General features: G+C 28.0%; 3 protein-coding genes across 3 annotated transcripts; 1 reads left to right on the forward strand and 2 right to left on the reverse strand.

Annotated features, from left to right (window-relative positions):
• Positions 1 to 23558: 23558 nt before the first annotated feature.
• Positions 23559 to 28179, reverse strand: LOC114176892 (BRASSINOSTEROID INSENSITIVE 1-associated receptor kinase 1-like). Its single transcript, XM_028062080.1, has 9 exons — positions 27905 to 28179; positions 27372 to 27618; positions 26100 to 26332; positions 25483 to 25615; positions 25338 to 25421; positions 24950 to 25093; positions 24695 to 24766; positions 24524 to 24595; positions 23559 to 23932 (listed from the first exon to the last, which is right to left on the reverse strand). The coding sequence occupies exons 3-9, from the start codon at positions 26200 to 26202 to the stop codon at positions 23923 to 23925; spliced, it is 618 nt and encodes a 205-aa protein (XP_027917881.1). The 5' UTR covers positions 26203 to 26332; positions 27372 to 27618; positions 27905 to 28179; the 3' UTR covers positions 23559 to 23922.
• Positions 28180 to 53527: 25348 nt separating this feature from the next.
• On the reverse strand, positions 53528 to 55278 carry LOC114179303 (probable WRKY transcription factor 15). The gene is made up of 3 exons (XM_028065593.1): positions 54458 to 55278; positions 54168 to 54296; positions 53528 to 53989 (listed from the first exon to the last, which is right to left on the reverse strand). The coding sequence occupies exons 1-3, from the start codon at positions 55141 to 55143 to the stop codon at positions 53830 to 53832; spliced, it is 975 nt and encodes a 324-aa protein (XP_027921394.1). The 5' UTR covers positions 55144 to 55278; the 3' UTR covers positions 53528 to 53829.
• A 7759-nt stretch (positions 55279 to 63037) lies between these two features.
• On the forward strand, positions 63038 to 65596 carry LOC114176382 (probable beta-1,4-xylosyltransferase IRX14). The gene is made up of 3 exons (XM_028061422.1): positions 63038 to 63925; positions 64217 to 64738; positions 65195 to 65596. Exons 1-3 carry the CDS (start codon positions 63210 to 63212, stop codon positions 65400 to 65402), a joined length of 1446 nt encoding a protein of 481 aa, XP_027917223.1. The 5' UTR covers positions 63038 to 63209; the 3' UTR covers positions 65403 to 65596.
• The last annotated feature ends 6493 nt before the right edge of the window (positions 65597 to 72089 follow it).

Consider the following 72089-nt stretch of genomic DNA (forward strand, 5'->3'; position numbering starts at 1 on the left):
AAATAAGTGGGGCATAATAAAATAATAAGTAGAAAGTTGCGTATAGTTTTCGTACAAAGTGTTAAAGTATACTCATCAAATTTTTATTTATTATCCAAAGGGTGCACTTCTTAAGTACCATAATTTTGATTATAAGTTACAAAAATCAACTCTTATTACTTTCACTAAAGAAAAAAATAGGCAAATAAGTGGGACATAATAAACAAATAAGTGCAGAGCTACGTATTAGTTCTCGTAAAAAGTTTTAAAATTTATTAAACAATTTATTTTTATTATCCAAAGAGATGCACTTCTTATGTACCACAAGTTTGATTATAAGTTACAAAAATCAACCTTTATTACTTTCACTAAGTGGCTGCCTTGAAGAAAAAATTAGGCACATAAGTGGGGTATAATAAACTAATAAGTGCAGAGCTAGCTATTAGTTTTCATAAAAAGTTTTAAAATTTATTAAACAATTTTTTTTTACTATTCAAACGGATTCACTCCTTATGTACCACAAGTTTGAATATAAGTTACAAAAATCAACCCTTATTACTTTCACTAGGTGGCTGCCTTGAAGAAAAAAATAGGCAAATAAGTGGGGCATAATAAAGTAATAAGTGCAGAGGTACCTATTAGTTTTTGTAAAAAGTTTTAAAATTTATTAAACAAATTTTTTTATTATCCAAAGGGATGCACTTCTTATGTACCACAAGTTTGATTATAAGTTACCAAAATCAACCCTTATTGTTTTCACTGGGTGGTTGCCTTGAAGAAAAATATAGACAAATAAGTGGGGCATAATAAATAAATAAGTGGAGAGCTACCTATTACTTTTGGTAAACAGTTTTAAAATTTATTAAACAATTTAATTTTATTATTCAAAGGGATTCACATCTTATGTACCACAAGTTTGAATATAAGTTACACAAATCAACCCTTATTACTTTCACTAGGTAAGCTGCCTTCAAGAAAAAAATAGGCAAATAAATGGGGCATAATAAACAAATAAGTGAAGAGCTACCTATTAGTTCTCATAAAAAACTTTAAAATTTATTAAACAATTTATTTTTATTATTCAAAGGGATGCACTTCTTATGTATGACAAGCTTGAATATAAGTTTCAAAAATATCCCCTTATTACTTTCACTAGGTGGCTGCCTCGAAGAAAATAATAGGCAAATAAGTGGGGCATAATAAAATAATAAGTGGAGAGCTATGTATTAGTTATGGTACAATGTGTTAAAATATACTCATCAATTCTTATTTATTATCCAAAGGGTGCACTTCTTAAGTACCACAAGTTTGATTATAAGTTACAAAATTGAAGTCGTATTACTTTCACTAGGTGGCTTGTCTTGAAGAAAAAAAATACGCAAATACGTGGGGCATAATACAATAATAAGTAGAGAGCTGCGTAATAGTTTTCGTACAAAGTGTTAAAGTATACTCATCAATTTTTATTTATTCTCCAAAAGGATGCACTTCTTATGTACCGCAAATTTGATTATTTTGTACAAAGAAATCAACCCTTATTACTTTCACTAGGTTGCTGCCTTGAAGAAAAAATTAGGCAAATAAGTGGGGCATAATAAACAAATAGGTGGAGAGCTATGTATTTGTTTTTGTAAAAAGTTTTAAAATTTATTAAACAATTTATTTTTGTTATTCAAAGGGAAGCAATTATTATGTACTACAAGTTTGAATATAAGTTACAAAAATCAACCCTTATTACTTTCACTAGGTGGTGGCCTTGAAGAAAAAAATAGACAAATAAGTGGGGTATAATAAACAAATAAGTGGAGGGCTAGCTATTAGTTTTCATAAAAAGTTTTAAAATTTATTAAACAATTTATTTTTATTATTCAAAGGAATGAACTTCTTATGTACGATAGGTTTGAATATAAGTTACAAAAATCAATCCTTACTACTTTCACTAGGTGGCGGCTTTGAAGAAAAAAAATAGGCAAATAAGTGAGGCATAATAAACAAATATGTGGAGAGCTACCTATTAGTTTTCGTACAAAGTTTTAAAATTTATTAAACAATTTATATTTATTATTCAAAGGAATGAACTACTTATGTACCATAAGTTTGAATATAAGTTACAAAAATCAACCCTTATTACTTTAACTAGGTGGCTGTCTTGAAGAAAAAAAAGGCAAATAAGTGGGGCATAATAAACAAATATGTGGAGAGCTACCTATTAGTTTTCGTAAAAAGTTTGAAAATTTATTAAACAATTTATATTTATTATTCAAAGGGATGCACTTCTTATATACCACAAGTTTGAATATAAGTTACAAAAATCAACCCTTATTACTTTCACTAGGTGGCTGCCTTCAAGCAAAAAATAGGCAAATAAGTGGGGTATAATAAACAAATAAGTGGAGAGCTACGTATTATTTTCGTACAAAGTGTTAAAATATACTCATCAATTTTTATTTATTATCCAAAAGGATACACTTCTTATGTACCACAAGTTTGATTATAAGTTACAAAAATCAACATTTATTACTTTCACTTTCACCAGGTGGGCTGCCTTGAAAAAAAAAATTGCAAATAAGTGACGCATAATAAACAAATAAGTGGAGAGCTACGTATTATTTTCGTACAAAGTGTTAAAATATACTCATCAATTTTTATTTATTATCCGAAAGGATGCACTTCTTATGTACCTCAAGTCATATTATAAGTTACAAAACTTAACCCTTATTACTTTCACTGGGTGACTGCCTTAAAGAAAAAATTAGACAAATAAGTGGGGCATAATAAACAAATAAGTGGAGAGCTATCTATTTGTTTTCGTAAAAAGTTTTAAAATTTATTAAACAATTTATTTTTATTATCCAAATGGATGCACTTATTGTGTACTACAAGTTTGAATATAAGTTACAAAAATAAACCCTTATTACTTTCACTATGTGGCTGCTATTAAATAATTGATTTTTATTATTCAAAGGGATGCACTTCTTATGTACCACAAGTTTGAATATAAGTTACAAAAATCAACCCTTATTACTTTCACTAGGTGGCTGCTATTAAATAACTTATTTTTATTATTCAAAGGGATGCACTTCTTATGTACCACAGGTTTGAATATAAGTTACAAAAATCAACTCATATTACTTTCACTAGGTGGCTGCCTTGTAGAAAAAGAGAGACAAATATGTGGTGCATAATAAACAAAAAAGTGGGGAGCAGGGTATTATTTTCGTACAAAGTGTTAAAATATATTCATCAATTTTTATTTATTATCTAAAATGATGCATTTCTTATGTACCACAAGTTTGATTATAAGTTACAAAAATAAACTTTTATTACTTTCACTATGTGGCTGCCTTGAAAAAAAAATTGCAAATAAGTGACGCATAATAAACAAATAAGTGGAGAGCTACATATTATTTTCGTACAAAGTGTTAAAATATACTCATCAATTTTTATTTATTATCCGAAAGGATGCACTTCTTATGTACCTCAAGTCATATTATAAGTTACAAAACTTAACCCTTATTACTTTCACTGGGTGACTGCCTTAAAGAAAAAATTAGACAAATAAGTGGGGCATAATAAACAAATAAGTGGAGAGCTATCTATTAGTTTTCGTAAAAAGTTTTAAAATTTATTAAAAAATTTATTTTTACTATCCAAAGGGATGAACTTTTTATGTACCACAAGTTTGAATATAAGTTACAAAAATCAACCCTAATTACTTTCACTAGGTGGCTGCCTTGAAGAAAAAAAAAGGCAAATAAGTGGGACATAATAAAGAAATGAGTGCAGAGCTACCTATTAGTTTTGGTAAAAAGTTTTAAAATTTATTAAACAATTTAATTTTATTATTCAAAGGGATTCATTTCTTATGTATCACAAGTTTGAATATAAGTTACAAAAATCAACCTTTATTACTTTCACTAGGTGACTGCCTTGAAGAAAAAAATAGGCAAATAAATGGGACATAATAAACAAATAAGTGCAGAGCTACCTATTAGTTTTCGTAAAAAGTTTTAAAATTCATTAAACAAATTATTTGAATTATTCAAAGGGATTCACTTCTTATGTACCACAGGTTTGAATATAAGTTACAAAAATCAACTCTTATTACTTTCACTAGGTGGCTGGCTTGAAGAATAAAATAAGCAAATAAGTGGAGCATAATAAACAAATAAGTGCAGAGCAACGAATTAGTTTGGTACAATGTGTTAAAATATACTCATCAATTCTTATTTATTATCCAAATGGATGCACTTCTTATGTACCACAAGTTTGAATATAAGTTAAAAATATCAACCCTTATTACTTTCACTAGGTGACTGCCTTGAAGAAAAAAATAGGCAAATCAGTGGGACATAATAAACAAATGTGTACAGAGCTACCTATTAGTTTCGGTAAAAAGTTTTAAAATTTATTAAACAATATAATTTTATTATTCAAAGGGATTCACTTCTTATGTATCACAAATTTGAATATAAGTTACAAAAATCAACCCTTATTACTTTCACTAGGTGGCTGCCTTGAATAAAAAAATAGGCAAATAAGTGGGACATAATAAACAAATAAGTTCAGAGCTACCTATTAGTTTTCGTAAAAAGTTTTAAAATTTACTAAAGAAATTATTTTTATTATTCAAAGGGATTCACTTCTTATATACCACATGTTTGAATATAAGTTACAAAAATCAACTCTTATTACTTTCACTAGGCGGCTGCCTTGAAGAATAAAATAAGCAAATAAGTGGAGCATAATAAACAAATAAGTGCAGAGGAACGAATTATTTTCGTACAAAGTGTTAAAATATATTCATCAATTTTTATTTATTATCCAAAGGGATGCACTTCTTATGTACCACAAGTTTGATTATAAGTTACAAAAGCAAACTTCTATTACTTTCACTAGGTGGCTGCTTTGAAAAAAAAAATAGGCAAATAAGTGAGGCATAATAAACAAATAAGTGGAGAGCTACTTATTATTCTCGTACAAAGTGTTAAAATATACTCATCAATCTTTATTTATTATCAAAAAGGATGCACTTGTTATGTACCTCAAGTATGATTATAAGTTACAAAAATCAACATTTATTACTTTCACTAGGTGGCTGCCTTGAAGAAAAAATTAGGCCAATAAGTGCGGCATAATAAACTAATAAGTGCAGAGCTAACAATTAGTTTTCGTAAAAAGTTTTAAGATTTAGTAATTTTTTTTTTACTATTCAAAGGGATTAACTTCTTATGTACCACAAGTTTGATTATATGTTACCAAAATCAACCTTTATTACTTTCACTAGGTGGCTGCCTTGAACAATAAAATAGGCAAATAAGTGGAGCATAATAAACAAATAAGTGCAGAGCAACGAATTATTTTCGTACAAAGTGTTAAAATATATTCATCAATTTTTATTTATTATGCAAAGGGATACACTTCTTATGTACTACAAGTTTGATTATAAGTTACAAAAATAAACTTTTATTACTTTCACTAGGTGGCTGCCTTGAAAAAAAAAGGCAAATAAGTGGGGCATAATAAACAAAGAAGTGGATAGCTACGTATTATTTTCGTACAAAGTGTTAAAATATACTCTTCAATTTTTATTTATTATCAAAAAGGATGCACTTCTTATGTACCTCAAGTTTGATTATAAGTTACAAAAATCAACATTTATTACTTTCACTAGGTTGCTGCCTTGAAGAAAAAATTAGGCCAATAAGTGAGGCATAATAAACTAATAAGTGCAGAGCTACCTATTAGTTTTCGTAAAAAGTTTTAAAATTTAGTAAATTTTTTTTTTACTATTCAAAGGGATTAACTTCTTATGTACCACAAGTTTGATTATATGTTACCAAAATCAACCTTTATTACTTTCACTAGGTGGCTGCCTTGAACAATAAAATAGGCAAATAAGTGGAGCATAATAAACAAATAAGTGCAGAGCAACGAATTATTTTCGTACAAAGTGTTAAAATATATTCATCAATTTTTATTTATTATGCAAAGGGATGCACTTCTGATGTACTACAAGTTTGATTATAAGTTACAAAAATAAACTTTTATTACTTTCACTAGGTGGCTGCTTTGAAAAAAAAAAGGCAAATAAGTGGGGCATAATAAACAAAGAAGTGGATAGCTACGTATTATTTTCGTACAAAGTGTTAAAATATACTCTTCAATTTTTATTTATTATCAAAAAGGATGCACTTCTTATGTACCTCAAGTTTGATTATAAGTTACAAAAATCAACATTTATTACTAAACTAATAAGTGCAGAGCTACCTATTAATTTTCGTAAACAGTTTTAAAATTTAGTAAATTTTTTTTTACTATTCAAAGGAATTAACTTGTTATGTACCACAAGTTTGAATATAAGTTACAAAAATCAACCCTTATTACTTTCACTATATGGCTGCCTCGAAGAAAAAAATAGGCAAATAAGTGGGACGTTATAAATAAATAAGTGCAGAGCTACCTATTAATTTTCGTAAAAAGTTTTAAAATTTCTTAAACAACTTATTTTTATTCTCCTAAGGGATGCACTTCTTATGTAGCACAAGTTTGATTCTAAGTTAAAAAATTAACCTTTATTACTTTTACTTGGTGCCATAAAGAAAAAATTAGGCAAACAAGTGGGGCATAATAAACTAATAAGTATAGAGCTACCTATTGGTTTTCGTAAAAAGTTTTTAAATTTATTAAACAATTTATTTTTATTATCCGAAGGGATACACTTCTTATGTACCACAAGTTTAATTATAAGTTACCAAAATCAACCCTTATTAATTTCACTAGGTGGCTGCCTTGAAGAAGAAATTAGGCAAATAAGTAGGGCATAATAAACTAATAAGTAGAGAGCTACATATTAGTTTTTGTAAAAATTTTTAAAATTTATTAAAGAATTTTTTTTATTATCCCAAGGGATGCACTCCTTATGTACCACAAGTTTGATTATAAGTTACAAAAATCAACCTTTATTACTTTCACTAGGTGGCTGCCTTGAAGAAAAAATTAGGCAAATAAGTGGGGCATAATAAACAAATATGTGGAGAGCTACCTATTAGTTTTCGTAAAAAGATTTAAAATTTATTAAATAATTTATTTTTATTATTCAAAGGGATGCACTTGTTATGTACCACAAGTTTGAATATAAGTTACAAAAATCAACCCTTATTACTTTCACTAGGTGACTGTTTTGAAGAAAAAAATAGGCAAATAAGTGGGGCATAGTAAACAAATAAGTGGAGAGCTACGTATTATTTTCGGACAAAGTTTTAAAATTTATTAAACAATTTATTTTTATTATTCAAAGGAATGAACAACTTATGTACCACAAGTTTGAATATAAGTTACAAAAATTAATCCTTACTACTTTCACTTTGTGGCTGCTTTGAAGAAAAAAAATAGACAAATAAGTGAGGCATAATAAACAAATATGTAGAGAGCTACCTATTAGTTTTCGTAAAAAGTTTTAAAATTTCTTAAACAACTTATTTTTATTATCCAAAGGGATGCACTTCTTATGTACTACAAGTTTGAATATAAGTTACAAAAATCAAACCTTATTACTTTCACTAGGTGGCTGCCTTGAAGAAAAAAATAGGCAAATAAGTGGGGCATAATAAACAAATAAGTGGAGAGCTACGTATTATTTTCGTACAAAGTGTTAAAATATACTCACCAATTTTTATTTATTCGACAAAAGGATGCACTTTTTATGTACCACAACTTTGATTATAAGTGACAAAAATCAACCGTTATTACTTTCACTAGGTGGCTGTCTTGCAAAAAAAAAATAGGCAAAAAAGTGGGGCATAATACACAAACAAGTGGTGAGCTACTTTTTACTTTCCTACAAAGTGTTAAAATATACTCATTGATTTTTATTTATTCTCCAAAAGGATGCACTTCTTATGTACCACAAGTTTGATTATTTTGTACAGAAAAATCAACCCTTAATACTTTCACTAGGTTGCTGCCTTGAAGAAAAAATTAGGCAAATAAGTGGAGCATAATAAACAAATAAGTGGAGAGCTATCTATTTGTTTTCGTAAAAAGTTTTTAAATTTATTAAACAATTTATTTTTATTATTCAAAGGGAAGCACTTGTTATATACTACAAGTTTGAATATAAGTTACCAAAATCAGCCCTTATTACTTTCACTAGGTGGCTCCTATTAAATAATTTATTTTTATTATTCAAAGGGATCTTCTTATGTACCACAGGTTTCAATATAAGTTACAAAAATCAACTCATATTACTTTCACTAGGTGGCTGCCCTGTAGAAAAAGAGAGGCAAATATGTGGGGCATAATAAACAAATAAGTGGAGAACAACGTATTATTTTCGTACAACGTGTTAAAATATACTCATCAAGTTTTATTTATTAACCAAAAGGATGCACTTCTTATTTACCTCAAGTCATATTATAAGTTACAAAATTTAACCCCTATTACTTTCACTAGGTGAGTGCCTTAAAGAAAAAATTAGGCAAATAAATGGGGCATAATAGACAAATAAGTGGAGAGCTATCTATTAGTTTTCGTAAAAAGTTTTAAAATTTATTAAACAATTTATTTTTATTATCCAAAGGGATGCACTTCTTATGTACCACAAGTTTGAATATAAGTTACAAAAATCAACCCTTATTACTTTCACTAGGTGGCTGCCTTGAAGAAAAAAATAGGCAAATAAGTGGGACATAATAAACAAATGAGTGCAGAGCTACCTATTAGTTTTGGTAAAAATTTTTAAAATTTATTAAACAATTTAATTTTATTATTCAAAAGGATTCACTTCTTATGTATCACAAGTTTGAATATAAGTTACAAAAATCAACCCTTAATACTTTCACTAGGTGGCCTTGAAGAAAAAAAAATAGGCAAATAAGTGGGACATAATAAACAAATAAGTGTAGAGCTACCTATTAGTTTTTGTAAAAAGTTTTAAAATTTATTAAACAAATTATTTTTATTATTCAAAGGGATTCACTTCTTATGTACAAAATCAACTCTTATTACTTTCACTAGGCGGCCGGTGGCGGAACTTGGAGAAAATATTTAGGGGTGCCAAATTAAATTTGTTATATATAATTTTTTTTAGTTAGAAAAAAAAAGTTTTTAATTTTTTCTCCTCATTTTCTCTGCTTAGAACAAACACACATAATAATAAAATTCAAAAAAAATATGACTATTATTTGCTATTATATCATGATACTAAACCATGAATATTATTTTAGATAAGCTCTGTGTACCTCATCAATATGATTTGGTGGGTATTATCAAATTTGAAGACGCTTTTTCCGGATCGCATTCTAATGAATTTTTAAATTCATTATATATAACTCTAGAAACTTTAGAGATTTGATTTTCATTGTCTTGACTTCTTGGTTCTCATAAAAATTTTAGTTAACATATATGCCGTCTTTTTTCATCTTTATCCTAAACTTTCTTCTTCAAAAAAGGAATTAATTCTTTTACTCTTTATCATAATCTTTTAATATAAATTTAACATCTCACCTATTTAGAAAAAAAGATAAAATTTATATTCAGAAATCACAATTATCACAATGAAAGACATAACAAAACTCATACCACTTTAATTAAATAAGCAACACAGTATAAATTCAAAACTTAAAAAAAAAATTACCTTAGGCAGCAAAAAACACAAAATCCCTAAATTTCATAATTAAGGGTTATAATAATTTGGGAAAAAGTATAAGTAGGGTTCATACCAATTTCATAAAAGAATCCCTAAAATCATAATTAGGTTTATACTAATTTGGGATAAACTTAATTTAGAGAAACATCTTAAAAAGAATCATAAATCTGACATACATAAATCATAATAAGATGCTAACCTTGATCTGTGAGAGATCATGCGAGAATTACTTCAATCTCAATCTATGTGTTCCCCAAACCTCTGTTTTCCAATCTATCTCTTTGTGTTTATTTCTTGGTTTAATTAGTCGGATGGTACCCACTTTCGTTCATATGTGTCCGTTTGGTACCCGCTTTTAAAAATGTGTCAATCTAGTCTAAACTTTTGAAAAGTGTCTTAATTAGGTCCCTTTCATACAAAAATTACTATAGTCGTTAATTGTATTGATATTTAAAATGAATTACAAAATTAAGAATTGATATTTATATCAAAATTTAGGACCTAATATTTTTTTGCTGAAAAGGACCTAACTGAAGCATCTTTTCAAAAGTTGGGACTCAATTGTACTTTTTTAAAAGCAGGTATAAAACTAACACATCTAAATAAAAGTGGATATCATCCGACTAATTAAACTTTATTCCTCTTCACACACTTTCATGATAATTTACATAGTAAAAACATGCTATAACAAAAAAAAATCCTAATCTCTTTTATAAACCAATATTTCCATTAAATTTTTTATTTTATTTTTTATTATAATTTTCACAATATAAATTTAATATAAATAATATATAAATATAATTTTTAATATATATATATATATATAAAATAAATTTTAAAAAAAAATGGGGGAGCCGTGGCTCCCCTAGGTCAATTCATAGTTCCGCCCCTATAGGCGGCTGCCTTGAAGAATAAAATAGGCAAATAAGTGGAGCATAATAAACAAATAAGTGCAGAGCAACGAATTATTTTCGTACAAAGTGTTAAAATATATTCATCAATTTTTATTTATTATCCAAATGGATGCACTCCTTATGTACCACAAGTTTGATAATAAGTTACAAAAATAAACTTTTATTACTTTCAATAGGGGGCTGCCTTGAAAAAAAGGCAAATAAGTGGGGCATAATAAACAAATAAGTGGAGAGCTACGTATTATTTTCGTACAAAGTGTTAAAATATACTCGTCAATTTTTATTTATTATAAAAAAGGATGCACTTCTTATGTACCTCAAGTTATATTATAAGTTACAAAACTTAACCCTTATTACTTTCACTAGGTGACTGCCTTGAAGAAAAAATTAGGCAAATAAGTGGGGCATAATAAACAAATAAGTGGAGAGCTATGTATTAGTTTCGTAAAAAGTTACAAAATTTATTAAACAATTTTTTTTATTATTCAAAGGAATTTATTTCTTATGTACCACAAGTTTGAATATAAGTTACAAAAATCAACCCTTATTACTTTCACTAGGTGGCTGCCTTGAAGAAAAAAATAGTCAAATAAGTGGGACATAATAAACAAATAAATACAGAGCTACCTATTAGTTTTCGTAAAAAGTTTTAAAATTTATTAAACAATTTTTTTTATTATCCAAAGGGATGCACTTCTTATGTACCACAAGTTTGATTATAAGTTACCAAAATCAACCCTTATTACTTTCACTGGGTGGCTGCCTTGAAGAAAAAAATAGACAAATAAGTGGGGCATAATAAATAAATAAGTGGAGAGCTACCTATTAGTTTTGGTAAAAAATTTTAAAATTTATTAAACAATTTAATTTTATTATTCAAAGGGATTCACATCTTATGTACCACAAGTTTGAATATAAGTTACAAAAATCAACCCTTATTACTTTCACTAGGTAGCTGCCTTCAAGAAAAAAATAGGAAAATAAATGGGGCATAATAAACAAATAAGTGAAGAACTACCTATTAGTTTTCATACAAAAATTTAAAATTTATTAAACAATTTATTTTTATTATTCAAAGGGATGCACTTCTTATGTATGATAAGTTTGAATATATGTTTCATAAATATCCCCTTATTACTTTCACTAGGTGACTGCCTTGAAGAAAATAATAGGCAAATAAGTGAGGCATAATAAAATAATAAGTGGAGAGTTACGTATTAGTTTTCGTACAATGAGTTAAAATATACTCATTAATTCTTATTTATTATCCAAAGGGTGCACTTCTTAAGTACCACAAGTTTGATTATAAGTTACAAAAGTGAAGTCGTATTACTTTCACTAGGTGGCTTCTCTTGAAGAAAAAAAAATAGGCAACTAAGTAGGGCATAATAAAATAAAAGTGTTAAAATATACTCATCAATTTTTATTTATTATAAAAAAGGATGCACTTCTTATGTATCTCAAGTTATATTATAAGTTACAAAACTGAACCCTTATTACTTTCACTAGGTGACTGCCTTGAAGAAAAAATTAGGTAAATAAGTGGGGCATAATAAACAAATAAGTGGAGAGTTATCTATTAGTTTTCGTAAAAAGTTTTAAAATTTATTAAACAATTTATTTTTATTATCCAAAGGGATGCACTTCTTATGTACCACAAGTTTGATTATAAGTTACAAAAATCAAGCTTTATTACTTTCACTAGGTGGCTGCCTTGAAGAAAAAATTAGGCAATTAGGCAAATAAGTGGGGTATAATAAACTAATAAGTGCAGATAGGGATGGCAACAGGGCGGGGCGGGGACGGGTTTCACTATCCCATACCCATCCCCGTAAAAAAAGTTCATCCCCATCCCCATACCCAAACCCAACGGGTATCAAACTTTTATCCCATCCCCATCCCCACCGGGTAACGGGTATAATCTTGTACCCATACCCGTACCCGTTTTCTTAGTACTTTAATATTAATTTTAATTAATTTTTATAAAATAATAAAAAATTATGGTAAAGGAAACATAATATTATCAAATATTCAATATTAGGAATATGGTTATTTTTTCGATATCAAATACTTTGAAATAAATTATAATTGTTTACATTTTATATTAGAATACCAAATAAAATTTAATGAGAACCAAAACATTTATTAAATTTGCAAACATTAATGAAACCTAGTTGATAAATTTTAAAAATATTTTTAAAAAAATATAAATGGAAAAAAAATTCTTAAAAAAATATAAAAGGAAAAAATATTTAAATTAAAATATATTTTAAATGTTTGTTCACTTTAGTTTTTTAAATTATAATGAATCTATTTTTTATACACTAATAAAAGTTATAATACATCACTTGATTAAAATAACGCAAAGAACAAATAATAAATATAATAATAAAATTTAACATAAATCTTGTATCTTTTAAACCACAATATATGTTGGATGGTGGTAAAAAAAATTTATCGAAATAGTATTCTACATGATGAAAATAAATAAAAAATAAAAATATAAAAAAATTAACAAATGTGTGTCTTATAAACAATTTGGAGACTATTGGAAGGAATCACACAAATGAAAACAAATATAAAATTAAAGGTATGATAAGATGAAAAATATCTTAGAGATCTAAGAAAACTTTTCAAATATCAACATATATACTCAATGTTTGATAAAAAAAATGACGCAAAGAACAAATAATAAACATAATAAAATTTTATCATAGATCTGGTATTTTTTAAACTCCAATATATGTTGGATGGTGATAAAAAAATATTCATGACAATTACACTAAATTTTTATATTGTAGTAAATAAAAATTATTTATACAATTATATTGAAAATATTAAAGTATGATTGTAATGAGTTAGAAAATAAAAAATAATTAGATAAAATTTATCGAAATAGTATTCTATATGATGAAAATAAACAAAAATAAAAATATTAAAAAATTAACAAATGTGTGTCTTATAAATAATTTGGAGATTATTGGAAGGAATTGCACAAAGAAAAACAAATGTATAATTAAGGGTATGATAAGACGAAAAACATCTTAGAGATCTAAGAAAACTTTTCAAATATCAACATATATACTCAATTGTTGAGAAATAACAAAAATTATTTTAGCGAAACAAAAGAGTTCTTCAAATGAAACAAAAATTAATAATAATAAGTAAATATTTTTTTTATATTACCTAGTAAATGAAATGTTTATGCTATTAAACACTTAAAGTGAGAGTATTAAATATTCTCATGTGAAAGGAAAATATACAATAAAAAAAATAATAGAAATATTCAAATGTTAGACATAATTTTTTTTAATTGACATACATTATTTTAACATAATTAATATATATATATATATATATATATATATAAGGTTACTTAATTAATTGTAAATATTTTAATAATTTAAATGAGGATGAGGATATGGCGGGGACGGGTATTATGGCGGGGATATATTCATCCCCATCTGCATCCCCATACCCAATTGAAAAAATCGGAGATTCTCCATACCCATACACATACCCAGTCAATGCGGGGATTTCCTGTCAAAACGGGGACGGGTTCGGACAATACCCACGGGGACGGGTTTGTTTGCCATCTCTAAGTGCAGAGCTACCTATTAGTTTTCGTAAAAAGTTTTACAATTTATTAAACAATTTTTTTTTACTATTCAAAGGGATTCACTTCTTATGTACCACAAGTTTGAATATAAGTTACAAAAATCAACCCTTATTACTTTCACTCGGTTGCTGCCTTTAAGAAAAAAAGGGCAAATAAGTGGGGCAGAATAAACAAATAAGTGGAGAGCTACATATTATTTTCGTACAAAGTGTTAAAATATACTCACCAATTTTTATTTATTATCCAAAAGTATGTACTTCTTATGTACCAAAAGGTTGATTATTTTGTAGAAAACTTAACCCTTATTACTTTCACTAGGTGACTGCCTTGAAGAAAAAATTAGGCAAATAAGTGGGGCATAATAAACAAATAAGTTCAGAGCTACCTATTAGTTTTCATAAAAAGTTTTAAAATTTATTAAACAATTTATTTTTATTATCCGAAGGGATGCACTTCCTATATACCACAAGTTTGATTATAAGTTACAAAAATCAATCTTTATTACTTTTACTAGGTGGCTGCCTTGAAGAAAAAAAGGGCAAATAAGTGGGGCAGAATAAACAAATAAGTGGAGAGCTACATATTATTTTCGTACAAAGTGTTAAAATATACTCATCAATTTTTATTTATTATCCAAAAGGATGCACTTCTTATGTACCAAAAGTTTGATTATTTTGTACAAAACTTAACCCTTATTACTTTCACTAGGTGACTGCCTTGAAGAAAAAATTAGGCAAATAAGTGAGGCATAATAAACAAATAAGTGGAGAACTATCTATTAGTTTTCGTAAAAAGTTTTAAAATTTATTGAACAATTTTTTTTTTACTATTCAAAGGGATTGACTTCTTATGTACCACAAGTTTGAATATAAGTTACAAAAATCAACCCTTATTACTTTCACTAGGTAGCTTCCTTCAAGAAAAAAAATAGGCAATTAAATGGGGAATTATAAACAAATAAGTGAAGAGCTAGCTATTAGTTTTCATACAAAAATTTAAAATTTATTAAACAATTTATTTTTATTATTCAAAGGGAAGCACTTATTATGTACTACAAGTTTGAATATAGGTTATAAAACTTAACCCTTATTACTTTCACTAGGTGACTGCCTTGAAGAAAAAATTAGGTAAATAAGTGGGGCATAATAAACAAATAAGTCGAGAGCTATCTATTAGTTTTTGTAAAAAGTTATAAAATTGATTAAACAATTTTTTTTATTATTCAAAGAAATTCATTTCTTATGTACCACAAGTTTGAATATAAATTACAAATATCAACCCTTAATACTTTCACTAGGTGGCTGCCTTGAAGAAAAAAATAAGCAAATAAGTGGGACAAAATAAATAAATAAGTAGAGAGCTACCTATTAGTTTTCGTAAAAATTTTTAAATTTATTAAACAATTTATTTTTATTATCCGAAGGGATGCACTTCCTATATACCAGAAGTTTGATTATAAGTTACAAAAATTAACCTTTATTACTTTTACTAGGTGGCTGCCTTGAAGAAAAAAGGACAAATAAGTGGGGCAGAATAAACAAATAAGTGGAGAGCTACATATTATTTTCGTACAAAGTGTTAAAATATACTCATCAATTTGTATTTCTAAACAAAAAGGATGCACTTCTTATGTACCAAAAGTTTGATTATTTTGTACAAAACTTAACCCTTATTACTTTCACTAGGTGGCTGCCATAAAGAAAAAAATAGGCAAATAAGTGGGACATAATAAACTAATAAGTGCAGAGCTACCTATTAGTTTTCGTAAAAAGTTTTAAAATTTATTAAACAAATTTTTTAATTATCCAAAGGGATGCACTTCTTATGTACCACAAGTTCTATTATAAGTTACCAAAATCAACCCTTCTTACTTTCACTGGGTGGCTGCCTTGAAGAAAAAAATAGACAAATAAGTGGGGCATAATAAATAAATAAGTGGAGAGCTACTATAAGTTTTTGGTAAAAAGTTTTAAAATTTATTAAAAGATTTATTTTTATTATTCAAAGGGATGCACTTCTTATGTATGACAAGTTTGAATATAAGTTTCAAAAATATCCCCTTATTACTTTCCCTAAGTGGCTGCCTAGAAGAAAATAATAGACAAATAAGTGGGGCATAATAAAATAATAAGTGGAGAGCTACGTATTAGTTTTCGTACAATGTGTTAAAATATACTCATCAATTCTTATTTATTATCCAAAGGGTGCACTTCTTGAGTACCACAAGTTTGATTATAAGTTACAAAAATGAAGTCGTATTACTTTCACTAGGTGGCTTGTCTTGAAGAAAAAAAAAATAGGCAAATAAGTGGGGCATAATAAAATAATAAGTAGAGAGTTGCATATTAGTTTTCGTACAAAGTGTTAAAGTATACTCATCAAATTTTTATTTATTGTCCAAAGGGTGCAGTTCTTAAGTACCACAAGTTTGATTATAAGTTACAAAAATCAACTCTTGTTACTTTCACCAGGTGGGTGCCTTAAAGAAAAAATAGTCAAATAAGTGGAGCATAATAAAATAATAAGTAGAGAGCTACGTATTTGGTACAAATTGTTAAAATATACTCATCAAATTTTTATTTATTATCCAAAGGGTGCACTTCTTAAGTACCAAAATTTTGATAATAAGCTACAAAAATCAACTATTATTACTTTCACTAAAGAAAAAAATAGGCAAATAAGTGGGACATAATAAACAAATAAGTGCAGAGCTACGTATTAGTTTTCGTAAAAAGTTTTAAAATTTATTAAACAATTTATTTTTATTATCCAAGGGGATGCACTTCTGATGTACCACAAGTTTCATTATAATTTACAAAAATCAAGCCTTATTACCTTCACTAGGTGGCTGCCTTGAAGAAAAAAATAGGCAAATAAGTGGGACATAATAAACTAATAAATAAGTGCAGAGCTACCTATTAGTTTTCGTAAAAAGTTTTAAAATTTATTAAACAATTTTTTTTATTATCCAAAGGGATGCACTTCATATGTACCACAAGTTTGATTATAAGTTACAAAAATCAACCCTTATTACTTTCACTAGGTTGCTCCTTGAAGAAAAAATTAGGCAAATAAGTGGGGCATAATAAACAAATAAGTGGAGAGCTATGTATTTGTTTTTGTAAAAAGTTTTAAAATTTATTAAACAATTTATTTTTATTATTCAAAGGGAAGCACTTATTATGTACTACAAGTTTGAATATAAGTTACAAAAATCAACCCTTATTACTTTCACTAGGTGGCTGCTATTAAATAATTTATTTTTATTATTCAAAGGGATGCACTTCTTATGTACTACAGGGTTGAATATAAGTTACAAAAATCAACTCATATTACTTTCACTAGGTGGCTGCCTTGTAGTAAAAGAGAGACAAATATGTGGGGCATAATAAACAAATAAGTGGAGAGCAACGTATTATTTTTGTACAACGTGTTAAAATATACTCATCAATTTTTATTTACTATCCAAAAGGATGCACTTCTTATTTACCTCAAGTCATACTATAAGTTACAAAACTTAACCCTTATTACCTTCACAAGGTGAGTGCCTTAAAGAAACAATTAGGGAAATAAGTGGGGCATAATAAACAAATAAGTGGCGTGCTATCTATTAGTTTTCGTGAAAAGTTTTAAAATTTATTAAACAATTTATTTTTATTATCCAAAGGGATGCACTTCTTATGTACCACAAGTTTGAATATAAGTTACAAAAATCAACCCTTATTACTTTCACTAGGTGGCTGCCTTGAAGACAAAATAGGCAAATAAGTGGGACATAATAAACAAATGAGTGCTGAGCTACCTATTACTTTTGGTAAAAAGTTTTAAAATATATTAAACAATTTAATTTTATTATTCAAAGGGATTCACTTCTTATGTATCACAAGTTTGAATATAAGTTACAAAAATCAACCCTAATTATTTTCACTAGGTGGCTGCCTTGAAGAAAAAAATAGGGAAATAAGTGGCACAAAATAAATAAATAAGTGCAGAGCTACCTATTAGTTTTCGTAAAAAGTTTTAAAATTTATTAAACAAATTATTTTGATTATTCAAAGGGATTCACTTCTTATGTACCACAGGTTTGAATATAAGTTACAAAAATCAACTCTTATTACTTTCACTAGGAGGCTGCCTTGAAGAATAAAATAAGCAAATAAGTGGAGCATAATAAACAAATAAGTGCAGAGCAACGAATTATTTTCGTACAAAGTGTTAAAATATATTCATCAATTTTTATTTATTATCCAAAGGGATGCACTTCTTATGTACCACAAGTTTGATTATAAGTTACAAAAGTAAACTTTTATTACTTTCACTAGGTGGTTGCCTTAAAAAAAAAAAAGGCAAATAAGTGGGGCATAATAAACAAGTAAGTGGAGAGCTACGTATTATTTTCGTACAAAGTGTTAAAATGTACTCATCAATTTTTATTTATTATCAAAAAGAATGCATTTCTTATGTACCTCAAGTTTGATTATAAATTACAAAAATCAACATTTATTAATTTCACTAGGTGGCTGCCTTGAAGAAAAAATTAGGCCAATAAGTGAGGCATAATAAACTAATAAGTGCAGAGCTACCTATTAGTTTTCGTAAAAAGTTTTAAAATTTATTAAACAATTTATTTTTATTATTCAAAGGGAAGCATTTATTATGTACTACAAGTATGAATATAAGTTACAAAAATCAACTCATATTACTTTCACTAGGTGGGTGCCTTGAAGAAAAAAATAGACAAATAAGTGGGGCATAATAAATAAATAGGTGGAGAACTACCTATTGGTTTTGGTAAAAAGATTTAAAATTTATTAAACAATTTAATTTTATTATTCAAAGGGATTCACATCTTATATACCACAAGTTTGAATATAAGTTACAAAAATCAACCCTTATTCCTAGGTAGCTGCCTTCAAGAAAAAAAAATAGATAAATAAATGGGGCATAATAAACAAACAAGTGAAGAGCTACCTATTAGTTTTCATAAAAAATTTAAAATTTATTAAACAATTTATTTTTATTATTCAAAGCGATGCACTTCTTATGTATGACAAGTTTGAATATAAGATTCAAAAATATCCCCTTATTACTTTCACTAGGTGGCTGCCTTGAAGAAAATAAAAAGCAAATAAGTGGGGCATAATAAAATAATAAGTGGAGAGCTACGTATTAGTTTTCGTACAATGTTTTAAAATATACTCATCAATTCTTATTTATTATCCAAAGGGTGCACTTCTTAAGTACCACAAGTTTGATTATAAGTTACAAAAATGAAGTCGTATTACTTTCACTGGGTGGCTTGTCTTGAAGAAAAAAAAAAATAGGCAAATAAGTGGGGCATAATAAAATAATAAGTAGAGAGCTGCGTATTAGTTTTCGTACAAAGTGTTAAAGTATACTCATCAAATTTTTATTTATTATCCAAAGGGTGCACTTCTTAAGTACCACAAATTTGATTATAAGTTACAAAAATCAACTCTTATTACTTTCACTAGGTGGCTGCCTTAAAGAAAAAATAGGCAAATAAGAGTGGAGCATAATAAAATAATAAGTAGAGAGCTTCGTATTTCGTACAAAGTTTTAAAATATACTCATCAAATTTTTATTTATTATCCAAAGGGTGCACTTCTTAAGTACCAGAATTTTGATTATAAGTTACAAAAATCAACTTTTATTACTTTCACTAAAGAAAAAAATAGGCAAATAAGTGGGACATAATAAACAAATAAGTGCATAGCTACGTATTAGTTTTCGTAAAAGTTTTAAAATTTATTAAACAAATTTTTTTATTATCCAAAGGGATGCACTTCTTATGTACCACAAGTTTGATTATAAGTTACCAAAATCAACCCTTACTACTTTCACTGAGTGGCTGCGTTGAAGAAAAATATAGACAAATAAGTGGGGTATAATAAATAAATAAGTGGAAAGCTACCTATTAGTTTTGGTAAAAAATTTTAAAATTTATTAAACAATTTAATTTTATTATTCAAAGGGATTCACATCTTATGTACCACTAGTTTGAATATAAGTTACAAAAATCAACCCTTATTACTTTCACTAGGTAGCTGCCTTGAAGAAAAAAATAGACAAATAAATGGGGTATAATAAACAAATAAGTGAAGAACTACCTATTAGTTTTCATAAAAAAATTTAAAATTTATTAAACAATTTATTTTTATTATTCAATGGGATGCACTTCTTATGTATGACTAGATATGGCAAATAAACCCGTCTCTGTGGGTATTGCCTGAATCCGTCCCCGTTTTGACGGGGAATCCCCGCATTGAATGGGTATGGGTATGGGTATGGAGAATCCCCGACTTTTTCAGTTGGTTGTGGGGATGGGTATGGGGATGTACATATACCCGCCATAATACCCGTCCCCGCCATATCTCCATTCTCGTTTAAATTATTAAAATATTCACAATTAATCAAGTAACCCCTATATATATATATATTCTATTTTTTATTTTTTTAATTATTTCATTTTTCATGAAACTCATTCTCATCTCCAATATATTTTTTATCTTATCATAACCTTTATGTAATTATGTTAAAATGATGTATGTTAATAAAAAAAAAAATTTGCCTCACATTTGAATATTTATATTATTTTTTAATATTTTTATTTATTATAAATTTTCCTTTCACATGAGAATGTTTATACTCTCAATTTAAGGTAATATAAAAAAAATTCTTTACTTATTATTATTATTATTATTAATTTTTGTTTAATTTGAAAAACTCTTTTGTTTCATTAAAATAATTTTCGTTATTTTTCAACCATTAAGTATATATGTTGATATTTGAAAAGTTTTCTTAGTTCTCTAAGATATTTTTCGTCTTATCATACCTTAGTTATACATTTGATTTTCTTTGTGTGATTTTTTTCGATAGTCTCTCAAATTATTTCTAAAACACACATTTGTTAGTTTTTTAATATTTTTATTTATTGTTTTTATTTTCATCATGTAGAATAATATTTCGATATATTCTATCTAATTATTTTTTATTTTATAACTCATTATTAATCATAATGTAATTTTTTCACTTTAAATTCTGTTTGAAGTGGTTAAAATTATATATATATATATATATATATATATATATATATATATATATATATATATATAATGATATTTAGGAATAGTATATGATAATTCACTACAAGAAAAACATGAAATGGTGACTGATTTAGTTAGTAACCCATATTAGTCACTATTTTTCGTCATTAGTGGTAGTGGTTGATTTATTGTCTGAATCAATGACTAAATTAGTGACCGATTCAATGATCGAATCGGTACTTGATTTAGTGACCAATTCAATTACTATTTTATTTGTAATTTAATGACAAATTTTTTTGTCACTAATGATATTTCTATTTATTTTTAACCACTTCAAACATAATTTAATAATTAGTTCTCTAAGATTTTTTTCATTTTATCATACCTTAATTATACATTTGATTTCCTTTGTGCGATTTCTTTCGATAGTCTCTCAAATTATTTCTAAAACACACATTTGTTAGTTTTTTAATATTTTTATTTATTGTTTATTTTCATCATGTAGAATAATATTTTGATATATTCTATCTAATTATTTGTTATTTTATAACTCACTATTAATCATACTGTAATTTTTTTCACTTTAATTGTATAAATAACTTTTATTTACTACAGTATAAAAATTTAATGTAATTTCTATGAATATTTTTTTGTCACTATCCAACATATATTGAAGTTCAAAAGATACAAAATCTATGTCAAAATTTTATTATTATGTTTATTATTTGTTCTTTGTGTCATTTTGATCAAGTGATGTATTATAACTTTTATTAATGTATAAAAAAGAGATTCATTATAATTTAAAAAATTGAAGTAAACAAACATTTAAAATATATTTTAATTTGAATATTTGTTTTTCTTTTATTATTTGTTCTTTGTGTCATTTTGATCAAGTGATGTATTATAACTTTTATTAGTGTATAAAAAAGAGATTCATTATAATTTAAAAAATTGAAGTAAACAAACATTTAAAATATATTTTAATTTGAATATTTGTTTTCCTTTTATTATTTGTTCTTTGTGTCATTTTGATCAAGTGATATATTATAACTTTTATTAGTGTATAAAAAAAAGATTCATTAGAATTTAAAGAATTGAAGTAAACAAACATTTAAAATATATTTTAATTTGAATATTTGTTTTCCTTTTATATTTTTTTGAAATATTTTTTAATTTTATCAATTAAGTTCATCAATGTTGTAGTTTGCAAATTTAATAAATGTTTTGGTTCACATGAAATTTTATTTGATATTCTAATATAAAATGTAAACAATTCTATTTTATTTTAAGGTATTTGGCATCGAAGAAAATCCTCCTAATATTGAATATTTCATAATATTATGTTTCCTTTACCGTAATTTTTTTTCTTTTATAAAAATTAATATTGAAGTAGTTACAACACGGGTACGAGTATGGGTACGAGATTATACCCGTTACCCGGTGGGGATGGGGATGGGAAAAAAGTTTGATACCCGTTGGGTTTGGGTATGGGGATGGGGATGAATTTTTTATGCGGGGATGGGTATGGGATAGCAAAACCCATCCCCGCCCCGTTGTCATCCCTATGTATGACAAGTTTGAATATAAGTTTCAAAAATATCCCCTTATTACTTTCACTAGGTGGGTGCCTTGAAGAAAATAATAGGCAAATAAGTGGGGCATAATAAAATAATAAGTGGAGAGCTACGTATTAGTTTTCGTACAATGTGTTAAAATATACTCATCAATTCTTATTTATTATCCAAAGGGTGCACTACTTAACACTACAAAAAAAAAGCTAAATTATGGAGGTTTTAATTTCGTTTAACGGGGGTTTTTACCCTCCACAAAATATTTTGCAGAAGTTTTTCAAACCTCCACAAATAGGTTCCCCACAAGTTATTTGTGGAGGTTTTCTACAACCCCTGGTACCAAGTTTATATTGTGGAAGTTTTTTAATGGAGGGTTATAACCTCTCCTATTCATGACTATTATTTTGTGGAGGTTTTAAAACCTCCTTTATTTCCATAAACCTATTTGATTCCAAAACTCCTATTTTTCAATTTTTTTTGTGGGGGTTAATACCCTCCTCAATTTGAGGATTATAAAACTTATTTCGTTTGTATTATTTAATTTGTTGATTTATTACTGTATTTTTCTAGCATTATTCAAATCTCATAAAAAACAATATTTTGTTTGTAATTAGAATTTCCTACTATACTTGAGAATGTATGTCACCATTTGAGGTACTTATATTTTTATATCAACAATATTTTTTTTGTAAACTTCAATCAAATACTTCAACCAAAGTGCTCAAATATATATCATTAGAACTTTTGATTCTCAAAATCAACATATTAACATAAAAGCAATTTAAATTGAAACAATTACAACTTAATACATACTTACTCAAATTTCATAATACACTAAAATAGTTTCATCCTAAAAAACATCATCAACACCCTAAATGTTGCTACCACCAGATGATCCTCTTGTACCCATAGAAGACTCAGGCTCATTTGCATCACTCGATTAATAAAAATGAAAAAATTTCAAATTTCACATTAAACAATCCCATATAACTAAAGAATCACTACAAAATCAAATCAAGAATTTGAAGTACCTGGGAAGAAATTCAGTAACAATTGAAAGATTTGGAGGTCTGAGTTACTGCTCCCGTGAAGAGAACAACATTTGGATGCCTCAATCTTTTCATTATTTTGACCTATTGAAATTAACATCATAAGCTTTCTGGAATTTAATTTATAGAATAGATGTTGGCATTCAAAGTAAAAATGTACATTAACTTGATGAAAATCACATAAAGTAGCTCTAATCACAGTAAATCCGAAGCCTAGTACTTTAAGAGCTATATTCTTTGAAAAATTAAATTCATTGCCAACAATAAATAATAACAAAGCTGAAGGATTTTGTTTCTGTGTAGGGGGTGGTGAAATCGGAATGGCTTGCACCAAGAAACGATTATCGCTAAAACTGTAAAAATGGATTAACGGGGTTAATAAAATTATGATGTAAGGTTTATCATGCCACTCGAACAATAGTATGAAAATGAGACTTTCTAGATACTCTAAGATTTTACTTTTTCTTGTTTGTTAAATCATGTTAGAGAGAAACCTTTTGTAACATATAGGCTACTACACTCATAATATTGTAAAAGACTCTTCTCTGTTTTTTTTTCTCTGGTTTTACAACCTTTAATATTTTTTCTGATTTTATAACAAATGGCTATTGGCAAGTGTTGGAGTGTGGTTCTCCAATGAGCTCTCATCAGAACAAAATTCTTATTTGTACCAACCTGATGGGAGTAAAACTTGAAAATGAACCATTGGCTGGGAAATTCCCTGTTAAGTTGTTGGACGATAAGTCACTAGATTCAACAATGATCATGGTGTCAGGTTATAGACAAAATAACACATCACCAGCATAGCAATGTATCTAGACATTTAGACATAGGAGTTAAAATCACAGAACTATCAGTGTATCAATGGTGGTCAAACCCATAGGAATCTTTCCTGACAAGCTGTTTTTGTTGAGGCGCCTAGTTCAGGGAGCAGAGCCATTTGGTTAGCAGATAATAAACTATTGAACACAAACAATGATTAAGTAGCAACTACAGTGAGCGTGTGCCATAATGTTATGAATGCTAAAAAAGAAATAAAAATGAAATTTCATTGCATAAGTTTTGTTGAATAAGATATGAGAAAAGGAAAGCATTTCATACAGGGATTCTAGTTTTTTAAGATTGGCTAATTCTTCTGGAATTTGACCAGTAATGTTGTTCGAGTAAAGATCCAAACTCAGCAAGTTTGTCAAATTTCCAAGCACATTTGGGATCTCCCCAGTTATGTTATTGTTATAAAGTTCCCAGTCAAGTCAAAGGAAAATATTTAGATTTTGGCAGAGTAACGAGTCCAGTGAATAACAGAAAATGGTATTACAGGTAGTGCTCTGAGAGACACAGTTACCGCATTTACTTTTAGAATAGTTTTTCCTAATAATACTAGTTTCAACCAATAATCAAGAATTACAAGAAATAGTTGATGAAATGTCAATAAAAATAAAAAATTAGTGTCATGCAAAATCTGTTCAGCAAAGGAGGCATAACTTACAGATATTCCAAATTTGGGAGCTGGCCAAGCTCTGGAACAAGTTGACCCGAAAGGTTTGCATTTCCAAGATACCTGGCCAAGCAACTTTTTTCACTTTATGCAAAATCTTTCATAAAACCACAAGTAAAAATAGCATATATCTTACAAATGGGTGACACTTTTTTCATCGTTGCAAATAATATGAAACCATGTGCAAGGAGTTAAAATATTAGGATTCCAATTATCAAGAGCACCAGTAGGATCTATCATATTCTTCTTGAATGCAGTAAGGGCATCACCTGTGTATAGAAGTAATATTTGAGTGCCATTACAAATGTACTGAATATATTAAATTGACAGGGGTAAAAAATCAAACAGGTATTGTGCTGCTTTTAATGAAATTGTGTGAAATAAAGAAAGTAAAAACATGAAACCCATGGTCATCATCAATAACTCCCAAGCATAACACCGAAACATTTTCAGTTTAGAACCTACAAACAGCCCGAGCTAATCATACACGTCCTCTAAATTGGTTTCAATTTATCCTCTAATTTTTGCGTTCTATTTAATTTCATAGTTTGTGTTTTCATATTGCATACTCTGTTATGCGGAACTTCTGAACCAATTCCAATAATGAACAAAAGCCTAATACTAGTTTTATGACTCATTCAAACATATGAACCAAAACAACATAGCTGAAAAGTCAACAACTCATAAAAGAACAGAAACAGGAAAACCAGCAAAAATAATTAATTGAAGCACCAAATAAGTACAAAACGTCACCTTCTGCATTCCCAGAAACCCTGAGCACCAAGTGAAACACCAAAATTGTCCAAAACAGAATATAGAAGCATATTAAAGATGGAACTCGCTCCTTGTAATTCATCCTCTTCAATCATGTACATGCACATGCACATTAATATGAATATTCCTCTCAAGTTCATAAGGAGATAGACCTCATTGACCATAAGATATTCATTGCATAAGCAGTCAACTTAGAGTTGTACCTATCACAACTTAGAAACAACAATAATTAGCCTACGATTGTCCCCACCACCATGGCCTCTGCACACTTTAGCTTCTTATCATTCATACACTTACTCAACCCCAAGTCTTGCTTTTTGCATTTTCCAAGTTTAGCTTTTTGCTTTTCTTTGGCTTAATAATTTTTTAATCTCTTCAACTACTTATGTTGTTTTATTTTCCTTATTTCTTTTGTTTGGGGATCACTTTTTCGGGATTGTTCCATAATAACAGTTTGCTAACTAGATTAATAGTAGCAAAATTAAATAAATAAAGGGAGAGAGGGAGAAATTTTACCTACCCTCCTCCAATATAACCAAATTTAAAGTATGTTCGGATTCAACAATAGAGTAGTGAACTTGGAATCAAAATTGATAATCAAGTATTATTTAATAAGCTTAATGTATTTTCCATTATTAAGCTTCTAATCAGTGTTGCGTTAAGCTTCTAATGTATTTTCACATTTGAATAAATTTGAAAATCTGTATGTAAACATAGCGGAAATTAAATTGAACCAGTACTCATTTTAAAGCAAAAGCTAAAATCCATGCTAATTGAAGTATACTATAATTTTCAAATTAGACTAGAAAAGTAAATAGTTTGGTAGTCTTAAAAAATATTTGAAGCCTTATTATATGCGGTTAAGAAGGTGAAGCACACAAAAAACCAATGAAAGCAACTGAAAAAATAAACCACTATATCTCACTGAAAATTAGCTTAGATGCTGAAACAAATTTGTAAAGTATATCATCTTGCAAAACATAAAGGAACTTCAGAAGTGGAATGAAGCAACTGGCTTCTTCATCAAAACTATGTTGGCTCTCAATATTTCATTGCTGGAATGTTAGCATTAGAGGATCAAAGCAACTAATAGCATTAGAGAGATATTTAGTGTTGCTATTTGATGGAGCCAAATTAACTATATCAAGTGACAACAATGGTATTAACTGCAAACCAAAGAGATTATAGTTAGCCTCTGGTTCTTTCTACAATAATCTGAAACTTTTCATGTATTCCAGCAAAATAACTAACCTCACTTAAGAAGAAATAAGAGGTTATTATGGTTCAATAGTAGAGCATAGTGGCCAGAGTGGTTTTCCCTAATCCTCCCACACCGGTCAAAACCATTACGGACAAACCTTCGCTCAAAACATTCGTTTTCAACTTCTTCAATGGTTCATCCAACCCAACAGTGAATTCTGGCTTTTCAGGAATTCCAAATGGACGCTTCATTTGTTGTGCTGTCTCTTCCATGAATAACCAACTTTTCGAGTCCTTTCTGAAAACAACAAGGATCAAGTTGTAAGAATTAAGGAGAGAAACTCAACTTTGCTGCATAAATTTTTTTCATTATAATAACAAGAGCAAACTTTGGTCACAGATTAACACACTTTCGAAAGATAATCAAATTCCAAAACAGTATTCAGCATAGGAATTTCATCAAACAAGTAATGGGCAGCAAAAACATCCCCACTCACAAAATACATCACCATCAAATTATTACCCTCAATAAACTTTCAGATTATCAATAAACCTATGTATATATAAGGGTTTAGTGAACTTACCAGATTATTTCACAAGACAACACCCTCGCCCTTGCAATGCCCGTCAGAGCGAACAACTCTAACACCGAAGTAATGAGTCCAACGCGTCTTCAAGGCCGAACACCCCAACCACTTCAACGACCTTCCACCACCCCGCCTTCACCGCCCACCACTCCACTTGGAGAGTTGAAAACCTTTTGATCGAAGTAAGGAACTTGAACTATTTCTAGGATTCTGAAATAAAATTTGTGAACGAAACTCTGTTGTGTGAAAACACGAGACAAAATCCTTCAAAGAGATAGATGAGAGCGAAGAGAGCGAAACTGAAAATGAAACTGAGGAGTAAATGAAAACTTTAATATTTAACGTAGTAATAAAATTTGTATTATAATTTACTGAGGTCTTAAACCTCTGTACAAAAATATTAAAACCCCTGTTATTATGTCATTTTAGATAATTTATAATATTCTTGTAAACTATATTAATTTGAGGAGAATATTTAAAACCTCTCCAAAATATCCTCCGCTAAAAATAAATTTATTTGTAGTGTAAGTACCACAACTTTGATTATAAGTTACAAAAATGAAATCGTATTACTTTCACTAGGTGGCTTGTCTTGAAGAAAAAAAATAGGCAAATAAGTGGGGCATAATAAAATAATAAGTAGAGAGCTGCGTATTAGTTTTCGTACAAAGTGTTAAAGTATACTCATCAAATTTTTATTTATTATCCAAAGGGTGCACTTCTTAAGTACCATAATTTTGATTATAAGTTACAAAAATCAACTCTTATTACTTTCACTAAAGAAAAAAATAGGCAAATAAGTGGGATATAATAAACAAATAAGTGCAGAGCTACGTATTAGTTTTCGTAGAAAGTTTTAAAATTTATTAAACAATTTATTTTTATTATCGAAAGAGATGCACTTCTTATGTACCACAAGTTTGATTATAAGTTACAAAAATCAAACTTTATTACTTTCACTAGGTGGCTGCCTTGAAGAAAAAATTAGGCAAATAAGTGGGGTATAATAAACTAATAAGTGCAGAGCTAGGTATTAGTTTTCATAAAAAGTTTTAAAATTTATTAAACCATTTTTTTTTACTATTCAAACGGATTCACTTCTTATGTACCACAAGTTTGAATACAAATTACAAAAATCAACCCTTATTACTTTCACTAGGTGGCTGCCTTGAAGAAAAAAATAGGCAAATAAGAGGGACATAATAAACTAATAAGTGCAGAGCTAGCTATTAGTTTTCATAAAAAGTTTTAAAATTTATTAAACAATTTATTTTTATTATTCAAAGGGATGCACTTCTTATGTATGACAAGTTTGAATATAAGTTTCAAAAATATCCCCTTATTACTTTCAGTAGGTGGCTGCCATGAAGAAAATAATAGGCAAATAAGTGGGGCATAATAAAATAATAAGTGGAGAGCTACGTATTAGTTATCTTACAATGTGTTAAAATATACTCATCAATTCTTATTTATTATCCAAAGGGTGCACTTCTTAAGTACCACAAGTTTGATTATAAGTTACAAAAATGAAGTCGTATTACTTTCACAAGGTGGCTTGTCTTTAAGAAAAAAAAAATAGGCAAATAAGTGGGGCATAATAAAATAATAAGTAGAGAGCTGCGTATTAGTTTTCGTACAAAGTGTTAAAGTATACTCATTAAATTTTTATTTATTATCCAAAGGGTGCACTTCTTAAGTACTACAAGTTTGATTATAAGTTACAAAAATAAACTCTTATTGCTTTCACTAAAGAAAAAAATAGGCAAATAAGTGGGACATAATAAACAAATAAGTGCAGAGCTGCGTATTAGTTTTCGTAAAAAGTTTTAAAATTTATTAAACAATTTTTTTTTACTATTCAAAGGGATTCACTTCTTATGTACCACAAGTTTGAATATAAATTACAAAAATCAACCCTTATTACTTTCACTAGGTGGCTGCTTTGAAGAAAACAATAGGCAAATAAGTGGGGCATAATAAACAAATAAGTGGAGAGCTACATATTATTTTCGTACAAAGTGTTAAAGTATACTCATCAATTTTTATTTATTCTCCAAAAGGATGCACTTCTTATGTACCGCAAATTTGATTATTTTGTACAAAGAAATCAACCCTTATTACTTTCACTAGGTTGCTGCCTTGAAGAAAAAATTAGGCAAATAAGTGGGGCATAATAAACAAATATGTGGTGAACTATCTATTTGTTTTTGTAAAATGTTTTAAAATTTATTAAACAATTTATTTTTATTATTCAAAGGGAAGCACTTATTATGTACTACAAGTTTGAATATAAGTTACAAAAATAAACCCATATTACTGTGGTTGCCTTGAAGAAAAAGATAGACAAATAAGTGGGGTATAATAAACAAATAAGTGTAGGCAAATAAGTGGGGCATAATAAATAAATAAGTGGAGAGCTACGTATTATTTTCGTACAAAGTGTTAAAATATACTCATCAATTTTTATTTATTATCCAAAGGGATGCACTTCTTATCTACCACAAGTTTGATTATAAGTTACAAAAATAAACTCTTATTGCTTTCACTAAAGAAAAAAATAGGCAAATAAGTGGGACATAATAAACAAATAAGTGCAGAGCTGCGTATTAGTTTTCGTAAAAAGTTTTAAAATTTATTAAACAATTTTTTTTTACTATTCAAAGGGATTCACTTCTTATGTACCACAAGTTTGAATATAAATTACAAAAATCAACCCTTATTACTTTCACTAGGTGGCTGCTTTGAAGAAAACAATAGGCAAATAAGTGGGGCATAATAAACAAATAAGTGGAGAGCTACATATTATTTTCGTACAAAGTGTTAAAGTATACTCATCAATTTTTATTTATTTTCCAAAAGGATGCACTTCTTATGTACCGCAAATTTGATTATTTTGTACAAAGAAATCAACCCTTATTACTTTCACTAGGTTGCTCCCTTGAAGAAAAAATTAGGCAAATAAGTGGGGCATAATAAACAAATAAGTGGAGAACTATCTATTTGTTTTCGTAAAAAGTTTTAAAATTTATTAAACAATTTATTTTTATTCTTCAAAGGGAAACAATTATTATGTACTACAAGTTTGAATATAAGTTACAAAAATCAACCCTTATTAATTTCACTAGGTGACTGCTATTAAATAATTTATTTTTATTATTCAAAGGGATGCACTTCTTATGTACCACAGGTTTGAATATAAGTTACAAAAATCAACTCATATTACTTTCACTAGGTGGCTGCCATGTAGAAAAAGAGAGGCAAATATGTGGTGCATAATAAACAAATAAGTGGGGATCAACGTATTATTTTCGTACAAAGTGTTAAAATATATTCATCAATTTTTATTTATTATCCAAAAGGATGCATTTCTTATGTACCACAAGTTTGATTATAAGTTACAAAAATAAACTTTTATTACTTTTACTATGTGGCTGCCTTGAAAAAAAATTGCAAATAAGTGGCGCATAATAAACAAATAAGTGGAGACCTACGTATTATTTTCGTACAAAGTGTTAAAATATACTCATCCATTTTTATTTATTATCCAAAAGGATGCACTTCTTATGTACCTCAAGTCATATTATAAGTTACAAAACTTAACCCTTATTACTTTCACTAGGTGACTGCCTTCAAGAAAAAATTAGGCAAATAAGTGGGGCATAATAAACAAATAAGTGGAGAGAGCTATCTATTAGTTTTCGTAAAAAGTTTTAAAATTTATTAAAGAATTTATTTTTATTATCCAAAGGGATGAACTTCTTATGTACCACCAATTTGAATATAAGTTACAAAAATCAACCCTGATTACTTTCACTAGGTGGCTGCTATTAAATAATTTATTTTTACTATTCAAAGGGATGCACTTCTTATGTACCACAGGTTTGAATATAAGTTACAAAAATCAACTCATATTACTTTCACTAGGTGGCTGCCTTGTAGAAAAAGGGAGGCAAATATGTGGGGCATAATAAACAAATAAGTGGAGAGCAACGTATTATTTTCGAACAACGTGTAAAAATATACTCATCAATTTTTATTTATTAACCAAAAGGATGCACTTCTTATGTACCTCAAGTCATATTATAAATTACAAAACTTAACCCTTATTACTTTCACCTTAAAGAAAAAATTAGGCAAATAAGTGGGGCATAATAAACAAATAAATGGAGAGCTATCTATTAGTTTTCGTAAAAAGTTTTAAAGTTTACTAAACAATTTATATTTATTATCCAAATGGATGCACTTCTTATGTACCACAAGTTTGAATATAAGTTACAAAAATCAACCCTTATTACTTTCACTAGGTGGCTGCCTTGAAGAAAAAAATAGACAAATAAGTGGGACATAATAAACCAATGTGTACAGAGCTACCTATTAGTTTTGGTAAAAAGTTTTAAAATTTATTAAACAATATAATTTTATTATTCAAAGGGATTCACTTCTTATGTATCACAAATTTGAATATAAGTTACAAAAATCAACTCTTATTACTTTCACTTGGTGGCTGCCTTGAAGAAAAAAATAGGCAAATAAGTGGGTATTAATAAACAAATAAGTTCAGAGCTACCTATTAGTTTTCGTAAAAAGTTTTAAAATTTATTAAACAATTTATTTTTATTATTCAAATGGATGCACTTCTTATGTACCACAAGTTTGATTATAAGTTACAAAAATCAACTTTTATTACTTTCACTAGGTGGCTGCCTTGAAGAAAAAATTAGGTAAAAAAGTGGGGTATAATAAACTAATAAGTGCAGAGATAGCTATTAGTTTTCATAAAAGGTTTTAAAATTTATTAAACAATTTTGTTTTCTATTCAAACGGATTCACTTCTTATGTACCACAAGTTTGAATATAAGTTACAAAAATCAACCCTTATTACTTTCACTAGGTGGCTGCCTTGAAGAAAAAAATAGGCAAATAAGTGGGGCATAATAAACTAATAAGTGTAGAGCTACCTATTAGTTTTTGTAAAAAGTTTTAAAATTTATTAAACAAATTTTTTTATTATTCAAAGGGATGCACTTCTTATGTACCACCAGTTTGATTATAAGTTACCAAAATCAACCTATATTGCTTTCACTGGGTGGCTGCCTTGAAGAAAAATATAGACAAATAAGTGGGGCATAATAAATAAATAGTGGAGAGCTACCTATTAGTTTTGGTAAAAAGTTTTAAAATTTATTAAACAATTTAATTTTATTATTCAAAGGGATTCACATCTTATGTACCACAAGTTTGAATATAAGTTACACAAATCAACCCTTATTACTTTCACTAGGTAAGCTGCCTTCAAGAAAAAAATAGGCAAATAAATGGAGCAAAATAAACAAATAAGTAAAGAGCTACCTATTAGTTTTCATAAAAAACTTTAAAATTTATTAAACAATTTATTTTTATTATTCAAAGGGATGCACTTCTTATGTATGACAAGTTTGAATATAAGTTTCAAAAATATCCCCTTATTACTTTCACTAGGTGGCTGCCTTGAAGAAAATAATAGGCAAATAAGTGGGGCATAATAAAATAATAAGTGGAGAGCTACGTATTAGTTTTCGTACAATGTGTTAAAATATACTCATCAATTCTTATTTATTATCCAAAGGGTGCACTTCTTAAGTACCACAAGTTTGATTATAAGTTACAAAAATGAAGTCGTATTACTTTGACTAGGTGGCTTGTCTTGAAGAAAAAAAATAGGCAACTAAGTGGGGCATAATAAATTATAAGTAGAGAGCTGCGTATTAGTTTTCGTACAAAGTGTTAAAGTATAGTCATCAAATTTATATTTATTTCCCAAAGGGTGCACTTCTTAAGTACCATAATTTTGATTATAAGTTACAAAAATCAACTCTTATTACTTTCACTAAAGAAAAAAAAAGGCAAATAAGTGGGACATAATAAACAAATAAGTGCAGAGCTACGTATTAGTTTTCGTAAAAAGTATTAAAATTTATTAAACAATTTATTTTTATTATCCAAAGGGATGCACTTCTTATGTACCACAAGTTTGATTATAAGTTACAAAAATCAACCTTTATTACTTTCACCAGGTGGCTGCCTTGAAGAAAAAATTAGTTAAATAAGTGGGGTATAATAAACTAATAAGTGCAGAGCTAGCTATTAGTTTTCATAAAAAGTTTTAAAATTTATTAAACAATTTTTTTTTACTATTCAAACGGATTCACTTCTTATGTACCACAAGTTTGAATATAAGTTACAAAAATCAACCCTTATTACTTTCACTAGGTGGCTGCCTTGAAGAAAAAAATAGGCAAATAAGTGGGGCATAATAAACTAATAAGTGTAGAGCTACCTATTAGTTTTCGTAAAAAGTTTTAAAATTTATTAAACATATTTTTTTATTATCCAAAGGGATGCACTTCTTATCTACCACAAGTTTGATTATAAGTTACCAAAATCAACCCTTATTGCTTTCACTGGGTGGCTGCCTTGAAGAAAAATATAGACAAATAAGTGGGGCATAATAAATAAATAGTGGAGAGCTACCTATTAGTTTTGGTAAAAAGTTTTAAAATTTATTAAACAATTTAATTTTATTATTCAAAGGGATTCACATCTTCTGTACCACAAGTTTGAATATAAGTTACACAAATCAACCCTTATTACTTTCACTAGGTAAGCTGCCTTCAAGAAAAAAATAGGCAAATAAATGAGACATAATAAACAAATAAGTAAAGAGCTACCTATTAGTTTTGATAAAAAACTTTAAAATTTATTAAACAATTTATTTTTATTATTCAAAGGATGCACTTCTTATGTATGACAAGTTTGAATATAAGTTTCAAAAATATCCCCTTATTACTTTCACTATGTGGCCGCCATGAAGAAAAAAATAGGCAAATAAATGGGGCATAATAAACAAATAAGTAAAGAGCTACCTATTAGTTTTCATAAAAAACTTTAAAATTTATTAAACAATTTATTTTTATTATTCAAAGGGATGCACTTCTTATGTATGACAAGTTTGAATATAAGTTTCAAATATATCCCCTTATTACTTTCACTAGGTCGCTGCCTTGAAGAAAATAATAGGCAAATAAGTGGGGCATAATAAAATAATAAGTGGAGAGCTACGTATTAGTTATGGTACAATGTGTTAAAATATACTCATCAATTCTTATTTATTATCCAAAGGGTGCACTTCTTAAGTACCACAAGTTTGATTATAAGTTACGAAAATGAAATCGTATTACTTTGACTAGGTGGCTTGTCTTGAAGAAAAAAAATAGGCAAATAAGTGGGGCATAATAAAATATTAAGTAGAGAGCTGCGTATTAGTTTTCGTACAAAGAGTTAAAGTATACTCATCAAATTTTTATTTATTACCCAAAGGGTGCACTTCTTAAGTACCATAATTTCGGTTATAAGTTACAAAAATCAACTCTTATTACTTTCACTAAAGAAAAAATAGGCAAATAAGTGGGATATAATAAACAAATAAGTGCAGAGCTACTTATTAGTTTTCGTAAAAAGTATTAAAATTTATTAAACAATTTATTTTTATTATCCAAAGAGATGCACTTCTTATGTACCACAAGTTTGATTATAAGTTACAAAAATCAACCTTTATTACTTTCACTAGGTGGTTGCCTTGAAGAAAAAAATTAGGTAAATAAGTGGGGTATAATAAACTAATAAGTGCAGAGCTAGCTATTAGTTTTCATAAAAAGTTTTAAAATTTATTAAACAATTTTTTTTTTACTATTCAAACGGATTCACTTCTTATGTACCACAAGTTTGAATATAAGTTACAAAAATCAACCCTTATTACTTTCACTAGGTTGGGATTTGATGACGAACTTAAAAAGCCACCTACAGACGCTTTACGCCCAATCATTCCGGATAACGCTTGCATCCTCTGTCTTACCGCGGCTGCTGGCACAGAGTTAGCCGATGCTTATTCCCCGGATACCGTCATTGCTTCTTCTCCAGGAAAAGAAGTTCATGACCCGTAGGCCTTCTACCTTCACGCGACATTGCTCCGTCAGGCTTTCGCCCATTGCGGAAAATTCCCCACTGCTGCCTCCCGTAGGAGTCTGGGCCGTGTCTCAGTCCCAGTGTGGCTGATCATCCTCTTGGACCAGCTACTGATCATCGCCTTGGTAAGCTATTGCCTCACCAACTAGCTGCCTTGAAGAAAAAAATAGGCAAATAAGTGGGGCATAATAAACTAATAAGTGTAGAGCTACCTATTAGTTTTCGTAAAAAGTTTTAAAATTTATTAAACAATTTATTTTTATTATCCAAAGGGATGCACTTCTTATGTACCACAAGTTTGATTATAAGTTACAAAAATCAACCTTTATTACTTTCACTAGGTGGCTGCCTTGAAGAAAAAAATAGGCAAATAAGTGGGGCATAATAAACTAATAAGTGTAGAGCTACCTATTAGTTTTCATAAAAAGTTTTAAAATTTATTAAACAAATTTTTTTATTATCCAAAGGGATGCACTTCTTATGTACCACAAGTTTGATTATAAGTTACCAAAATCAACCCTTATTGCTTTCACTGGGTGGCTGCCTTGAAGAAAAATATAGACAAATAAGTGGGGCATAATAAATAAATAGTGGAGAGCTACCTATTAGTTTTGGTAAAAAGTTTTAAAATTTATTAAACAATTTAATTTTATTATTCAAAGGGATTCCCATCTTATGTACCACAAGTTTGAATATAAGTTACACAAATCAACCCTTATTACTTTCACTAGGTAAGCTGCCTTCAAGAAAAAAATAGGCAAATAAATGAGGCATAATAAACAAATAAGTAAAGAGCTACCTATTAGTTTTCATAAAAAACTTTAAAATTTATTAAACAATTTATTTTTATTATTCAAAGGGATGCACTTCTTATGTATGACAAGTTTGAATATAAGTTTCAAAAATATCCCCTTATTACTTTCCCTAGGTGGCTGCCATGAAGAAAATAATAGGCAAATAAGTGGGGCATAATAAAATAATAAGTGGAGAGCTAGGTATTAGTTATCGTACAATGTGTTAAAATATACTCATCAATTCTTATTTATTATCTAAAGGGTGCACTTCTTAAGTACCACAAGTTTGATTATACGTTACAAAAATGAAGTCGTATTACTTTCACTAGGTGGCTTGTCTTGAAGAAAAAAAAAATAGGCAAATAAGTGGGGCATAATAAAATAATAAGTAGAGAGCTGCGTATTAGTTTTCGTACAAGTGTTAAAGTATACTCATTAAATTTTTATTTATTATCCAAAGGGTGCACTTCTTAAGTACTACAAGTTTGATTATAAGTTACAAAAATCAACTCTTATTGCTTTCACTAAAGAAAAAAATAGGCAAATAAGTGGGACATAATAAACAAATAAGTGCAGAGCTGCGTATTAGTTTTCGTAAAAAGTTTTAAAATTTATTAAACAATTTTTTTTTACTATTCAAAGGGATTCACTTCTTATGTACCACAAGTTTGAATATAAGTTACAAAAATCAACCCTTATTACTTTCACTAGGTGGCTACTTTGAAGAAAAAAATAGGCAAATAAGTGGGGCATAATACACAAATAAGTGGAGAGCTACTTTTTATTTTTCTACAAAGTGTTAAAATATACTCATTGATTTTTATTTATTCTCCAAAAGGATGCACTTCTTATGTACCACAAGTTTGATTATTTTGTACAAAAAAATCAACCCTTATTACTTTCACTAGGTTGCTCCCTTGAAGAAAAAATTAGGCAAATAAGTTGGGCATAATAAACAAATAAGTGGAGAACTATCTATTTGTTTTCGTAAAAAGTTTTAAAATTTATTAAACAATTTATTTTTATTCTTCAAAGGGAAACACTTATTATGTACTACAAGTTTGAATATAAGTTACAAAAATCAACCCTTATTAATTTCACTAGGTGGCTGCTATTAAATAATTTATTTTTATTATTCAAAGGGATGCACTTCTTATGTAGCACAGGTTTGAATATAAGTTACAAAAATCAACTCATATTACTTTCACTAGGTGGCTGCCTTGTAGAAAAAGAGAGGCAAATATGTGGTGCATAATAAACAAATAAGTGGGGATCAACGTATTATTTTCGTACAGTGTTAAAATATATTCATCAATTTTTATTTATTATCCAAAAGGATGCATTTCTTATGTACCACAAGTTTGATTATAAGTTACAAAAATAAACTTTTATTATTTTCACTATGTGGCTGCCTTGAAAAAAAAGTTGCAAATAAGTGGCGCATAATAAACAAATAAGTGGAGAGCTACGTATTATTTTCGTACAAAGTGTTAAAATATACTCATCAATTTTTATTTATTATCCAAAAGGATGCACTTCTTATGTACCTCAAGTCATATTATAAGTTACAAAACTTAACCCTTATTACTTTCACTAGGTGACTGCCTTAAAGAAAAAATTAGGCAAATAAGTGGGGCATAATAAACAAATAAGTGGAGAGCTATCTATTAGTTTTCGTAAAAAGTTTTAAAATTTATTAAAGAATTTATTTTTATTATCCAAAGGGATGAACTTCTTATGTACCACAAATTTGAATATAAGTTGCAAAAATCAACCCTTATTACTTTCACTAGGTGGCTGCCTTGAAGAAAAAAAAAAGGCAAATAAGTGGGACATAATAAACAAATGAGTGCAAAGCTACCTATTAGTTTTCGTAAAAAGTTTTAAAATTCATTAAACAAATTATTAGTATTATTCAAAGGGATTCACTTCTTATGTACCATAAGTTTGAATATAAGTTACAAAAATCAACTCTTATTACTTTCACTAGCTGCCTTGAAGAATAAAATAAGCAAATAAGTGGAGCATAATAAATAAATAAGTGCAGAGCAACGAATTAGTTTGGTACAAAGTGTTAAAATATATTCATCAATTTTTATTTATTATCCAAAGGGATGCACTTCTTATGTACCACAAGTTTGATTATAAGTTACAAAAATAAACTTTTATTACTTTCACTAGGTGGCTGACTTGAACAAAAAAATAGGCAAAAAAGTGGGGCATAATACACAAATAAGTGGTGAGCTACTTTTTATTTTCCTACAAAGTCTTAAAATATCTTGATTGATTTTTATTTACCCTCCAAAAGGATGCACCTCTTATGTACCACAAGTTTGATTATTTTGTACAAAAAAATCAACCCTTATTACTTTCACTAAGTTGCTGCCTTGAAGAAAAAATTAGGCAAATAAGTGAGGCATAATAAACAAATAAGTGGAGAGCTATCTATTTGTCTTTGTAAAAAGTTTTAAAATTTATTAAACAATTTGTTTTTATTATTCAAAAGGAAACACTTATTATGTACTACAAGTTTGAATATAAGTTACAAAAATCAACCCTTATTACTTTCACTAGGTGGATGCTATTAAATAATTTATTTTTACTATTCAAAGGGATGCACTTCTTATGTACCACAGGTTTGAAGATAAGTTACAAAAATCAACTCATATTACTTTCACTAGGTGGCTGCCTTGTAGAAAAAAGGAGGCAAATATGTGGGGCATAATAAACAAATAAGTGGAAAGCAACGTATTATTTTCGAACAACGTGTAAAAATATACTCATCAATTTTTATTTATTAACCAAAAGGATGCACTTCTTATGTACCTCAAGTCATATTATAAATTACAAAACTTAACCCTTATTACTTTCACTATGTGAGTGCCTTAAAGAAAAAATTAGGCAAATAAGTGGGGCATAATAAACAAATAAGTGGAGAGCTATCTATTAGTTTTCGTAAAAAGTTTTAAAGTTTATTAAACAATTTATTTTTATTATCCAAATGGATGCACTTCTTATGTACCACAAGTTTGAATATAAGTTACAAAAATCAACCCTTATTACTTTCACTAGGTGGCTGCCTTGAAGAAAAAAATAGGCAAATAAGTGGGACATAATAAAATAGTAAGTGGAGAGCTACGTATTAGCTTTCGTACAATGTGGTAAAATATACTCATCAATTCTTATTTATTATCCAAAGGGTGCACTTCTTAAGTACCACAAGTTTGATTATAAGTTACAAAAATTAACCTTTATTACTTTTACTAGGTGGCTGCCTTGAAGAAAAAAGGGCAAGTAAGTGGTGTATAATAAACTAATAAGTCCAGAGCTAGCTATTAGTTTTCGTAAAAAGTTTTAATATTTATTAAACATTTTTTTCTTACTATTCAAAGGGATTCACTTCTTATGTACCACAAGTTTGAATATAAGTAACAAAAATCAACCCTTATTACTTTCACTAGGTGGCTGCCTTGAAGACAAAAAATAAGCAAATAAGTGGGACAGAATAAACAAATAAGTGCAGAGCTATGTATTAGTTTTCGTAAAAAGTTTTAAAATTTATTAAGCAATTTTATTTTATTATCCAAAGGGATGCACTTCTTATGTACCACAAGATTTATTATAAGTTACAAAAATCAACCCTTATTACTTTCACTAGGTGGCTGACATGATGAAAAAAATAGGCAAATAAGTGGGGTATAATAAATTAATAAGTGCAGAGCTACTTATTAGTTTTCGTAAAAAGTTTTAAAATTTATTAAACAATTTATTTTTATTATCCAAAGGGATGCACTTCTTATGTACCTCAAGTTATATTATATGTTACAAAACGTAACCCTTATTACTTTCTCTAGGTGACTGTCTTGAAGAAAAAATTAGGCAAATAAGTGGGGTATAATAAACAAGTAAGTGGAGAGCTATCTATTAGTTTTCATATAAAGTTTTAAAATTTATTAAATAATTTTTTTTTACCATTCAAAGGGTTTCACTTCTTTTGTACCACAAGTTTGAATATAAGTTACAAAAATCAACCCTATTACTTTCACTAGGTGGCTGCCTGGAAGAAAAAAATAGGCAAATAAGTAGCACATAATAAACAAATAAGTGAAGAGCTACCTATTAGTTTTCGTTAAAAGTTTTAAAATTTATTAAACAATTTATTTTTATTATCCCAAGGGATGCACTTCTTATGTACCACAAGTTTAATTATAAGTTACAAAAATTAACCTTTATTACTTTTACTAGGTTGCTGCCTTGAAGAAAAAAGGGCAAATAAGTGGGGCATAATAAACAAATAAGTGGAGAGCTACATATTATTTTCGTACAAAGTCTTCAAATATACTCATCAATTTTTATTTATAATCCAAAAGGATGCACTTCTTATGTACCAAAAGTTTGATTATTTTGTACAAAACTTAACCCTTATTACTTTCACTAGGTGACAGCCTTGAAGAAAAAATTAGGCAAATAAGTGGGGCATAATAAACAAATAAGTGGAGAGCTATCTATTAGTTTTCGTAAAAAGTTTTAAAATTTATTAAACAATTTTTTTTACTATTCAAAGTGGAGAGCTATCCATTAATAAATTTTAACACTTTGTACGAAAATAATATGTAGCTCTCCACTTATTTTTTTATTATGCCCCACTTATTTGCCTAATTTTTCGTTCAAGGCAGTCACCTAGTGAAAGTAATAAGGGTTAAGTTTTTTAACTTATAATATAACTTGAGGTACATAAGAAGTGCATCCTTTTTGATAATAAATAAAAATTGATGAGTATATTTTAACACTTTGTACGAAAATAATACGAAAATAATAAGTGCAAAGCTACCTATTAGTTTTCGTAAAAAATTTTAAAATTTATTAAACAATTTTTTTTATTATCCAAAGGGATGCATTTCTTATGTACCACAAGTTTGATTATAAGTTACAAAAATCAACCTTTATTACTTTCACTAGGTGGCTGCCTTGAAGAAAAAATTAGGCAAATAAGTGGGGTATAATAAACAAATAAGTGGAGAGCTACGTATTATTTTCGTACAAAGTGTTAAAATATACTCATCAATTTTATTTTTATTATCCAAAGGGATGCACTTCTTGTGTACCACAAGTTTGATTATAAGTTACAAAAATCAACCTTTATTACTTTCACTAGGTGGCTGCCTTGAAGAAAAAAATAGGCAAATAAGTGGGACATAATAAACAAATAAGTGCAAGGCTACCTATTAGTTTTCGTAAAAAGTTTTAAAATTTATTAAACAATTTTTTTTACTATTCAAAGGGATTCACTTCTTATGTACCACAAGTTTGAATATAAGTTACAAAAATCAACCCTTATTACTTTCACAAGTTGCTGCCTTGAAGAAAAGAATAGGCAAATAAGTGGGACATAATAAATAAAAAAGTGCAGAGCTACGTATTAGTTTTCGTTTCTTAAACTTTTTAAATTCTTTTTTAAAGTTGTTATCAACTTCTTGATCCTTCTTAAATCTCCAAATATTTTCTTTAAATTTGTTTTGTAAAATTTTAATCATCACATTTTTTTATCCTCTTAAAGTTTTTAAATTTTTTTTCTTGAACTCTTTTCTCACTTTTCTTAAATTTTTTAAACTCTTCATTTTGAAGAACTTCTTCAAGAACTTATTTTTACACTTTCTTTACTTATTTTTCTTTTCTTGAATTTTCATTTCTTAAACTTTTTGAATTCTTTTTTAAAGTTGTTATCAACTTCTTGATACTTTTTAAATCTCCAAATTTTTTCTTTAAATTTTTTTTGTTCAATTTTAATCATCACATTTTTTTCTTCAGTTAAAGTTTTTAAATTTTTTTTCTTGAACTCTATTTTCTCACTTTTCTTAACTTCTTTAAACTCTTCATTTTCGAAAACTCCTTCAAGAACTTATTTTTACACTTTCTTTACTTATTGTTCTTTTCTTGACTTTTCATTTCTTAAACTTTTTGAATTCTTTTTTAAAGTTGTTATCCACCTCTTGATCCTTTTTAAATCTCCAAATATTTTCTTTAAATTTGTTATGTAAAATTTTTATCATCACATTCTTTTCTTCTCTTAAAGTTTTTAAATTCTTTTTGTTGAACTCTATTTTCTCACTTTTCTTAACTTTTTTAAACTCTTCATTTTCAAAATATCTTCAAGAACTTATTTTTACACTTTCTTTACTTATTGTTCTTTTCTTGACTTTTAATTTCTTAAACTTTTTGAATTCTTTTTTAAAGTTGTTATCAACTCCTTGATCATTTTAAATCTCCAAATATTTTGTTTAAATTTGTTTTGTAAAATTTTAATCATCACATTTTTTTTCTTCACTTAAAGTTTTTAAATTCTTTTTCATGAACTCTATTTGTTTAAGGATCACTAGAGTTCAAGAAAAAGAATTTAAAAACTTTAAAAGAAGAAAAAAATGTGATGATTAAAGTTTTATAAAACAAATTTCAAGAAAATATTTGGAGATTTAAAAATGATCAAGAAGTTGCTAACAACTTTAAAAAAGAATTCAAAAAGTTTAAGAAATGAATATTCAAGAAAAGAAAAATAAGTAAAGAAAGTGTAAAAATAAGTTTTTGAAGAAGTTTTTAAAATGAAGAGTTTAAAAAACTTAAGAAAAGTGAGAAAATAGAGTTCAAGAAAAAAAAAATTAAAAACTTTAAGAGAAGAAAAAAATGTGATGATTAAAATCTAACAAAACAAATTCGAACAAAATATTTCGATATTTAAAAAGAATCAAGAAGTTGATAACAACTTTAAAAAAGAATTCAAAAAGTTTACGAAATCAAAAATTCAAGAAAAGAAAAATAAGTAAAGAAAGTGTAAAAATAAGTTCTTGAAGAAAGTTTTGAAAATGAAGAGTTTAAAAAGTTAAGAGAAGTGAGAAAATAGAGTTCAAGAAAAAGAATTTAAAAACTTTAGGACAAGAAAAAATGTGATGATTAAAATTTTACAAAACAAATTTCAAGAAAATATTTGGAGTTTTAAAAAGGATCTAGTAGTTGATGAAAACTTTAAAAAAGAATCCAAAAAGTTTAAGAAATGAAAATTCAAGAAAAGAAAAATAAGTAAAGAAAGTGTAACAATAAGTTCTTGTTTTTGAACGTGAAGAGTTTAAAAAAGCTAAGAAAAATGAGAAAATAGAGTTCAAGAAAAAGAATTTAAAAACTTTAAAAGAAGAAAAAAATGTGATGATTAAAGTTTTATAAAACAAATTTCAAGAAAATATTTGGAGATTTAAAAAGGATCTAGAAGTTGATGAAAACTTTAAAAAAGAACTCAAAAAGTTTAAGAAATGAAAATTCAAGAAAAGAAAAATAAGTAAAGAAAGTGTAAAAATAAGTTCTTGAAGATGTTTTTGAAAGTGAAGAGTTTAAAAAAGTTAAGAAAAGCGAGAAAATAGAGTTCAAGAAAAAGAATTTAAAAACTTTAAAAGAAGAAAAAAATGTGATGATTAAAGTTTTATAAAACAAATTTCAAGAAAATATTTGGGGATTTAAAATGATCAAGAAGTTGCTAACAACTTTAAAAAAGAATTCAAAAAGTTTAAGAAATGAATATTCAAGAAAAGAAAAATAAGTAAAGAAAGTGTAAAAATAAGTTTTTGAAGAAGTTTTATAAAATGAAGAGTTTAAAAAACTTAAGAAAAGTGAAACAATAAAGTTAAAGAAATGGAATTTAAAGACTTTAAGACAAGAAAAAAATGTGATGATTAAAATCTAACAAAACAAATTTCAAGAAAATATTCGGAGATTTAAAAATGATCAAGAAGTTGATAACAACTTTAAAAAAGAATTCAAAAAGTTTAAGAAATGAATATTCAGGAAAAGAAAAATAAGTAAAGAAAGTGTAAAAATAAGTTCTTGAAGAAGTTTTGATAATGAAGAGTTTAAAAAAGATAAGAAAAGTTAGAAAATAGAGTTCAAGAAAAAGAATTTAAAAACTTTAAAAGAAGAAAAAAATGTGATGATTAAAGTTTTATAAAACAAATTTCAAGAAAATATTTGGAGATTTAAAAAGGATCTAGAAGTTGATGAAAACTTTAAAAAAGAATTCAAAAAGTTTAAGAAATGAAAATTCAAGAAAAGAAAAATAAGTAAAGAAAGTGTAAAAATAAGTTCTTGAAGATGTTTTTGAAAGTGAAGAGTTTAAAAAAGTTAAGAAAAGCGAGAAAATAGAGTTCAAGAAAAAGAATTTAAAAACTTTAAAAGAAGAAAAAAATGTGATGATTAAAGTTTTATAAAACAAATTTCAAGAAAATATTTGGAGATTTAAAAATGATCAAGAAGTTGCTAACAACTTTAAAAAAGAATTCAAAAAGTTTAAGAAATGAATATTCAAGAAAAGAAAAATAAGAAAAGAAAGTGTAAAAATAAGTTCTTGAAGATGTTTTTGAAAGTGAAGAGTTTATAAAAAGGTAAGAAAAGTGAGAAAATAGAGTTCAAGAAAAAGAATTTAAAAACTTTAAGTGAAGAAAAAAATGTGATGATTAAAATTTTACAAAAAAAATTTAAAGATAATATTTGGAGATTTAAAAAGGATCAAGAAGTTGATAACAACTTTAAAAAAGAATTCAAAAAGTTTAAGAAATGAAAATTCAAGAAAAGAAAAATAAGTAAAGAAAGTGTAAAAATAAGTTTTTGAAGAGGTTTTTGAAAATGAAAAATTTTAAAAAGTTAAGAAAAGTGAGAAAATAGAGTTCAAGAAAAAGAATTTGAAAACTTTAAGAGAAGATAAAAATATGATGATTAAAATCTAACAAAACAAATTTGAACAAAATATTTGGAGATTTAAAAACAATTTATGAAGTTGATAAAAACTTTAAAAAGTTATTTAAAAAAATTGAGAAAATAAAATTCAACAAAAGAATATTAAATAAAAAAAGAATAAAAATAATCAATTTAAGAAGTTAATGAAAACAATGAGTTATAAAAAAGTTATGAAAATTGAGAAAATGGAAATCAAGAAGAAGAATTTAAAAACTTTAAGAGAAGAAGTCAATATGATGATTACAATTTTTCGAGCTAAAATTCAAGAACACAGTTAGAGATTTAAAAAAAGATCAAGAAGATGATAACAACTTTAAGAAACAATTAAAAAAAATCAAGAAAAGAACAGTAAGTGAACAAAGTGTAAAAATAAATAATTCAAGAAGTTAATGAAATTCACGAGTTAAAATAAATTAAGAAAATTTATAAAATAGAATTTAAGAAAAAGATTTTAAAAAATTTAAGAGAAGAAGTCAATATGATGATTAAAATTTTTCAAGCTAAAATTCAAGAACACGGTTAGAGATTAAAAAAAAAGATCAAGAAAATGATAACAACTTTAAGAAACAATTAAAAAAATCAAGAAAAGAACAGTAAGTGAAAAAAGTGTAAAAATAAATAATTCAAGAAGTTAATGAAATTCACGAGTTAAAATAAATTAAGAAAAGTTATAAAATAGAATTTAAGAAAAAGATTTTAAAAAGTTTAAGAGAAGAACTCAATATGATTATTAAAATTTTAACAAAAGAATATTAGAATAAAAAATAAAAATAATCAATTCAAGGAGTTAATGAAAACAATGAGTTGATCATATATTATGATCATATATATGATCAACTTTTAGTATCTAATATTTTTTTAAAGTTTTCAAGAAAAATAAAATTCAATAAAAGAATAATAGTAAAATATAAAATAAAAATAATCAATTCAAGGAGTTAATAAAAACAATGAGTTAATAAATAAAATATTCAAGAAGGACAAGATAAAAATTTGTAAACAAATTTCAAGAAAATAATTATAAATAAATAAAAAATAAAAATAAATAATCCAAGAAGTTAAAAAAATAAAGAGTTAAAAAGAAATTAAGAAAATTGAGAAAATAAAATTAAAGAAAAATAATTTAAAGACTTTAACATAATAATGGAATAAGACGATTAAAAATTCAAAAAACAAATATTTTAAAAATATTCAAAAAATTGAGAAAATAAAATTCAATAAAATAATAATAAATAAAAAACATAATCGATTCAAGAAGTTAAAGAAAACAATAAGTTATAAAAAAATTAAGAAAATTGAGAAAATAAAAATCCAAAAAAAAATTTAAAAATTTTAAGAAAAAAACTCAATATGATAATTAAAATTTTTGAATAAAATAATTCAAGAAAACAAAAACTTTTTACATTTTGTTATCATTTTGTTACCATTTTTAAAAAAATAATCAAGGAGTCAACGAAAATAATGAGTACAACTTTAAAAAGAAATATTAGATACTAAAAGTTGATCATATATTGAAAACCTGAAACTTGTTTAAATTTAAATTTTTTATATTATGAAATGAATGGAAAATGATAACAAAATGTAGAAAATAAGATTTTAGATTAGATCGCATCACAAAGTACACAAAGCGATTTAATACAGATAAAGAAACCCAATATAAACGTTTTTATATATTTAAAAGATTATAATATTTAATATGTTCTTAATATTTTAATACATTATTGTTAATATATAATAAGAATAACATTTTTTTATAGCTTATTTTATTATTATCCTTGTCAAAAGTCTAGCAATCATCTTAGTTTTATTTTTTGTTTAATTAATTATTAGGAGAATTTTTTTAAAGAAACATAAATACCAGGATGATCAAACGCCGCGTCCAAAATATTGATGATGCTACTCTCTTCTTCTTTTAAGACCTACAAACAATTTGCAGTGTCCGTCATGAAAGATATTTTTGAGGTTGGATGCCACTTTTCAGTTTGTGGTGTAAAAGGAAGCCAACGGAGTGTGGGTGAGGAGGTGGGAGTGCCACTTTTCCGGATTCTAGAATCCGTAAGTATTTTTTACTTGGACAACCAAAAAGCACCTTTTGATTTCGGATTACACAATCTGCTAAGGATAAAATTGGAACTTTAACATTTATGGAGGTGCAGGAAGAAAAATATGGAGGTTCAAATATATATACAATCCGTCCAAATTACTGTGCTAATAGTTTAAAGCATGGACCAACCTTTAACCTATGGAGTTAGTTTAATTTTGTGGCTGGAGATTCTGTAGAAGGGGTATTACTTCCGCATCCTATCATTTTCTTTCTACATTCTATCACTTATTTTATTATTTTCAAAATTCATTCTCCGGAATATAATAAACCATTCCAGAAATCTCTTTAGAGAAATCAAACACTCTCCTCTCTCAAAAAAAAAACATTTTCCGTGAAGTGTTTGATGAGGGTGGGAGGTGAAATTTGAAAGGGAGCAAGAATTTTAGCTTTGCTTAAGTTTAAGCATTTTTTTTTTACTCTCTAGTTACATTGCATGTTACTCTTAGATTTTGAGAGCTCTTAGATTTTGAAAATGGTGTCAATGTCTTATCTATATTTATTAGGTTTTTAAGAAGGGTATCATGGGAGAGAACAAACACTAATGAGACCTAAACACAATCACAGAAGGTATTGACACCACTTTCAATTCAAAACCTTAAAGCGATGGGTTTATAGGTCTTTATTCTTATATAATGTTATACCTTTTCATTTCTAGCCAATACGAGACTTAGACTCACACTTGGATTCCAAACAGTTACGTATTATATAGGATTTTTGAGTTAAATATGTTTTTGTTCTCTTAAATGTCGGTAAAAATATATGTTTGAAATGTCAAATAAATTTAATAAAATTTAGTTAAAAGAATTAAATTCATATATTTTATAAAATTAAAAAATTAAATTGGACCAAAATTTAAAAAAGAAACTAATTTTGAGATAAAAATATATTTACTCCATAATTGTTTTATCAACCCATGGTTTCCTCTCCACCTAATGGTGGTATGCAGAAGACAAAATTAACCCTGCACACGTTTTCGATTATATTTCGTCTCTTCAGCTTTGTTTGTTTTCTTTTATTCCCTAGCCACCAATTGTGTTGACTTTGTTGCTGGTGGGAAAGGTGTAAGATTTATGTTTTTGTTTTTGTTTTTTTAGCTATGCACATATTTTGTACTACATGTTCAGAAAACTTTCTAGATTGTAAAATACGAGACTTATATATTATACAATTTGAGTGTATAATTTGGAAGTCGATTCATCATCTAAAACATACGGTAAATCTCAACTGATCGAGTCCAATTATCTCTAACTTGTAAATTTAATCGATACAAAGATATATAATAGTATTTCAATTTTTTCGATTCTATTATGATTTTTCATTTATGAATGTTGATAAAATCCTTCCATCTAGGGATGTCAACGGGGCGGGTAGGGTACGGGTAGTAGCTTCCCTGTACTCTACCCGCTAGATAAATATTTGGCCCGTATCCATACTCATATTCGTCGGGTATCCGTTATGCGGGTACCCGTCTATTTTTTTCATACCCGCGGATATTCACGGGTAACCGCGGGTATTTACAAAATTATTTAAAAAATAAATATTTAATCAAAAATTCAAATAAAATAAAATAAAATACATCACTGTTATAAATTTTAAATAAATTTCAAACTAACTCAAGTCCATACAAGTCCAAACAATTATAAAAATAAATATAAAATGACGTTCAACAGAATGGAAATTCTTTAATTAGTGTTTTGATCAACAAGTTCACTTTCTCCGATTGATTCCTGAAAAATAATCAAATAATAAACCTCAACTGTCACGTGCCAAGTATTCTTAATTTGATTCCATCATTTGACAACAAGCATACCATAAACGTCACTATCTATATATGGTTTGATGTATATGCCCAATTTCAAAGAAGGAAAAGAGAAAAATGTCATGGAATGTACTTGGAAGAAGACATCGTACCAATACTTGGAGTTGAAAGAATGAAGACAGAAGACAATATGTGCAGCTTATAAAAAATTAGGACAAAATATTTTTTACTAATATATAATATATTGATTATTTTTGTGAATTAAAGTTTAGCGGGTACGAGTATCCACGGATACGGATACTATGATACCCGTACTCGTTCCGTTAACATGCAGGTATCAAAAATACTCGTACCCACGGGTAGCGGGTATCCATTTTTAATATCCATTTCCTACCCATTGCGGATTTTATCCGCAGATACCCACGGGTACGGATATTTTTGACATCCCTACTTCCATCTAACAATACCTTAAAGTTATTTTTAGATTTTTGGATCTAAAAGTTATTTAAAATAATAAATTATAAAATGTGCAATACAAAATAAATTTCTATATCCAAAAATAATTTTTAAATTGTACAATTTAAAAATTCTTATGAAAATTTATTCTAGATTTATGAAATTTATCCTAGATTGCAAATTTAAAAGTCACTTATATGATTTTTGGACTGTATAATTAAATTATGGGTTAAATATGTTTTTGGTCCCTCAAGTTTGAGCGAAATTTGGGTTTAGTCCCTCATCAAAACTTTTGACCAATTTAGTCATTCATCTTCCAAAATGCGTGAATTTAGTCCTTTTAACCAAATTTTGTTAAGTTTATCTAACATTTCAAGCGCATTTTATGATAGTATTTAAATTATTTATACTGTTTGACACATTTTTGCTTCAATGTTAACTTAAATACTATCATGCGCTTGAAACGTCAGATAAACTTAACAAAATTTGGTTAAAAGGACTAAATTCATGCATTTTGAAAGATGGAGGACTAAATTGGTCAAAAGTTTTGATAAGGGACTAATTCCAAATTTCACTGAAACTTGAGGGACCAAAAACATATTTAACCCTTAAATTATTTTTGTAGCGTCTTGTCTTTTGGCAATCTTCTTCCATCCAGAATGTTTGAGACATCATCCCAAGCTTTGTGACTAATCCTTCCAATGACAAGGATAGACTAGAAAGTTCAATAGTTTTAGAAATGCCAAGATAAAAAGCATTGTATAGAGATGAAAACTAAGGGGGGTGTAAAAGTAAAAGAAATACCCATATTTTATAGATGATGTTTGCAGTGGTGAAATTGAATCCTCTCGATACAAAGATCTCCTACCATTAAATCGCAGTGGAGCTACCAAATCCAATTTCATTCAACTTTCTTAAATCGTAATTGATTCCACTTCCTACTCCCACTACCATCTTAAACTTACTTACACTTTTTTAGGGTTTACAAGGGTGTTTAGTGACATGACTCAAATATGAATCACCTTATCAGCTTTTGAAGGCATAAAGAATTAAAGGTCGGTTGAAAGCTCAGCATTTTGGTGGGAGATTTTCTGGATTTCTTAAACTAAAAACACGCTTTCAAAAGAACATATCAAACCCTAATACACAAACGTTGTCATATTGTCATAGTAGCATTAGTCTTCCCTTTTTTTTCACGTTTTAATACCATTCGTTCAGTCTTTTTTTCATCGTCACTTTGACTCTCCATCAGTTACACATAAGCATGACACCCAAGGTTGGTGGAAACATTGACCATCAAACAATGTTTTCTCCTTTTGTGTTTTTATTGTTATATTTGCTTATTTGAGGGTTTAGATTACCGTGTATCACATTGTTTACAGTTTCATTCAAACATCTTCTTTTGTATTCTTTATTCTTAAACAAATTATAAAATTATTTGATTAACTGTTTCTGGAAATATCTAAATATAAAAAATTAAACTACAAGTATTGTCTTCAAGCTAATCGTGACCAACTAATTTTAGGTTTTACAATCATTCATTGAATTCATAAAGATATTGATTCAAAATTCATTTTCATAGTTTAAAAGGGAAATGATTAAATATACATCTTTATGTTAAATATTGTATTCGGTAATAGATATGTTCTAACTAAAAAAATACTAAAACCAATAAGTTAAAAACATTCAAAGTAATCTCCCTCTTTTCTAATTCTCCGAGTCCCTTTATGCTCATCCTTCTTCAACTGTCTAGATTACTCAACCTTCTATTTACTTCTTTACTCCAATATTATGTCTTTAACCTCTTCTTTTTGTTATTTGACCTATTATTTTTTATGTATAATTACCCTAATAATTATCGATCAAGTCGGCATCTTATATACTTATCATATTATTTGACATTAGGTTTATTAATCCAACTGGTATTGAGTTTAACACCAGCCAACTATCTTAGTCTTAACATCACAAAACATAAAACTAAAAAAGATAGTATAATTTAGGACAAAAATATATAAGACCAACTTGAATTTTTCTAACAAAGAACTATTTATGAAAATTTATTTTCAACTCAATCCAAGTGAAAAAAAATAATCTAGCAGGAAGTTTGGCACCATTTTGGAAAATTTGATAATCATTGCATACTTTTAAATTTCCTTGTATATTACATTATTTCTCCTAGATCAACCACATGACTTAAAAAAAATGAGTAACATGTTTCACAATTCACTTTTTATGGCTTTATCTTGTTTTTGTCCTAACTTTTTCTTTGGTCGGTTAATTCATATATATATATATATATATATATATATATATATATATATATATATATATATATATATATATATATATATATATATATATAAATTTTGGTTTGTATTTTTGTAGCGCTTCATCAACCACAAGGTAATAATTGTCATCTGCAGAACCTACAATTTGGCTTACCCCAGGTTAAGTTGCTGTAATATTTTTCTTTCTTTTTTATCCGATCTGAACAAGTTCTTGTAGAAGTTTTATTATTATCTGTCATCTTTAAAATCTGTTCATCGTGTAAACGTGTGAACGATTTTTTGTGGCTCTGATGTACACACAGAGTTGTCTTATTAGGCGAGTCAATATGTAATAATAATCTGGGAAGAAAAATTGTCTTCTCGGGAATTCTAACTCAAGGAATAAAAGTTTGAAGAGAGATAAAGACGCAATCTAAAATTATTGCGTTATTTTACGCATATTTTACAATAATTATAAAGAACTATTATTAGTTTAAAAAGGAAACCTGGAATTTGCATTCTTATAATTATAAAACCAACTCTAATATTGATCTTTATAAAATAATGAGTGGTGGATTTATGTATTGATTTTGAGGTACATGTGAAAAGACCTTGAAATTTCCATTATCGATTTATAGTATTGACAGGTTTTATACGACTTTGAGCTTAACACATACGGCTTCTCTTTTCGTAGAAGTAACGTGTTATGTATGTAGCTAACAGGTACCAGTAACGTCGAATTTATTCGGGAAAAAAATAAAAAATGGTTAATAAAATAGGTGCATAGGTTAATATTAGAATGAAGAGTGAGATTTAGATGGAGAAGATAGTGAGGAAATGAGTTGAGAGAAGCAACGGGAAGAAAAAGAAGATGTGAAAATGAATGGTGATCGATTGAGGGAGGCACATGTGTGAGTGAATGATGAAATCGATAATGATGAATGAGCGAAGGGGGACCCTATGAGCGCAACAAAGTTGACGTTAAGGCAAAGGCAAAGCTAGCAAAACAACAAAATTGGTAACAAGGTAGGACCCTTCTCGCTGCTATAACTTATCAATTCCACACCCACCCATTTTGACTTTCCCTTCGGTTTTCCCACAACACACAACCTCTCTCTTCAATGCAACCCTACCCTTTTTTCCACAACCCAAACCCTCCAACCATTTATGCATTAAAAACTCTCTTAACACTTTCCTCTTTCTAACGCATCACCCACCTTCACTCATTCTTCCATTCTCTCTCTCTTACTTAGTCAACCGTCTCATACACGACATGTCCGTCCTCTTCTGTCCAATTCTTTGACTAGGTCCCTTTCATTGCTTTTTTCTTCACTTTACTCTTATCAAACAAATTCAAAGGAAAACCCGTTGAGTATGGAAATCCATCCATCCCACAAAAAGTTCAGAAATGATGAGTATCCAAGATAAGCACCAAAGATAAAGTAAACCACATTCACCAAAAAGCAAAGCTTAAAAGGAATAAAACCAAAACCCACTTGCTTTCCTAATTTTCAGATTCAAATCCACCACCACCTTACAATTTCTTTTTTAATGAAGCAACGGATTCACAATGATTCAGCCTTAAAGAGAATGAGAAAAAAATAAAAATAAAGTAAGAAGAATCCAATAATATTGTACAGGGAAAAGGAACACCCCACTAATTTGTTTCGAGATTAATGCCCTGACTAGAGTAAAGTTGGTATTGAACAGTCCCATAATTACCCCGTTGAAATCTTGTAAACCTGATTAATGGTTACGTTTCCGATACACCTTCAAGATGATTCAAGAATAAGGTTAGTAGCATCAGCCGCAGAGAGAGTGTGATTGTGCTCCCCCTCGTAGGTTACCACCAGCATAGCTGGGTCATCCAAAGCTCGCTCCACATGCTTTCGCGCTGGACACCCTCTCACGCTACTGCACTTGTAGTAACCCCTGTAATTAAAAATTATCAGCACCCCTCACTCCTCAAACATTCAAACTAGGTCCTCACAACCACCATAAAAGCAAACCAATAATAAATTGGGTCTACTTTTAAGTTTTGAAATTCAAGAGTCAACTTTCATGTCTGCAAATTACCAAATTACCAAAACCATAATAATACACGTAGTACCTTGGATGAGGGGATCCTTTGATTGGTTTCTGTCCATACTTTCTCCAAGAATAATCATCCGGTGGAATATCAGCCATCTTCAAGCTTATAGCCGGTACCCTCACCACCTTCCTCAACCTCATTTTCCTACTGCGCCACACAAAACCTTAATCTTCAGAACAAACCATCTAAACTAAATTGCATCTATTTCTAAAACCAAAATAGACAACTAAAAAAAAATGGAGCGAGTTCAAATTGAGTCACGAAAAAAAAAAGTAATTCGGAAGAAAGAGGTATAGTCGTTGAGATACCTCTTTTTGGAGCAATGACAGCGGCTAGAGGAGCTACCGCACTTTCCAGAAGGCAAGTTCTCAGAGCTGCACTTCCTCTTGAAAGAGGAGGAGGAGGAGAGGGGAGGCTTCCCGGCGGATGAGACGTGGGAGAGAGTGGTTATGTGGAAAGAGCCCGGCGGCGGCGGAGGCGGCGAGGAGGAAGAGGGTTGTTTGGTGTGGACGTCGGCAGTGAGGGAGGAGATGAAGGAAGTTGCAGGGGAGGGGTAGGAGAAATAAATGGTTTTGGAAGAGGAGTCGTTGAGGGTGGTGTCTGTTTTGGGGATTTGGTGCAGAGGGGTGGCGTGGAAGACGGGAGGCTGGGAGGGTTGTGAGGAAGGCGGCGGAGGAGGAGGAGGAGGAAGAGGAGCTCTTCGGAAGCGGGCGTGGCCGGTTGGAGTTGGGGTTGGGGTTGGGGATGGGCCTGGGCTTGGGTCTGGGCCAAGTAGCGAAATGACATTTTTGAACTTGGAAACTGCTAGGTCAGCGACGGCCTTGCAGTCGATTGCTATTTGATTGGAGGAGTTGTATTGTTGGGGAGTCTGAGAGAGGAGTCTGATGAGCTTCTCGACGCTCTCCAAACCGGAGGCGGCTTCCTGGACGGCATTTTCCTCTGCTTTGGTGGTGAAAGTGGTGGTTCTGTAGCCTGTCATGAGCTCCACGGCCATAGTTGTGGCCACTACACCATGGGAGAAGAGGGATTAAGAGAGAAGGTGGTGGTTGACAAAGTGAAAGAAAATAATAGGAGGAGGAGGAGGGTGGGGAATGGTTAAGCTTATGGTTATGGTCAAAATGGGTGCTATAGATTCGGCTGCTTTGGTCCACTAGGTGACTGGACTGTCACGTTACCCTGTTTCCGTCAAATTTTAGTGCCATCCCATGCCAATAACCAATAACAATCAAACGGACAAAACAAAACGCCTTCTTCTCATTTTAATTACTAAATTATTATTAATATTCTATTTTTAAAATTAAAAATAAATAACTGTTCAAATTCAATTACCATCATATATAATAATTTATAATAACTTAATTTTCTAAATCAGTTTTAATACTCTCTTTTTTTTTGTCGATATAGCTTTCCAAAGCTTAGGTAAGAGGTCTTGCGCTCTTAAATAAGCTTTGAGTCGCATCTTAGAAACTTTGAACATCATTTTGTGAATAAGAGAAATATAAAAATGTTTTAGTTCCTCCAGGCCTGACTCATTTAAATAAGAAACCTGATTTAGCCTTAATTTTGAAAATTTTGTGAAGTTAGTGGAGGACGTTGACCTTTTGTTGGCGAGTGGGGGCCACGGGGTTATTATTGAAGCGAGGATTGTTGTATTGGAGGAGCAGGCGTGTGGTGAATGGCAATGTGTGGGAATGGGAATGGAAGCGGTTGATGGGGGTGGGTTTTGACTGCATTTGCATTTGTATTACACTTGCATTTGCATTACATTTGGTATTGTTGACTTTGATTGACGCCACACCACACCCATAGTAATTGTCACTTTCCTTCGTTTCTCTTTGCTTTCATACTACAATTTCCTTTTATCTATTTTCTGATACTGATATTATATATGTGTACAGGGGAAATAGTTTTCAGTAGTAATGCTTTCTAGCGTGTGTTATTCAAAATCGTTTTTTTAAGATTTTATTAACCAAGGTTTGCCATATAAAAGTCGTTGGGTATGGATATATTAATAGAACTTTTTCTTATATTTGCTTCCATTAATTTGTATAAAAGAGTTTATGTCAAATAGTTGAAGACGAGATGGTAGTTAGATTAATATTTGATTTAAATGGGGTGATAAAAATTGAGGAAGAGTTAAAAGAAAAAACAAAGTAAAAAACAAAGTTTCTTTTAGATTAAATAAAAGAAAAGGAAAAATGAAATACATGTATTGATATTTAATAATTTTATATTATTATTATAAAATGGAAATATTAATAAAATATTAATATATAGTTTAGATTTATATAAATATTTATGAATTATTTATGAAAATTAATCATATTTGATTGTGTATTGTTTTGCATATTACTTCTTTATTTTTCTACAAAAGTCAATGTGTCCTTCTCATGTCGTTATTTATAGTTTTCACTTTTTTTTTATTTTTGTTGTTTTTCTTTACTCTCTCACTTTTTACACTTAAAACAAACAATATGTAAAGGCCTTTGTGATGATTTCACTTCTCTTACCTTGGGTCCCATAACAGAAAGTTCATGACGGAATTACCGAAAAAATAAACAAAAATGGAGATATACCACACATTATGTTATTCAAATATCAAATGTTTTTTACTCACATAACTGATTAGAAATGTACTTTTATTATAATAATAAAAAATAATCAATTGAAAAATAATAAAGAATTTTTTTTATAAGAATTTTTTTATTTGAATAAAACATTTTTTTCACTCATTTTTTTATTGTTTTTTTTATCCCTCCACCAAACCAGTAAATTCAGTGTAATGAGTTATGCACCCACATGGCTTTTGTTTTAACTTACTCTTTGTTCCTTTATATACGTATACTGTTACTATAATTTTAACGAGATAAAGAAATTTCTTGAATAATTTGTTGTGTTAATCAATTAGTGAGAAAACTCAATTATTTTATTTATATAAAGACAAAATGGTATGATGAGGGGAAATGAAAGAAATTACGAAGCTGATAGGCTGTGATATGCGTCAGACTATGCTTTATATCTTTAAAAAACTAACAACATTTATAATATTATTTTATAGTCTTATTTGAATAAAATTTAAGTAAATCTCAACGAAGTTCAATTTCTTTTTCTCAAAATTATATAAAATATATGTAATAACAAAAAATATATGCTAAAACGCATGTTATTAAGGGGTCAGAAATAAATCCGTTTATATAAGTATTGTCCAAACTTATTTTCGTTTTGACGAAAATCTCCACATTGACGAAGTATGAATATGAATATGAAAAATCTCCGACTTGTTCAATTGAATGTGAGAATAAATATGAAAATGTACATATTTGTTTGTTCTCATCTCCATACCCGTCATAATACTCATTCTCATCATACTTCGCTCTGATTTAAATCATTAAAATATTCACAATTAATTAAGTAACCTTAGGTTTATATATATATTGCTACATAGTTTTTCTTTCAATTGTTTGGTTTATCAAAAAATTCAATCAAATCTCTAATATATTTTTCATCTTATTATAACCTTTATGTAATTATGTTCAAATGACGTATGTCAATTAAATATTTTTTATGTCTCACATTTTAATATCTTTATTTTTTTTAATATTTTTATTTATTGTATATTTTCCTTCTTTCACATAAGAATGTTTAACCCTCTCAATTTAAGTGTTTAATAGCATAACATTTCATTTACTGATAATATAAAAAAAATGTATCTTATTTACTTTATTATTATTAATTGTTGTTTTGTTTGAAGAACTCTTTTGTTCTACTAAAACAATTTGGTTAGTTCTCAACCATTCATTATGTTGATATTTTAAAAGTTTTATTACATCTCTGAGGTATTTTTTATCTTATCATACGCTTAATTATACATTTGTTTTCTTTTAATTTCATTTAATAGTCTTTCAAATTATTTGTAAGACACACATTTGATAGCTTTTAAATATTTTTATTTGTTGTTTATTTTTATCATGTAGAATACTATTTTGATATAATTTATATTATTATTTTTTAATTTCTAACTCATTATCAATCATATTATAATTTTGTCAGTATAATTGTATAAATAAATTTTATTTACTATAATATAAAAATTTAATATAATTGTCAATTTTTTTTCATCATCCAAAATATATTGAAGTTCAAAAGATATCATATCTATGTTACAATTTTATTATTATTAGTTTAATATTTTTTTTTCATAATTTTGATCAAGTGATGTATTATAATTTTTATTGGTGTACAAATAAGAGATTCATTAGAATTTAAAAAATTAAAATATATTTTAATTTGAATATTTGTTTTTCTTTTATATCTTTTTTAAAATATTTTAAAATTTTATAACTAGGTTCCATTATTTTTGCAAATTTAATAAATGTTTTGGTTTTCATAAAATTTTATTTGGTATTCTAATTTGAAATGCATCTATAACTATATACAAAGGGGATTTCCTCTTGTGTCCACATTTCATAATTCTAACTTTACCCTTTACAATTTAATTATTTATTAAATTTTAAAAAATTAACGGTTACTTTTACAAGTTTTTATAAAACTATTTACTTATCTCCTTTTTATTTTTTCACCTACTAATTATCAACAATTATTTTTCTCATATTTTCTCCATACATTTTACTTTATTTTTATTTTGTTTATTAACTTAATAACATTACAATATCATCAATTATTATTATAATTCAAAAAATGCGTACACACAGACGCGATAACGCCTGTGTTTACGCTAGTAAATTATAATTTCTTTACGAGATCACAGGCGTTATCATGTCTGTGTGTTTGTATTTTTTAATTTGCATTGAAATTTTAGTTACGATCAATAAGAAATATATAATTAATTTTTAAAATAGTTGTTAAATATAAAATTCGAAAAATAAAATATTTATACAAAAGAAGTTTTTAAAATAACTATTAAAGACAAAAGAGGTTTTTAGAATAAGGGTTAAAGCTAAACTATTTATAAAATTTAATTTTTAAAATAATTATTAAGGATCAAACTGAAATAATGAAATGTGGACACAAAAGAGAGTATATATTTATATATTGTTATAAATTTGATATCGTAGAAACAATTATTCTCTTAATAAATAAGATTTAATAATGTTACGTTTCGTTTACCGTAATTTTTTATTATTATATAAAAATTGATTAACTAATATTGAAATAAAGAAAAATGGGTATAAGTATGGGTACGAGAATATACTCCTTATCCGGTGAAGATGAGGATAAGACAAAAATTTTATACTAGTTAGATTTGAAAATGAAAATGAAGATAAATTTTTTCGATAAAAATAAATATAAGATAATCAAACTCATTCCCACCTCGTTACTATCTCTAATATTACTATTGTTTGTTACAATCAGACATTATTACCGTAATTAAAAAGTATAAAGTTATAAAGTTATTTGATATCCCGGTATGTAATGTCACTTAAATATAAATTTACTGCTGACTAACAATATTACATCACATCCCCCACACTTTTATAGCAACATCACGTTAATGCTACTTATTGTTTTACATCTTTGTGTTTTTATTATTAAATTTAATTGTACTTTTCATAATTTTTATTTAAACTATGAAAATTTTAGTTTTAAATTGTTTTTGTACCAGTTTTAAAATTATCGATCTGACCAAGATTAAGAAATTCAAGATAAGTGGTATATTCTAGAATTTTTCAATGATATTAAATACTCAGGATTCTCAATCATCATATTAAATCGAAAGTTGGTATACTTATCATGATTTTAAAAAATATTAATCAATCAAATGATTTTTGTAATATTACAAGATTGTAAGTCAATGATTTGGAAAAAAATGTTATCTTTACCACAGTAATAACACGCAAAAATGTTGGTGATAAAATATTCATACCAATAACGAACTTGACTTCTTATTCTAGCATGTCTTTCATGTTTCAAAGGAGACATTCCTATATGTTTGTGCTTTGTCATGACAACACATTAATCTTATATTTATTTTAGTTTCTAATTACAAATAAATAAAATAAATGTTGCATTCCTATTTAAAAATATTTAATAAGAGATATACAAATTAATCTTATACCATTATGATTATTTGTTAATTATTGTATTATATTCTTTTGTTTTTTGTTTTTGAATCCAATTTTACATTTAATAAAATTGTATAAGTTCTATATGACAAGATTATAGTGACTTTCTGAACAATTAAATTGTGTATGGATGTTTATAAAAGCTACATACATAAATGTTAACAAAGTTGAAATTTTATGAAAAAACAATGATTATTACAGTTAGTATTCAAGATTATTACATTCACTTACAAATATGACAAAACAATGATTATTACAGTTAGTATTCAAGATTATTACATTCACTTACAAATATGGTAATATGGTCAAATTGATGTCTTTTATTTTAAATCATATTTATCATCATTGTTTAAAAATTAATATCTATTTTTAACTTTCTTTTACCAATTACTATAAAGAAAAAATCATTTACCTTAAAAATAATGTGCGTTGCAGGAGTCAAAATACTAGGTTGAACTTATATATTATTACATTTTTTTAAAGACAATAAATAAAAGTAAATTAAAATAAATCAATTTCTTAGGTTTAAATTATATTCATAGTCTATAGTCTTGGCACATGCGGGTCACCTATCTATAAATGTTTCTACGGTACTGGAAAAATTTATTTGTTTCCTTTTCTATTGAAAAAAATAATAATAATTAAAGTCTTGCAATTATAACAATTATTTATTTATCCAAATACTTTTCTGACACATGCATAAACTTAACATATATTCTAAATTAAATCCCAATATTTAAAAAACAATGTATATTATTATAAACAAATTTATCATAATATTTTTTATTATTCACTATTTTAATTAATTATTATTTTAAATAAATATCTCATAAAATTTATTATTTTTACATATAATAAAATACATTCTTATAAATATTTAATAAATTTTTATTTCAAAAAACATGTGCTTTACATAGTCTAAAATGCTAGTATTTATATATTTACAGTTCAAATCAAACACATTTATTCAATTTCTCTTAACATTTTCTATTTATAAAATACTATCACTATTAATAGTATTCATTAAACTCATTCTTCTTACAAATATTCTCGATCTTACACAAACAAACAAACACATTATTTGTACCACAAATTTTGAATTCAACCATAAAACATTAAAATTTTTAAAGAGATTATTTTTTCTTACCTTAAAGAATATGCCTACTATTGTTTTTCCCTACATGGCTCCATCACTTTCGATCTAGCTAAAGATGAAATTGATTAAGATATCCCATAGAAATCTTCACAAAGATTGATTTTATGACCTTAGATATTGAAAAAGACAAGGAATAAAGTCAAATTAAAAAAAAAAACCTTTTTAAAGATCCAAAAATTTATTCTGTTATGAAAAAAATGAATTCTATTTTTAATAAAAAAATTTCCTTTCTACTATAAAAGAATTTATTTCTAAGTTCTCACATTTCACAAATTAAGAATATAGAATGTTAGTTCTCATATTTCAAAATTATTCATTTCACATATACTAGCGTACACACAGGCGCTATCGCGCTTGTGTATACGCATTTTTTAAATTATGAATAATAGTATTTTAGTAGATGATAATAATGTAATGTTAAAAATGAAGTGAAATGTTAAAAATAAAGTGAAATGAATAGAAAAGTTAATTGTTGATGAATAAAAAAAATAAGATAAACAATTTTATAGAAAATAGGTAAAAATAACCATTAATTTTAAAAAATAGTAAATAATTATATTATAAAGGGTAGAATTGGTATTATGAAATGTGGACACAAAAGAGAGAATCCTATTATTGTGCGTACACACAGGCGCTATCGCGCCTGTGTATACGCATTTTTTAAATTATGAATAATAGTATCTTAGTAGATGATAATAATGTAATGTTAAAAATGAAGTGAAATGTTAAAAATAAAGTGAAATGAATAGAAAAGTTAATTGTTGATGAATAAAAAAATAAGATAAACAATTTTATAGAAAATAGGTAAAAAGAACCATTAATTTTAAAAAATAATAAATAATCATATTATAAAGGATAGAATTGGTATTATGAAATGTGGACACAAAAGAGGGAATCCTCTTTGTTATTGTTATAGATAATAGCATAAGATTTTAACACCAGTTTAATTATTAAAAAAAAAACGAACTGCAATCATTTTTACAAACTATTATTAGTATGCAATTGAGTGTAAATGATAAATAAAATAACTAAGTAATTTACTATATATAATTTGATTTGTTTATTCAAGTGAAGTTAATCTTTTTAAAAGCACTTTTTTTACCCCTACAAACTTTATCATAATCAATCATTGCAAATAGTTCCGAAGATCCACTTTTTTTTTTCAAATAAAATAACTTTGTTTAAATAAAATATTAATTAATTGAAATAATGAGTCAAATACACCCTTGGTAAAAAAAACACTTTGTTAACATTATTCTATTTTATTCGAGACATTTAAGTAGCATTAATTATATAATTAAGAAATAAAATACTACTTAGTTATTATGAAATTAAAATGTATGATTGTAAGTGTTTCTTTTTAATTTTTTAAAAAGATCAAACCAATGAGAAAGAAACGAATTTACGCACACCATTATTATCAAACATTAAATAAAGTTTGAATTTACCAGCACCGTTTATCATAAAAACATTAAATAGAAATTGGCAACACTTGGTAGTATCCCTGTACCCCTGTATTATCACTAAAGTCCCAAATATCACCTTAATCCCAACAACAACTAAGTAGGATGATGGAGCAAAATAATAATTGTCCATAAACTAAATAATATATCAAGTAATAACAAAATAAAATAAAGAAAAGATGAATCGATTCAATTCAATCGAACGTTAAGCATTCTTTCACTACTGTTTTCATGTTAGCATTCTTTCTTTCTTTCTTTATGATTCTAACTCCAAAGCAACTCATCATTTTGAATACTAAGTTCCATCACGGCGCAATCTTCTACCTTCTTTGCTCTCTCTTTGAACTAGAGAGGCAAAATGAAGTTCTCGGCGTGGCAGCAGAGCTACATCAACCGCCGGAGCAACAGCTTCAGAGCACCTTTGCCGTTGGAATCTTCCGGCGAAGCCTCCGGTAAGTCTCCGGTGACCACCTTTTCGTTCCTCCTCCACGCCGCCTGCTGCCTCATCAGCGTCGTCCTCGGTTTCCGCTTCTCCCGCCTCGTCTACCTGTTCTTCTTCTCAGTTACCTCAACAAACTTCTCTGCGTTCCGTGGCGGCGAAATCCCCGCTCCGCTCGTCGTGCGTTCCTCCCTTGCCACGAAACCGATGGCGAATCAGGCGAACCAGACCGCCGGCAGCCGCGTGCTGGTTGGGCGGCACGGGATCCAAGTACGGCCATGGCCGCATCCAAATCCCGAGGAGGTGATGAAGGCGTACCGCATAATCGAGAGAGTTCAAAGGGAGCAGAGGGCACTGTTCGGAGTGAAGAAAGCGAAAACGGTTATTGCAGTCACGCCGACCCACGTGCGCACCTTCCAGAAGCTTCACTTAAGCTGCGTGATGCACTCGCTAATGCTCGTGCCGTACGATGTCATTTGGATCGTGGTGGAGGCTGGACGAGTCACCAATGAGACTGCTTCCATCATCGCCAAGTCAGGACTCAGAACCATCCACGTCGGCTTCAATCACCGAATGCCGATTTCTTGGGATGAAAGACACAAATTGGAGGCTCGAATGCGCCTTCATGCTTTGAGGTCAACATTTCAGCTTTCCCTTTATTGAAAATTCTAATGCGTAAATTTTCAATTCGTCTGGTACTGTTTTCCCGCTAATTGGCGCATAAGAAATAATCGCTCAATTACTAGCAAATTGTAAGAGAAATTTGTCCATAATAGTTCTAGCTCAAGGAAAATCGTGAATTGTGTAGTGTGCAGAATACTAATGACTTCAAACCAAAAGAAGTTAGAAACAATTGTACTGGAGGTTTAAAGATTTAGTTTGTTGTTAAGTAAAACGTATGATTGATTTTTTGTGTGGTGGAATAGGATTGTGAGCAACGAGAGGCTGGATGGGATTGTGATGTTTGTAGATGATAGCAATATGCATAGCATGGAGTTGTTTGATGAGATTCAAAATGTGAAGTGGGTTGGTGCGTTTTCGATTGGAATTCTTGTTCATTCAGGTGGTGCGGAGGAGGCCTCAGCAATACCGGTGCAAGGTCCTGCTTGTAATGCGACCAATAATCTTGTTGGGTGGCATACCTTCAAACCATTGCGCTATGTTGGAAAAAGTGCAGTTTACATAGATGATCTGGCACCTGTGCTTCCCAGAAAGATTGAGTGGGCTGGGTTTGTGTTGAATTCTAGGTTGCTTTGGAGGGATCTTGATGATAGGCCAGAATGGATTAAGGATCTTCAAGTGTTGGATGAGATTGATGAGGATATAGAAAGTCCCCTGTCTCTGCTCAGAGACACCTCCGTGGTTGAACCACTTGGCAGTTGTGGACGCCATGTTTTGCTCTGGTGGCTGCGGGTTGAAGCTCGCACAGACAGCAAATTCCCTGCTCGGTGAGTCCTCTTCTCTTCATTACCTAGATTCAAGCAACTTACTTCATTAGTACAACCAAATAGTACTTAACTTTCTCTCCGGCCATGTAAGGACAAGGTCCAGTGAACTGGAGGCTAATGATAGCATGGATAAGGAGGTCAAAAGAAGGAAAATTAAGTGTTATAAAGATCATATTTGGTGGAATTATTAATGCATATTATGAATTAATTTTTATATTATGTCTTTATATAATATGATGTTGGGACATAAATGAATACATTGATTTTCTAAAAACTATATAAGTGTATTTTTCTTTAAAAAAATGAAGTAATAAAGTTCAGTATTAATTTTAGTTTTTATTTCCTGAGGAGTGGTAATATGTATCCGTTGATATCTTCTGGAATTTGGGGAGTTAAAATTGCCGTGTTTTCTGTACATATGAACATATCTTGAGCATTCGATGCAATTTGATGCAGATGGAAAATTGAGCCTCCTCTGGACATCACAGTCCCATCAAAACGTACTCCATGGCCAGATGATCCTCGTCAACTCCCAATCAATGAACATACGACTAAGCATTCTACAAAGAGCAGAACATCTAGATCCAGGCGCAGTCGAAATAAGAGAAGACATGGCGCCAAAGTGATAGGTGTGAAAGTCTCTACACATTCTAAACAAAACTGAGATGTTAATAAATACATTTTAGAAATTTTCTGCCCTGTGAATACGAAACTGTTGACAAGAACGTGGATTGAACAAGCGAAGAAGCTCATGTTCGTACAGGATAGGATACATATATTGTGGTTACTTATTGAAAGACAGTGTCAACTTTGTTCTGGAGCATCTGCTTCATCTCAGGAATTTGGTAATTTTTCTTCGATCTTTTCAATGCAATAGAAAATCTTCATAGGAATATATCCATACGCTCGTCTTTTCTTTCTTTTCATTACTTCTCGGCATAACAGAGCAACAAAGCTTGTACATGTCAATTAATGATTTTAGCACTTGTGAGACACCTTACTTCTTATAGTAAAAGTGTAAACTCATCTTTTCAATTTTTTGATTTTTATACTATTATTTTGACATCTAATAAATTTTTACAGATATTTTTATGTTCAATATTTTACTTTTTAGTCTCTTTTTTCTTTAAAATATAAAAATTAATTATTTTAATAATCAAAATATTTCTAAAAGTAGATTGTCAAGTAATGCATCTATCATCTCATAAAATCGAAAATCATTGTCCCATGAATGTCACTCATTCATGACATTTAATTTATTTGAAATATATTAACAATCGTATCTTCATTGAATTCCAATGTATTGTTAACTTACCATTTTCTAAAAATTAAATTTAAATACCTACGCTAAACTATACAATAAAAATATGTAAATACGTGAAAAATTATAAAAAATATTATTAACTTAATTATTATTTAAACGTCATAGTGAAATTTATACTGTTTTAATTTCATTTATCAGTGGCGAAGCAAGTATTTTATGCCATGTCAAATAGGGATGGCAACAAGGTGAGATGGGGACGGGCTTTGCAATCAAATATATATATTTCTATAAAAAAAATTCATTCCCATTTTAATATTTACATCCAAATGGGTATCAATTTTTTGTTTCATCTCTATTTCTACTGGATAACGGGTATATACTTATATCCATACCTATAGTCAATCTCTTACTCTTTCAATATTAATTAATTTTTATAAAATAATATAAAATTACGGTAAAAGAAATATAATATTATAAAATATTATTAAGTGAAGGGTTGTTTCTTCGATATCAAATATTTAGAAAGAAATTATAATTGTATACATTTTAAATTAGAATACCAAATAAAATTTCATGAGAACCAAAATATTTATTAAATTTGCAAACATTAATGAAACCTAGTTGTTAAAATTTAAAAATATTTTTTAAAAAAATATTAAAAAAAAGCAAATATTCAAATTAGAATATATTTTAAATGTTGGTTTATTTCAATTTTTTAAATTCTAATTATTCTCTTTCTTTACACTAATAAAAATTATAATACATGACTTGATCAAAATCATGCATGGAATAAAAATTAAACCAATAATAAAAATTTTTTAAATTAGATCTTGTATATTTTGAACTTCAATATATGTTGGATGGTGATAAAAAAAATTCATAGCAATTATATAATGTTTTATATTATAGTAAATAAAATATATTTATACAATTATAGTGACGAAATTACAATTTGATATTGAGTTAGAAAAAAAACTTATATAAAATATAACAAAATAGTATTTACACAATAAAAATAAATAACAAATAAAAATATTAAAAAATTATCAAATATGTATCTTAGAAACAATTTGAGATATGATTGAATGAAATATTACAAAGGAAAATAAATATATAATTAAGGGTGTGATAAGATGAAAAATACATTAGAGATCTAAAAAAAACTTTTTAAATATCAATGGTTTAGTAATAATGAAAATTCTTTTAGCAAAACAATAGAGTTTTTCAAATGAAACAAAAATTAATAATAGTAGACAAAAAAATAATCTTTTTTATATTACTTAGTAAAATGAAAAGATTTATGCTATCGAACACTTGAATTGAGAGTGTTAAACGTTTTTTATGTGAAAGAAAAATAAAAATATTAAAAAAATAGAAATATTCAGATGTGAGACATAAAAAATATTTAATTAACATACATTAATTGAACATAATTGAATAAAGGTTATGATGTGATGAAAAATATATTGGAGATACAAATGAATTTCATAAAAGACAAACAATTAGAAGAATTAAAAAATAAAAAGTGTGTAGTAATATATATATATATATATATATATATATATATATATATATATAAAGTTACTAAATTGACTATGAAAGTTTAATAATTTAAGTGAGGACGGGAATATGGCGGGGACAAATACTATGGCGTGTATGGGGACATGCAGACGGGACACATATGTACTTTTTCATATCAATCCCCATACCTTATTTAAAAAGTCGAGAATTATCCATATTTGTATCTATACCCAATCAATACAAAAATTTTCTGTCTAAATAAGAATAAATTTGGATAATATTCATGAAGACAAATTTATTTACCATCTTTAATGACAAGTTGATATTCAAATAAATATTTAAAGAAAAATACGTCTTTTTTTAGTCAAGGTTTTTAGAAAATCATGATCACATATTTAAAGTGTCCTTTTTTGTCTTAATAACTTTCTATTCATAAATAATATGTGGCAAACTTTTTATTGTCTTTTCATGTTCAGTAATATTAACATGATTAATATGCTTAATTTTTAAAGGATTTCACTTGCTATCCAAGTTATTTCAGAGTGATGGTTTAGGTGACCTACTTAATTAGGAAGCGATTTTGTTTCATCAAGAATTTGTTTCAAAGAACTTATCTCCTTATGACAGATCTTCAACGTTCGAAATCCAATTGATTGGTCTTGTTCTTAGGAAGGCTCGAGACATTAGATGCAATTTGACGCTTATTGTAACGCTTCAATCATTATATAGAGATATTTGTATATTTGTGCGGGAAGATTTTTGTAGCGATAACTATAATATAATTTAATATACATAAGTACATATATAAACAACATAAAACATATATAGATATATGTTATCTAAATTATCTAAATGTACCTAATAATAAAAGCTCTACTTCATAATAAATCTAAGTATTTTCTAGAGTCAAACGTTTTAAAAGAAGATTTTTTACAACTTTTTCGAACAACTTTGACTAAATTAGTCATCTTGTATTTGTATCATAAACACATATAAAATAAAAAGTATGAAAATAAAAGAATTTTTGTAAGCGTCAAATATCAGTTTTAATAAATGTGACATACAATAACAAAAAGTAGATCATATGGTCCAAAATTATAAAATTTAATATTCACTTTATCAAATCTATTTATCCATATTCCACTTACGGTGATATTTCCAAAGAGCAAAAGTCACATGAAAAGTAATTGAGTATTTGAATATTTTTTATTAAAAAAAAGTTAAATATGCTTTTGGTTCTTCAACTTTTAGTGAAAATTAGGATTAGTTCTTTTTAAAAACCTCGATCCAATCTACTCTCTCAACTCTATAAATGCATGAATTTAGTACTTTTAACCAATTTTTTTAAGCTTATTTGACGTTTTAAACACATTTCATTATAGTATTTTTGTTTGTTTATATTGTTTAATACATGTTCGCTTCAATATTAGCTGAGAAACACGTTTGAAACGTAAAATAAAGTTAACAAAATTTAGTTTAAAAGACTAAATCCACTCATTTCTAAAGATAAGAGGCTACAGTGGTTCAAGGTTTCTAAAAGGAATTAATTCCAATTTTTACTAAAAATTGAAATGCCAAAAACATATTTAACCTTAAAAAAATTACTATGATTACAAGCACAGACGGAACTTAGTGATGACACGACTCCCCAATTTTTTATTTATTTTAAATGTTATATATATATATATATATTTATATTTTTTAAATTATATTTATGTATTATTATATTATTTAAATTAAGTATGTTATGAAAAATTATAATAAAAAAATAAAATAAAAATTAACTTAATAAAGATTTTTGTAATGAAAGAAATTAGGATTTTGTTTCTGACTATAAGGTAAATCATCAAGAAAGTGTAAGAGAAACAAAAAGGATAAAGAGATAAATTGAAAGACGGATATTAAAAAACAAAGACATTAAAAAATACATTCTCACATTGTCTCTTATGCTGTGTTTGGATCCGCATGAGTATTGTTCATGCAGATGGAAAGTGACTTGAAAACGTGTTTGGATCTGTTTGTTTGCGTTGTCTTGAGAGTGTAGATTTGTAGGTGAATTGCAAATTTTGACACTCTCTAAAATGAAGAGAAGTGCATAGAAAGGCATCGTACTAAAATTATTTTATTGTCCCTCCCTCTTTATATATATATATATATATAATTTCAATTTTAATTATTATAATAATTAGTATTATATGATAATAATAAAAATAATAATATTATTATTATTCAAATGAATATCTTTTGTAAATAAATTAATTCTATAAAATAAAATATATTCAAATAAATGTGGAGTTAAAATTAAACAGTCTATATTATAAATTATTTCAATATAATTGATAATAATAATAATAATTTTAAGTTATTAACTATAATATGAATAAATTATATTTTTGTAATTTTAAATAACATTTTTAATTTTATTTGAATATCATTTTTTCTATTTACATTGAAGGGTAAAATGGTAATCATACAATTTATTTTATTAAAAATTATAATTTATTAAATTTTATCAATCACATCCTACACAAACTTTCATAAATTTTCCACTCATATCCACTCAAATCATATCATCTCTCCTTTAATCCAAAATCTAAACAACCACATATTTACATACAAATCAACTCAAATAAACACAAATTCATTCTTTCAAATTCACACCCTAATCTAAACACAACATTTGAGAGAGATTGGATAACACATTCTCACATGATCTCTCTCAAATTAAGTTGTTCATAAATTAGTATGAATCTCGATCACGATTTTAAATTTTTTGTATGAAATTGATATAAACTCTAATTTTCTCCATATTAGTATAATCCTAAATTTTAAAATTTAGGAATTTTTGTGTTTATTTTATGATTATTTTATAATAGTTATATTTTTTTATTCTATTATAATGTGTGATTATTTTAAATAAAAAAATTTATTAAAAATGTAAAAAATCCTATTTGAGACTGTAAATTTTTGTCTAAATTCCGCCGTGATTATAACCTTGACCTTACGATATGGGAAGTGATTAAGCACTTCAAACATTGGTCATAATTATAAGTTTGACCTGTGAATGTCTCTGGACACAAGTTATTGAAATGAGCGAAGTCCACACACGTCTCCCGTTTCTTGATAAACTGTTTAATCATTCGTACATTGGCGAAACATTCTTGATACGATATTTTTCATACATGTTTCGTGTTTATTAATTTTTTGGTCTCTCTAATTGATTTTTTTTTTATCTTTCTTTCTCTTATTTTCTTCTATTTTGCATCACTAGTTTTGTACGGGGATCCACTATTAACGTATGATATATGATTATGAACTTAAGTTTATTCCAAGCACGTCAAAAGTTCTCCCGGAAACACATCCCAATTTTCTTTTAGGAGATAAAAAAATATTTGCTTCAAATAAATATATTCGTTGATTCCTATCTTAATGCTCTTCTACTTCCCTTGTCAACTTCATTTACTTTGCCAACATGTTCATGTCTCCGCTCTTCATACACTCTTTTTTAATTTTTACAAGACCAATCTTATAACTCCAAGTGTCCCAAAACATAGAATTAACAAAACTTTCCTTGTCGACAGAACTTCATGAAGTACCACCCCTACCAAGTTATCATCCAAGATCATTATAGTTGGAGTAAGCTTTCATAAACAAGGTCATGACCAACCGCACATATCATTTTTTTTCCGAAAAAACTAGTGCAACCTCCCCTAATATACTATAAACATGTGTTTTAATCATATGCCAGAACTTCAGAATATTGTAGAAAATGACTTTAGACCCCAAATTCAACGAACTACATGACCATTTTAATGCAACTGAAATTAGAAAAGAAATAATATGTACAAAAAGACTTATGGTAAAAAAAATTAAGTAACTACATAACCATTTTTGACAATATTGACGTGACAACACTTCATTCGATAAAAGAAAGGTTTGGAGTGGCTTGAAAATGAAAAAGAAAGATTTGGTATAGCTTGAAAAGAAATTTTTATAAAAAAAAAAAATTGTCAAAATATCATATTTCATATATTTATTGGCATTTACAAGTCTTATAAAATTCTTACCAAACATCATGTTCTAGGTTGAGATGTTAATCGGGTCCTTTTGATAACTTATTCATCTTTATACACCCTGACGACCAAACTCTAGCTGACCTATGCGTATGCATGCAGTGGACCGACCTCAAGCTAACCTATGTGTATGCACGCAGTGGACCGACCTCAAGCCGACCTATGTGTATGCACGCAGTGGGCCGACCTCAAAATGACCTATGTGTATGGACGTATTGGGCCAGACTCAGAGCAGACCAAGGTACGTGGACGTATTGGGTTTATATTGGAGCCGACCTCATTGGAAGGTCGTGTTATGCCCAGCTTGGAGCCGACCTACGTACTCCGATGCACTAGGTCCGACCTGGACCCGACCTATCCGAAAGGCCCAATTCACTTAAACCGTAGCCCCTTTCTCCTCAGGATAACAACAAAAGAGTCACATAACCACATCCACACAAAGGTTGGGGTAACCCCCGCACACGTCAACTACCTCCCGCGATTCTAGGAGGAC

The sequence above is a fragment of the Vigna unguiculata genome, chromosome 3 (assembly GCF_004118075.2).
Source record: "Vigna unguiculata cultivar IT97K-499-35 chromosome 3, ASM411807v1, whole genome shotgun sequence".
Classification (NCBI taxonomy): domain Eukaryota; kingdom Viridiplantae; phylum Streptophyta; class Magnoliopsida; order Fabales; family Fabaceae; genus Vigna; species Vigna unguiculata.

Excerpts from the sequence above, each read along its gene's own strand:
- LOC114179303 (XM_028065593.1), bottom strand. The coding sequence starts at position 55,143 with ATGGCCGTGGAGCTCATGACAGGCTACAGAACCACCACTTTCACCACC. Across the intron at positions 54,297-54,457 it reads TGTCATTGCTCCAAAAAGAG|TAGGAAAATGAGGTTGAGGA; the intron begins GTATCTCAACGA and ends TGTGTGGCGCAG. Across the intron at positions 53,990-54,167 it reads AAAGGATCCCCTCATCCAAG|GGGTTACTACAAGTGCAGTA; the intron begins GTACTACGTGTA and ends TTTTAATTACAG.
- LOC114176382 (XM_028061422.1), top strand. The coding sequence starts at position 63,210 with ATGAAGTTCTCGGCGTGGCAGCAGAGCTACATCAACCGCCGGAGCAAC. Across the intron at positions 63,926-64,216 it reads ATGCGCCTTCATGCTTTGAG|GATTGTGAGCAACGAGAGGC; the intron begins GTCAACATTTCA and ends GTGGTGGAATAG. Across the intron at positions 64,739-65,194 it reads GACAGCAAATTCCCTGCTCG|ATGGAAAATTGAGCCTCCTC; the intron begins GTGAGTCCTCTT and ends AATTTGATGCAG.
- LOC114176892 (XM_028062080.1), bottom strand. The coding sequence starts at position 26,202 with ATGAATTACAAGGAGCGAGTTCCATCTTTAATATGCTTCTATATTCTG. Across the intron at positions 25,616-26,099 it reads GGTTTCTGGGAATGCAGAAG|GTGATGCCCTTACTGCATTC; the intron begins GTGACGTTTTGT and ends TTCTATACACAG. Across the intron at positions 24,596-24,694 it reads ATTGATACACTGATAGTTCT|TGACTTATCGTCCAACAACT; the intron begins GTGATTTTAACT and ends TGTTGAATCTAG.